Here is a 60,948-nt window from a genome sequence, read left to right on the forward strand (position 1 = left end):
GGTGACCTTTATCAAACTCCCTCTAAGGACATTTCATTACCAGGGCATGGGGGCTGGAAACTGTTGCTGGGGAGGTCTGGAAACTGCTGCTGGCCCCATGTCCTTGCCTCAGCCAGGTGGCTGGGCAGCTTCTGGTGGCAGGGCAGTCTCTGACTACCTACCTGAAGCCTGGGTTTTGTTTTGTTTTGTTTTGTATTTTTTTTTTCTAGTAACTGACTTGCCTGGGCTTGCCTGGACTTGCCCAGTTCTTAGGCCTTGTCACCTAAACTGCCAATTTGAAGCCTGTCATGGGGCCAGCCTGGCCTCCTCAGAATAAAAAGCACTGGAGATGTAGCTCACCCATCAAGGGCTGTGACCCAGGACTGTGAGGAGAAGAGCAAACAAGAAGTAGTGCATAGGGGCTGGGGATTTAGCTCAGTGGTAGAGCGCTTGCCTAGCAAGCGCAAGGCCCTGGGTTCGGTCCCCAGCTCCGGAAAAAAAAAAAAGAAAAAAGAAAAAAAAAAAAAAGTAGTGCATAGTTAAAAGGAAGTCAGCCTTCATGCTCTCCCCACCAAACATCCACTTCTACTTTCTATGCTCCTCGCGTATCCTTCAAGCAAATCCACACGTACACATGTATGCAGATATATCTTTCCTCTCCCGTCCCTAAAGGTCCCCTTACTTTTCTCTGCAGTCAGGATTTCCCTGGCTTTTACTTAATATGTCTTAGGGTTTTCCCACCTCAGTACATTTAGGTCTGCTCTATATCGGCTGGCATAGAATTCCATTGTATAGCTACTTGCTAGTCCTATAAGCGTGTCGCTGTCCCTGGCATTTAGTTTTATCTTGGTGTTGCAAATGAAGCTGCAGAGTAGATCCCAAAAGCGTGTATCTTTGGACACACGCTCTGTGCTTGGTTCTGCTCTCATTCCCAGCACGTAGGAGCGCTCATTCTCCCAGGATTGCACACCAGAGAGAACCACAGAAAATAAAGCAGGGACCCAGTAAAAACAGCAGGTACAGTTAGACACACCCTGGCCTGCCTGTTGGGGAACAGTTCTGTTTCCTTTCCCTCTCAGTCATCCCCTCAAGTTCATGCAAGATTTAAAAAAAAAAAAAAATCTAGTTTTATGTCTGTCAGCGTTTTGCCTGCTCTTATGTTTATGCACTTACATGCATGCATGAAAGTAAGAATAAAGGTGTTAAATCATCTGGACCTGGAGTTATGGATGATTGTAGACCACACCATGGGGGCTGGGGAATCGAACCTGAGTCCTCTGGAAGAGCAACAAGTGCTTAACACTGCTAAACCATCTCTCTAGTCCCTGTTACTTGCATATTTTATTGTCGAGCCTTTTCAGGGTCTCACAGCTAAAATGGTAAGTGAAGAAAACATTGTGCGATTCACATGTGTGCTGGGATACAAGGCGGACACTGCCACCACATGGCTGGTAGTTTAGTTCCTATCACTGAGACAAAGACCATGAACAAAAGCAACCTGGGGGGCTGGAGAGATGGCTCAGTGGTTAAGAGCACTGATTGCTCCTCCAGAGGTTCTGAGTTCAAATCCCAGCAACCACGTGGTGGCTCACAACCATCTGTAATATACATTAGATAAATAAAAATTTAAAAAAAAGCAACCTAGGGAGGAAAAGTTTTTGTTTGTTTGTTTGTTTGTTTGTTTTTGACTCACATACCCTGATCACAATCCATCACTGAAGCTCAAGCAAGGCAGAAACTTTGAAGGCAGGAACTGAAGGGGGGAAATAAAGCCACAGAGGAATTCTGCTTTTTTGTACAATCCAGGAGCACTCCTGGATTTGGAGTAATGGCACCTCCAAACGTGGGTTGGCCCCTCCCACATCAATCATTATCAAGAAAATGCCACACAGACCTGCTTACTCCCCTAATTACCGACCAACCTCATGAAGGCATTTTCTCAAGCATTTCCCTCTTCCTGGAGGATTTGTATCAACTTGACAAAAAAAACTAACCTGTCCTACCCTGTGCAGATCATTACGGTTGTTGGGAGTTTAAGAGTGCAGTGGGCAGGTTGTGCCTGGAGCAGGTCATCTCAATCTTCCCTGTCCCTTCTTCCAGCTCTTCTATTCTTTCCCTAATTTCTATGATGTTCCCTGATACAAAGTGAATGACACAAAGGTCCCATTTATATCTGAATAGCCAACAGTCACCCCATCCCAATACATTGACTAATTACATCTCTGCAATCCCTGCCGGCTGCCCTCCCTTCCTACCCACCTTAAATGTATATAAAAATCGTTTCCTGATAAACTCTGAGTTTGCTCCCTTAAAAAAACTAAAAAGGAAAGAATGAAATTGTGTGGAAGAAGAGAGAGCACTTGCATCAGAGTGTGACTTGAGCTCTTGCCTAACCCCCTTGCAAAACGGAAGCAGAAAATAATCCTTGATTGACACTGCTGTGTGTCTGCTTCGGTTGGGGGACCCCTACCTAGCTCACAAGCTGATGGCTTGGTCTTGCTTTCCAGAGACGACTTGTTCCTTGAGTGGAATGGCTTGCAGCTATAAACAGCAGTGGAATCCCACATCCTTTTTCACTCTTCCCTGCTGCCTACTGTCGGGGGAGGGGGCTCTCCTCCAGGGCCATGGAATGTTCCTGTGACCCCCTAAACATTGCTACCCTGGAGACTGGAAGTCCTGAGGTTCTGTTGCTCTAACAATTCACTGCCCATAGCCTCTTGCATCAGAGCTACCACGGTTCTGGAAGAAAGAGGCCTGAAGTTATTGGTATTATATATGCTCAACTATGACCAGCCTTTCTGTGTTCAGGGATGTACCCATAGCCCAGAAGCTAGAAGGCAGCTTACTAAAGATCTATAGGCAAGACGACTCTTCTGTCAAGATGTTCCTGGCCTACAAAGGTAGGAGCCGGTCATTTCAGGGTTTAAGATTTTTCTACATGTTTCAACTGACTGCATGGGCAGTGTCCCCAGCAGAGTGCCTCTGCTGTTGGAAAGGCTTTAGTTTATTCACGGAACTGCCCAGAGCAGAGCAGTGAGATCCCACATTACCCATACCCTGTGCCCCTTACTGGGGACTTCTGGGAGTTTGGGAGGAGCCACGTTTTCTTCCTCCTCTCACCCCCTCCTTTTTCTTTTTTTAATTTTTTTTCTTTTTCTTTTTTTTCGGAGCTGGGGACCGAACCCAGGGCCTTGCGCTTGCTAGGCAAGCGCTCTACCACTGAGCTAAATCCCCAACCCCTTAAATTTTATTTTATCTGCTACTGCAACCTCCCTTGCTCCTCCCAGTTGTCTGTTTCATTTACAGTCCCATATAAATCAGGCTGGTCTTGAACTCACGATCTAGCTGAAAATGATCTTGAGCAGATTCTGGTCTTGCCTCCACCACCCAAGGACTGGAGGCACCACCACACCTTACCTCTCTCATTCTCATTCTCTCTCTCTCTCTCTCTCTCTCTCTCTCTCTCTCTCTCTCTCTCTCTCTCTCTCGTTCTTTCATTGTTTTCTGTGTGTTTGTTTTGTTGAGATTTTTAAAAAATTGTATGTGCATGTTTGAGAGAGAGTATGTGTGTATACATCCATGCAAGTGTTTGAGGAGGTAGCCAAGAGGCAGTGATCCCCCCCCCCAAACCCACCCAGGCGCCAGCTGAATTTACACGTGGTTACACGAGCTGCCTGACGAAAGTGCTGGGAACTGAATTTGAATTCTCTCCAAGAGCAAGTGGGTGCCCTTAACCATTGGACCGTATCCCCTGAAGTTGCTCTCATTCTAAAATCAAGAAATTAAGCTTTCTGAGGGGACGTGGCTGACTTGGTAGAGGACTTGCATAGCATTCCTGAAGCCCCTGCCTTCTTCTTCTTTTTTTTTTTTTTTTCGGAGCTGGGGACTGAACCCAGGGCCTTGCGCTTGCTAGGCAAGTGCTCTACCACTGAGCTAAATCCCCAACCCCCCTGCCTTCAATTGATATCCTCCCCTATCAAACAAACAAACCAGGCGAATGGCACAAGCCTGTAATCTCAGCCCCTGAGGTAAGTGGTCAGATGCTCAAGGGCACTTGGAGCAACATAGCAAGTTCAAGGCCAGCCTGAGCTGCTTGATACTAGAGGGCAAGAGAAGATGACAAAGACAGAGACATGCGGAGAGAGACAGAGAGACAGAGAGACCTTCTAATATGGAATCAGACCTTGCCATTATGAAATGCCTAATTCATGTTGTAAGTTTTAACCTTTAAAACCAAAACGGTTTCAGCTGGCTTTGTTGTTGTTTTGGGGTTATGGGGGGGGTTGTTTGTTTTGTTTTGTTTTGAGGTATTATCTTGCTTACATCTCAGGCTAGCCTGAAACTCACTGTGTACCAAGCTTGCCCAAAAATGATCCTCCTGCCTTCCCCTCTTCAGTGCTGTGTGACAAGCAAGGGCCTGGACTTAGCCATGGGTTTTGTTGGTGGTTATGTTGTTTTGTTTTGAAACACAAGTCACTAACAGCTCACTGTTTTCTGAAAAGAATGAATCAAGAAAGAGGGGGAAGGGAGAAAAAAAAGAGTAAGCTTTCAAGGGCTACTTTAGAAAAGCACCAAAAAACACAGGCCAAACTTGTGGATTGTGGGCTGCCCCAAGGCGGAGTATCCAGAGCTTCCTTTGAAGTTTCTCCACAGTCTGCATGACCGAAGGAGGCCATCCCTGGGTTTCTCTTGTGGTGCGCAAGACCCGCCTGCAGATTGCAGAAGATCCCTCTCTGAACTATGAGTACTTGCCCCTCGCGGGCCTGAAATCCTTCATCCAAGCCTCTCTGGAACTTCTCTTTGGAAAGCACAGCCAAGCCATTGTGGAGAAAAGGGTGAGACACGGAGAGATACAGGATTTCGTGACCTTAAAGCCCACAAGGGACCATGCAGGCCTCCACCTTGACCGAGGCAATTCCCAAGACTCTGAAAGTCCATAGGCGTTTGTGCCGAGGGGCAGAGCTGGGATCCAAACCCAAGTCCTCGTTCAGTCACTGAGTGGCACCCACTGACGATGCTGATTTGGAAACTAAAAATAGATCATTTCAATATGAAGGAAAAAAGAAAGGAAGAGGGCTGGAATGTTCCAAATGTATAAGGTCCTCAGTTCAACCCCAGCACCAAAAATAAGACAAAATTCTGGCCTGGGGTGTGCTGGCCTAACCACTGCTTCTTTCAAACGTTCTCTCTGCCGTTCTCTCTGCCGTACTGCCTGCTGACAGGTAGGGGGCGTTCACATCGTTGGTGAGAGTGGAGCCTTCCAGCTTGGGGCTCAGTTCCTCAAGATATGGCGAAAGAACTTGAAAACCGTTTGTATCATCTCATGTCAAAACGGTGAGTGTTACCCGGGTCAAGACCAGCACAAGACCCTACACCCTGTTCCTAATTCCTGCCCTACGTGTAATCTCTGCTCTTAATCCTCATTTTCTATCAGGAGAAAAATGGCGGCTATGCCAAGCTAGGTCCAACCCTTTCTTGTTATGGTCCTGCTGTCAGTCATTAATCCTCATCCCCACTCTCCGGTATCCCTGCCTCCGTTTCTCCATTTTCACGGACCCCAGCTGATGGGGGGTCTGTGTTCCCACAGAACAGTGTGGACTCATCTTCCGGGACATGGGCTTTACAGTTTATGAGTACTCGGTCTGGAACTCCACTGATCTGTGCTCAGACCCCAGCATATTCGTCGAAGTTCTACAGGTAGAGCCTCCCACACACACACCCACCCCCCCACCCCCCCACCCCCCCCCCCCCCCACCCCCCCACCCCCCCCCCCCCCCCCCCCCCCCGCGCCGCCCCACACACACACTCAGAATCTCCTCCCAGATGATTTATGGCCTCCTCTCCACGCCCCTCAGGACCCCTGCTGGGTTTAGATTTGCCAGGCCTTTTTTTTTTTTTTTTTTTTTTTTTTTTTGGTGAGAACAAACCCAAGAGGTTGTGTCTCTACTCCAAATGCCTGGCGTCGCCTCTGCACCGTAGACGTGGTACCTTGCTAAGACAAGTGTCTTCCTGCAGCATATCCCGGCTGGCAGCATCCTTGTGATTGGGAACATCTCTGACTGCCGGTTCACACAGAATCAGTGGACAAAGTTGATGTCCATCATTAAGGTGAACGCGGCTGCCTGCCACAGGTCCCCTCTGTCCCAGTCTGCTTCGCCCCGCCCCATGGGCCTCACGCTTTTTCACCCCTTCCTTCTCTTGCAGAGCAAGCAGATATTCCCATTCTTTGACATTCCCTGCCAAGGTTTATCCACTGGGGACCTTGAAGAAGATAGCAAATTCTTACAGCACTTTGTGTCTCTAGGCTTCGAATTCTTTTGCAGCCAATCTCTGTCCAAGAATTTTGGCATTTATGGTATGTCGTGGGCAGAAGGATAAGAGAAATGGGAAACAGAATCAATGCCATGCCCATCAGACGAGCAAGATTTGGTTTGGTTTTAGTTTTAAGCTTACAAAATAATGGGTTTCTCATAATGTTCTCTCCCCTTCCCCCTCCCTCTCCCCTCCCCCTCCCCCTCCTCCTCTGCCTCTCCCCCTCCCTCTCCTTCTCTCCTTTCCCCCCCCTCCGCTCTTCTTCCCTCTCCCCCTCCCCTCCTCCTCCACTCCCCCACACACTGTACTTCCTCATATTTTCCCCCAGTGCCTTCCCATATCCCTCCTCCAAAGGATAAATATTTTTGACATCACTTATCCCCTGTAAGGATCCTAGTACTCCAGAGAAATCACAGTGGCGGCAGTAAAGAACAACAGTGAGCTAGGACTTGGTCTAGCTAGTTGGTAACCCGGCTAGTTAGCCACGTCCGTCCTAGTTAAAATGTCACCCTCTCCAGCCCATGTGGCTGGAAGATGGGGAGGAGGTACTTGACAATCTTTAAAGCTCTCTCCTTCTTGCATACCCTTGCCTATGGATACTCTTTCTACAAGAGGAGCCTCGGTCAACTTCGGGGGCCAAATACCACCTTGTCTGGACTGAGCTGGAGGCTCCACATCTTAACCCTGTCTCCTGCGAGGTTGGAGGGGAGTGCGTAAGTGAGATTCTGAACAGAAGGATCCTGAGGGTGAGGCTATCTTCTTGATGCTGCAGATGAAGGAGTAGGGATCCTAGTCGTGGCAGCCCTCAGCAACCAGCACCTGCTGTGTGTCATCTCCCAGCTGATGGATTATGTCCAGGCCCTGTGGGGAAACCCTCCTGCCACGGGTGCTCGAATAATCACCTCCATCCTCTGTAACCCTGCTCTGTTTGGAGAATGGTAAAGGTGGGAGGAGGGCAGGAGTGGGTGGCTAGGCCATGTAATTATTAGGAACAAGACTCCTCATAGTCCCCGATGACCTAACTCTCTCAGACAATCAATAGTGATGCAGCCTTTACCACACAGGCCTTTGAGAGATGTCTAAGACCCAAAGGACAGCAGAATCAAACCTCCTTCCCACCATAGGTACTGCAGAAGCCAGGCTCCACACCTGTGCTTCCGGACATGGGTCCTGCTGTAGAAAGGTGGGAAGAGAGAAGACGAGCTGGAAGGCAAGTAGGCCTTTGCAGTCCAATGTCTCGCCCTTTCCTTGGCAGGAAGCAGAGTCTAAAAGGTGTTGTGGAGAACATCATGCTGATCAAGGAGAAGGTGAAGGAGAAACTCCGACTCCTGGGGACCCCTGGGTCGTGGAATCACATCACCCGACAGAGCGGAACCCATGGTTATCTGGGACTCAACTGTAAGTTCCAGGACTCAGAGACTACCCATTCCCGACCTCAGATCTGTGTTTTAACACTGAGCTGCATGGACTAGTTGAGCAGTCCCCAGCTCTGTTTCAGGTTTCCCTCACGTCCTTGGAGAAGGGCGGCTGCTTTAGAGACCTATATAGGACCCCCACAGATGCTGACACTTCTTATCCTATGTACCTCTTCCCCCTGGGTTTGAGAGGAATTCTGAGTTCTGTGACTGTCACAGATCAACAGGTGGAGTTCCTGGTCAAGAAGAAGCATATCTACTTGCCCAAGACCAGCCGGATCAACTTCACCTGCATTAACAGCAGCAATATAGACTACATCACTCAAAGCATCCATGAGGCTGTGATGCTAACCGAGGGCTGAGAGGGTGTCTTCTCAAAACTGGCCCTGATTGGAATGAAAGCTTTGCGTCGTCTTTGGGAATAAAAGTCCTGAGGGAACTGTTTGTTGCTGTGCTCTCCTTTTCTGTGTAATGCGCTGGCCTCAGTAGGTGGGGGACTTCAGTGCAACACATGCTGAGCATTTATGGAGCCCTAGATTCCAACCCTAGGAGATCGGGGTAGGGCAGGAGGAGCACAAGAACAACTACTCTCATAGGACATGGTTAGCCATGTGGCTAGTAACTGAGCAAACAGAAGTCAGTAGATATTTAGTGGTGTGTGTGTGTGTGTGTGTGTGTGTGTGTGTGTGTGTGTGCTGTTGAAACATTCATCTGCTGTTTCTTCCAGAAATGCAAGCAAAGTTGTGCTCAAGTCGTTCCCTAATATGTCAATCATGCTTGAAAAATCAAAAGGCTGGCCTAAAATTCATGTGTAAACACCTAAAGTTACTTTGCCAGCATAAATTTGGAAGAGGTCAAAGTTAAATGGTTGTCTTGGTTACTGCCAGTGCTGTGCAGAGACACCAGGACCAAGGCAACGACGTATAAAAGAAAGCATTTAATTGGGGGGCTTGCTTACAGTTTTAGAGGGTGACAATCATGGCAGGGAGCACGGCAGCAGGCAGGCATGGGGCTGGAGCAGTCGCTGAGAGCTCACACTCTGATCCACAGACAGGAGAAAAAGACAGAGAGAAACGGGCTGGCATGGACTTTTGAAACCTCAAAATTCACTCCCACTGACACCTCCAACAAGACCATATGTCCTGATCCACCTAATGTTCCTAAACGTTCCACCGAGTGAGAACTAAGCATTCAAATTATTAGCTTATGGGGGCCATCCTCATTCAGGCACGATTCAAATCCCAATGGCTAATCCTCCCTAATTTTAAGCGCTGTAAGTTACAATAATCAAGATCTTCTGGCCTAAAAACATGTAGACCAACGAAACAGGACAATGTCCCCAAATAATCATTTCTACTTATGGATAATCGACTTCTTATAAAGAAGGTAGTGTGGGCAGGTGAGAGGTCAGTATGATCCCGATAAAGCAGCAGGAGGTGAAGGCTGCTGTTGTGAGAGAAACACTTCCGGGTCGAGCATTTATCCAGAAGGCTGATAACCAGGCCATAGGCGTGTGGGTTGGTGACTAGGTAGAGTGGAGGGGAAAATTCGCTAAGGTGGGGCTATTGGTTCACTCCTTAATCACGGGTCCTACTGTAGCTGCATGTTTCAGAAGAAGGCGATTTTCTGCTGGACACATTATTTACCCAGCCAAGGAATAAACAGTGGTAGCAACTCTTAGATCATTTTCTCCTTTTGTTGTACAGAATCCCAGCCCCTGGAATTGGAACCACCCAGAGTCGGTGAATCTTCCTAATTCAGGTGACCTAATCAAGATAATCTCTCTCATAGGCATCCTCAGAGGCCTGTTTCCCAAGTGATTGTAGATCTCGCCAAGTTGACATTTGAGATTAACCACCACACCCTGTCTCAAAAATTATAAAGAATAACCGTAATGTAAGTATGCACGGAGGTAAGCCCCAGATAACACGAAAGGACTGAAAACAAGCGATGTGTTAGGAATGACTGGAGGAGAGCCATGCTGTTATTTCAGTTGCTGCACTGTGAGTGGAGATAAAATAGGAAAGGAAACATTTTTCACTTCTGAGAATAATTGTCAGTCTGTGTAGCAGTCCAGCACAAGGAACTAGAGACAGACAGCCTAAAGTTCCGGAGATTGCGAATAAATCCCAGAAGGAAATAGCAGTCACTAGCAGTGACCGTGCCGTAGAAGGTAGTGTTCTAAGAGGCCCATTTCACTTAATGCTCTAATAACTCACTGAGATGAATTCTTACTGTTGTTATTGTCATTTTAACATCCTGCTGCATCAGAGCCACTCAGTCTAAAGGAACAGAAATTATATATATTTTTTATTTATATAGTATATATTTTTATTTTATTTCTATTATGTATTATTACATATTTATTATTTATTATACATTCATTATTATTTATATTATATATGTATGTATCATAAATTACATATAATTTATATTTAATATTATTTAATATATTATATATGATATAATATATTGATATAAAATATATGTATTATTTAATATATTAAATACATGATATATATCTTTCCCCATTCCTTTAGAGAACCTTACTCAGTTACTTCCCACATCATCACCACATCGTTATTCCACATATTCAACCTCTGGGTTCTTGCGGGGTCCAGGCAGGCACTCCAGGGCTCTCAGGGGTTCCATGCTCTGAGCTAACTATACCTGCTGCCACAGGGACACCTATTTGGCGATGAGCTGCATCCTACCCATCAGGCTTACAGAATTTGAACATGCTGGAATGGGAATGGACTCCACGACATTCCATAGAACCAAGAAACCTGTGCAGAACAACTGGCCCGCCACCTGAACTTAAGGAACAGTCATACCCAGTGGTTACAGGAATGTCAAATCCATGGCCCGCGCAGGAGGTGGTTTCAATTTGGCTTTACTGGTGACAACCATATTCCCAGGGGGTGTTGGGGGATGCCTATGTTCTCCAGGATGGCCTTAGGGTAAGGGTAAGTGGGCCACTGAGAAAGAAGTACTCAAAGATGCAGTGATGCCTCTATGCCAGCCCCCTCCCCCTCCCCTTCTTCCTCCTCCTCCCCTTCTCCCCCTCCCTTCCCCCTCTCTCCTCCTTGTCCCCTTCCCCTCTCCCTCCTCCGTGTCCCCTTCCCCTCTCCCTCTTCCTTCCCCTCCTCCTCCCTCTCTCCCTCCCTTCCCCCTCTCCCTCCTCCTTGTCCCCTTCCCCTCTCTCTCCTCCATGTCCCCTTCCCCTCTCCCTCTTCCTTCCCCTCCTCCTCCCTCTCTCCCTCCCTTCCCCCTCCCCCTCCTCCTTCCATCCCCCTCCTTCGCTCCTCCCTCTCCGCCTCCCTTTCCCCTCCCTTTCACCTCCCCCCACTCCTCATTCCACTGTGAAGAGTGAACCGTCTCATCTTGTAACCCAGGCTGGCATCCTGATCATCTCACCTCAGCCTCTAAAGCCCTCGGACTGCAGGTGTGTGTTGCCACCATGGCCAGCTAGATGTAGGTCTTCATCTGAAAGAACCTAGCTGTCCTGAGGCTGTCACCCTAGGGTCATGCTGAGATGGGTGGGGATGGGCATCTAGGTGACCTGCAGAGCCTGTCATCTTGCAGGTGAACCTTCCTCAGAACTCCTAGGCTGCCTTTGTCCAGTCTACAGTCTCTCACCAGTCCCTTCAAATCCTAAGTGAGCTACTGCTAATCCCACGGGGTGACTGCCACAATTTTTGAGCCATGTGTGAGGCAGCTTTTTTTTTAAAATATTTTATTTATTTATTATATATATGAGTACACTGTAGCTGTCTTCAGACACACCAGAAGAGGGCATCAGATCTCATTACAGATGGTTGTGAGCCACCATGTGGTTGCTGGGATTTGAACTCAGGACCTCGGGAAGAGCAGTCGGTGCCCTTAACCACTGAGCCATCTCTCCAGCCCCGTGAGGCAGCTTTTTAAATCAATGGCCAGATTGATGGGTCCCGGCCAGGTTCATACCCAGGATTCCCAGAGAATGTCATCAAATTACATTAGGCAGAGGTTTATAAAGGCAACAAAACCCATGAGGCTACATACTTCCGGACTTTGTCTCAGAGAGCAAGTTCTAGGTGAAGAAAAGTTTAAATCCAGGCTTAGTAGACCCAGTGCTTAGGAGACAAACCTGCAGATCTCTGAGTTCAAAGTCAGTCTACAGAGCAAGTCCCAAGACAGCCAAACTTAGGCAATGAAGGTGTTGGAAACCAGAAAGCTGGTGATAATGTAATTGAACAAGGGGACCATGTTCCAGCTCCTGCAAGCAGCAGAACTCGGCAGCTTTGGCTAGGTGGCTCTGGATTTAGAGAGAAAAATAGAAGAGGCTACTGGGACAATTGATGCTGGTTAACTGGAGCTAAGAAATTAACAGTGATTAAGAAGAAACCAGCATCACTGAGGTGAAATCTTCTGGGAAGTGTTTTCCAAGAGCACAAAAAAACTGTGTTCCAGTGATAGCCAAGGTCATACATCATGCTGCAGCTGGACTTGGTAATGTGTAAGAGTCACCCAGGTGGTACTGGTTTTGAAGGCATGAAGGGGTCATGGAGAGTAGCTGAGGCTTGGCACTGTGAGAGGCCATGGAAGGCCATTGGTGAAGGTGCAGCCTCAGTTGTAGTTGATGGCCCAGGACTGAAGGGGTCATGTGAAGGATTTGAAGCTTGGCACCCTGAAGAGAGCCTATGAGAGGCTATTGGTGAAGCCCAGTTGCAGCAGAAGACCCCATCATATTGGAGATGCCAGTACCATGGTATGATCACCAAGAACAGCAGCGACAGTGGAGTGGATCAACCTGAGCTTAGAGAGCTACAGAGGGCAGAGCTGGAGAAGATACTCCAGCCCTTTGGAGGAGCCCAGAAAATCTTGTATGGATCTAGACATTGAAACAATAACCTGTAACATTGAAGTTTGAGATGCTAGCGCTGTGGTCTATCCGCTGAGGATAGTCACTGACAGGGAGTGGAACCAGCCCAAGAGCAAGAAGTCTGTTGCAGTCAACAAAGATGAATAAGGAGCTGGAGCTCTGAAGGCCGCTTTGATATCAGACATGGAGATGCAGACTTTGAAGTTTGCCCAGCTGGTTTCCTGTCTTGTTTTGATGATTATAGTTAAGTGATTAGATGAATCTCAGAAGAGACTTGGAACTTCGGATTTTTAATGTTGCCGAGACTGTTATAGACTTTGATATGGCTGGGTATGGCTTCCATAGACTTGTGTGTTTGAACAAGCCTATGAGGACCAGTGGAATCTGATAGTTTGAATATGCTTGGCCTAGGGAGTAGCACTATTTGAAGGTGTGGCCTTGTTGGAGTAGGTGTGGCCTGGTTGGAATAGGTGTGTCACCGTGAGCGTAGGATTTAAGACCCATGTCCTAGCTGCCTGGAAGCCAGTATTCTGCCAGCAGCCTTCAGGTGAAGATGTAGAACCCTCAGCTCCTCCTGAACCATGCCTGCCTGGATGCTGCCATGTTCTTGCCTTGATGATAATGGTCTGAACCCCTGAACCTGTAAGCCAGCCCCAATTAGATGTCCTTATAAGAGTTGCCTTGGTCATGGTGTCTGTCCACAGCAGTAAAACCCTAACTAATAGTCCAAGGAATATTCCTAAGAAATGAAGACAAGTGACATGTTTCAGATATTGTTACAAATATTCATTCTATTCGTTCTTTTCCTCCAGAGAACCTTAACTAATGCAGGCAGTGTGGTCAGACTCTTAAGTTCCTGCTCTTCACTCAATACAATCCTTCTAGGAGGCAGTTTGAAAAGGTGAGAAATGTGAGTTAGCTGGTAGAGCAGCGTAAGGATGCAGTAGCTCCATGCGGGAAAGGTTGGAGGCTAGTCAGAGATAAGACAGCCTGTGTAAGCCTGGGTGCATGCCTACATGCATGCCTACATGCGTGTTGCCACAATGGTTGTAAGGCATCTGGACCCAGCAACAGCTTGTTTTCCTCCAGTGAAAATGAGTGTTCTAGCTAGAGGATTATATAATTAAATTAGCCTTACTACAGTTCCTTACATTTTTTTTTTAAAAGGGAAGCCTAGTGATTTGGAAAGCGTGCTTAGGAGTGAGACACCATGGTTCAAATCCGGTTCTGTCTCGTTCTCCGGGACACGAGAGACGTTGCCTCTACTACATGACTGATTTTTCCTTTGTAAAATTAGGACAAAATACTCCTTTATATGTTTGGGTGGGGTGGGTAAACTCACTTAGATCCACTTACATAGAGAGTCTGATTCGTACTAAGTACTTGATGAGTTAGCAGAAGTCTTCTAGAAAGTTCCAACATCGTTAGTCTCCAGGAAGGAATGTTAAGAAGCCACTGGGGCCAGGATGAATTCTAGAAGACATCTGAGTAGCCTTCTCATTTCTCCAACTTCCAACGAATGTCTGCAATTTTTGTTTTTGTCTTTGTTTTGTGAAATAGGGCCTTGCTACATAAGTCAGGCTAGCTTTGAACTCACAATCTTCCTCCCTCAGCCTGCCAGGTGCTAAAACTCTGGGCCATCATTCTTCTTGGGATGGTTGCAGATTTTAGTTCTTTTTTTTTTTTTTTTGGGGGGTTCTTTTTTTCGGAGCTGGGGACTGAACCCAGGGCCTTGTGCTTCCTAGGCAAGCGCTCTACCACTAAGCTAAATCCCCAACCCCTAGTTTTTTTTTTAAAACCATTTCCTTCTTCCTAACTCTTGGCTCAAGTTTCATCTTTGTGGTGTCTTTCATACTCTTGGGTTTCCTCATTTAGTTCACAGCTGTGACACACACAAAGCAGTGTTTCTATGGGACACCATGTCACTCAAAGCCCTGGATTCGTCCAGAAAGATACATGAGACAAAGAAAAACCCCAGATCTCCAAGGAGGGCTGATGGCTCTTAGTCTGTCTGGCCTGCCTTAGCTAGGGTACCATTGCTGAGACAAAACAGTGCCATGGCCCTGCACTTTCCAAAACAAAAAAAAACAAGTTAGAGAAGAAAAGGTTTAATTGGCTTATACTTCCATAACACTGAAGGAACATTATCACAACATTGAAGGACCTGAGGTCAGGAACCTGGAGACAGGAGCTGATGCAGAGGCCATGGAGGGGTGCTGCTTACTGACTGGCTTCCTTCCTATGGCTTGCTCAGCTTGCTTTCTTATAGAACTCAGAACCACCAGCACAGGGATAGCACCACCCACAATGGCCTGGGCCCTTCCCCATTGATTGCTAATTGAGAAAACGCCTTACAGCTGTATCTCACAGAGGCATCTCCTCAAGTGAGGCTCCTTTCTCTCATGACACTGGCTTCTGTCAAATTGACAGGAAACCAGCCGGTACAGGACCTAAAAAGTAAGAGCCTATGACTCTAGAAAAACATATTCTGACACACACATAAAATGTCTATGCAATGTCAGGAGCTCTCAGACCCCATGAGCTCCATCTGGTATTTCTTCAGAGTCTGAGGGACCCTGGCAGGACAGATACCGTCTTCAGTGCCTTCCCAGTCACCCCAGAGTCACAGCAGCAGGGGGACAACCCTTTACTCCCTTCCCCTCTGCCTTCATTTGAGCAGGAAGCACCAATACCAAGGAAATAAACCCTGCATGAAGAAAGTCAGCCGGCAATCGGCCACAGCTTAAACCCAGCCCCTCAGGCAGTGGAGAAGCTGGGGGAGCAGGAAGTTCTGAGCTTCCAGAAGCTTCACAGTTTCAGTAACTCCCCATTAGGAAGCACCGGCAGCAACGTGGGCCTGGCTGAGGAATCTGGCAGTGGGAAGGTAGCCCTGAAGTGTTTCTAGGATTATCAGGAAAAGCACTCCAAAGAATGGCTGCACAGTTTTATGTGCATATCACCAAGATGAATGGAAAATAAGAAATAAAAGAAAAGGGTCTGACTGCTCCTAGTGGACGAGAGTGTTTATTGTAGATAGAAAGGAGAGCACGGCCAGAGGCAGGGACATCTGGGAGAGTCCATAGTAGACGTGCCCTGAGCCATGTGAGGAGAGGGGAAGAGAGAGGAGGGAGGGGAACCAGGTGCAACAGCCAAGAGAGCAAAAGGTAAAAAAGGTTGCTGGGAGAGGTGGGGAGTGAGGGGTAGGGAGGGGGTAACAAAATGGCATTATTTAGGGAAGAGCATCTGGGGGAAGAGGAGCACTGCAGAGTTCAGGGTTAGAGGGTGGGGAATGCCAGCCATATCAGTGTAACAGGTAGGGACTGAAGGATGCTGGGAGAAGCTGGGAGTCAGGTCCACTTTGATATGCTCCATAGGTATGTCCCAGAGCTTGAGACTTAACATAAAACACTTCCTTTGAGACAGTGCCTTACTGTTTGTTGGAGGTCACTGTGTCCAGGCTGACCTCAAACTCAAGATCCTACTGCTGGCACCTCCAGGGGACTTGTAAAGCAGTCATGTGCTACCTTGAGTGGCCTTGTGTTTTACCATAACTTTGGTAACATGGTGAGACCCTGTCTCAAAAATATCCTCCCTCCCTCCCTCCCTTCCTCCTTTCCTTCCTTCCTTCCTGATGTCTATGTGTACATTCCCATTATGGTGGATATTCAGAGGACAGAGGACAGAGGACAGAGGGATGTAGTTGGCACTGTGCTTGCCTAGCAGGTACAAAGCCCTGGGTTCCATCCCTAGCACCAAAAACAAAACAAAAAAACAGCAGCAACAACAAAAACCACAGGCATAGAGACCCATCCCTTATAATTCCAGCACTCAGAAGTTTAAGTTATCAAAAAGTTCCTTAGCTACACAGAAAGTTTGAGGCCAGCCTAGGCTACGGAAGGCCATGTCTCAAAGAGAACATGGGGGAAGAAGGGGGTTCTAGGCAGTAGCTCCTCCAGATCTTTTAGGGTCCATCACTACAGGAATTAGTGGCAGCATTTTGGTCTGTGAGCTGACCATGGTAGGAAGCTGATGGTGGGAGTCCACTGTGGTCCAGCTGCTGAAACAACAGAGCTATGGAAAATCGGTGGGCTTTGTTGGAGGGGGTTACAATGGCTCACAGGTTTGTCCTGTCTTCCTTTGCCTTGTGTGAGCCCCCCTCCCCTCCCCTTTTTGAGTCTTAGTCTTAGAGGTTTTTTTCTGGTCCTCAAGTTTTGAGACAGCAGGTGGCGATGTTCAGTAAACTTGGACACTAGCAAGAAACCTGAACTTGAAACTGGAGAACTGGTCACCTATAGCCTACTAACCACCTCCTTTTATGACTACAGCCAAATATGGGGCTGGACATAGATAGGATCCTCAGTGGATCACAGGATGGAATGTGGCTGGAATCTGAGATCAAGAGAGAGAGAGAGAGAGAGAGAGAGAGAGAGAGAGAGAGAGAGAGTGTTTGTCTAAGTGTTCCAGTTTCAAACGCTTCTGGAATGCAGTTCTGCTAAAGTCCTGGGTGGAGGCCACCTGAAGTCCTTCTGGAGAGGTGAAGAAATTCAGAGGCGTCTCCATGCTTGTTCTGCTCAGCACACAGCACCTTCTGTAGCCCCACCAGCTCCTCATGGCTGAGTTTGGGATGGGGGAAGATGGCATTCATCTTTATCCTAGCACTCAGGAGGCAGAGACAGCTGGATCTCTGAGTTCAAGGCCAGTCTGGTCCACAGAGAGAGTTCTGGGACAGTCAAGGCTACACAGAGGAAGACCTAGTTTTGGTCCTCAAAACTGCCAAAAACAAAAACAAAAACAGAGGGAGCTGGAACTCTGCAGTAAAACATATCTTAGTTTTATATTTGTTAAAAATATTTCTCGTTTTATATTTGTTAAAAATATTTTTCATTTTTTAAAGCATTTTTATTTCTTGGGGGGAGTGTGTGTGTGTGTGTGTGATTCACATGTGCCATCACACGAGTGTGGAAGCATGAGAACAACTTGTAAACATCAGTTTCTTTCTTTTTAAGATTTATTTATTATTATATAAGTACACTGTCGCTGTCTTCAGACACACCAGAAGAGGGCATCAGATCCCATTACAGATGGTTGTGAGCCACCATGTGGTTGCTGGGATTTGAACTCAGGACCTCTGGAAGAGCAGTCGGTGCTCTTAACCGCTGAGCCACCTCTCCAGCCCCTGTAAACATCAGTTTCATCTTTTCATCATAGATCACTCTTTCAATCTTGTGGGTCCTGGGGATTAAACTCAGGTCATCAGGCTTGGCAGTAAACATGTTTACCTGCTGAACTATCTCACCAGCCCCTGATTGATCTTTATTTTTATATGTATGACTGGTTGTGTGTGTGTGTGTGTGTGTGTGTGTGTGTGTGTGTGTGTGTGTGTGTGTGTGTGTTTCCAGAGTAATACATCAGATCTCCTGGATGTGGAGTTCCAGGAAAAAAAATGAGGTGTCAGTGTGTGCTGGGAAACAAAACGAATCCTCTATAAAAGTCCTTTTAGGGGCTGGAGAGATGGCTCAGCAGTTAAGAGTTCTGGATGCTCTTCCAGAGGTCCTGAGTTCAATTTCCAGCTACCACATGGTGGCTCACAACCATTTGCAATGGGACCCAATGCCCTCTTCTGGTGTGTCTGAAGACAGCTGAAGTGTACTCACATACATAAAATAAATCAATAAATCTTAAAAACACACATACACACTTTAAAGAAAAGTTCTCTTAACCACCACTGAGATGTCTCCCCAGCCCCACCTTAGACATATTTTAAAATTAAATTATGTTTATTTTTAAATATTACTTGTTTTTGAGTATGTGTGTAGGTTTGTGCATATGGGTACAAGGGCACGGGATTCCCTAGAGTTGAAGTTACAGGTAGTAACTTTGAACTTGAGAACTGGTCATGTACACAGCCTGGTAACCAGGACGTAATATTGTATTCCCTGGAGTTGAACTTATAAGTGGTTGTGAACTGTACCATGTGGGTGCTAGACATGAAAACAGGTCCTCTGGAAGAGCAGCAAGTGCTCCTAACGAATTATCCACATCTCCAGCCTGTTTACTGTGTGGGAGTGGGACATGTGTGTGCCAGGGCATGCACTGGAAATTAGGGGACAACTTCTGGAAGTTGGATCTCTCCTTTTATCATGTGAGTCCCAGAGGTTGAGCTCTGGTTATCAGACATGGCAACCAGTGCCTGTACCCATTGAGCTGGCTGGCCCCTTAGATGTTTTTTTTACAATGGCTTCTAAGTTGTTGTTGTTATTCAGCAGAGAAAAGAGAGGTTCAGAGGGCATGAGCAAGTAAGTAGTCGGTGGCCTCAGGGTACCTTCATGAGGGTCAAGGCCTTGAAATGAGAGGAATGTTAAGCCCCAGGAGCCAGTCATTAATTTATCTCCCTGGGCCTTGCAAATTCTGGGAACTGCAAATATAGCACTGGATCCACAGCTCCAGAAGTTATAAAGCAGCAAGGACACCGAAGCCCTCGGAGGTCACGACACACTGGTCTGTCCTCTACCTTGTTTGCTTCCATTTTGCCTTTCTCACGGTGCCTCAGGCTCACATAGTCTAACTCTGTATACCTGTGTCAGAGACAACAGGGCAGGAAACAGATAAACAGAATGAAAACTCTAGAGGGCTGGATGCTCGATACTGGCTGAGCCTCAGGTTGCTGTGAGAAACTGTCGTCCTCGAGTGGTCAGAACACGAGAGCACTGGTGGAGGAAGGTCCTCCTCCCAGAGCAAGATGGCAGAGCCTCCCTGGTCTGAACCTTAGGCTGCTGAGATTCCAAATGGGGCCCCTGGATGGGTGTTGCCATTTATGATCCTTCCCCAAGCCCTGACTAGAGAGCTTATAAATTCATAAAGCCAGAACTCTGTAAATAACTTTTCTAAAAGAACGCTATGAGGATTAGGAAGTGACTCAGGGCTAGAGTGCTTGCCTAACATGGGAAAGCCCTGGGTTTGATTCCCCAACAGCATGGTCTCACACACACACACACACACACACACACACACACACACACACACACACACACACGGAGGCTGAGACAACAAGCAAAATGTAAACACATAATAGCACAGCTCCAGGGGTCCATGTATAGCTTGCTTGTTTGTTTCATTTTATTTTCGAGTGCGGGTGTCCCTCTCCTAGGTGATCACCTTCCTCAAGTCAGTGAGATTGTCCTAGGATTCTCATCTATACCTCTCCCAAGACTAGATGGAAACCAACACAGTGCTTGTTTGCCAAGATTCCCAAGCCCCTTGGTTCTGTCTCTGTGAAAACCTGTATCTCTTCCAGGTGGTTGACAGAGAACAGTTCTTGTCCATATCAGTCCAGTACATCATGTGTTGACCTTGACAAAAGCCCGTGGGTATGTGGGAGTGGGGCAGGGCACTTCTGTTGCATTTGCCAGTCCCGAGTGATTCTCAGGAGCAGGCCCTCGTGTTCCCCCTTCCTTGACAGTTATTCTTTTCAAACAAGTTTATTGTTTTCGCACAAGATGTTTCCTAACTTCCAGTACCCACTTTAACTGCTTCCCTAATAGAAGGTGATTATACCCTGCCCGATATTTGGGTATTTCCCCAATTTCTCTGAAGGATTGTAACCAAAGTCATCTGAGTGTTAAAAGGTCACCCTTACCAACAAATTAGGTTGGGGGATGAAAGAGACCCTAGAGACAAATTTCATTCAGTGCCATGAAATTCATCTTACTGCCCGCTGGCCAACCTTATGGAGATGTTTTCTTAGTTGAGGCTCCCTCTTCCCAAATATCCCTACCTTGTATCAAGTTGACCCAAAAACCAAGCAGCACAGTGGGTAAAGATACTTACCATGTAGGCCTGACAGCTAGAGTTTGATCCCCGATATCCATTAGAGGAGATAACATAATGTTGTCAGACGATCTCTATACACTAGCTGTGGCACACATATGTGCATACATAATAATACATACATACACATCATACATATATATCATATACACATATACATATCACACACAAAACACACGTACTGGACACTGTAGTGTTCTGAGACATGGTGTTAGTTGAAGAGCTTGTGGGCAAAGGCTAAGACTGAAATCCATGGCTCTGGCTCTCCTGCATAGTCATGCATTAAAACGTGATTCTTGGGCTGGAGAGATGGCTCAGGGGTTAAGAACACCGACTGCTCTTCCAGAGGTCCTGAGTTCCATTCCCAGCAACCACATGGTGGCTCACAACCATCTGTAATGGGATCTGATGTCCTCTCCTGGTGTGTTTGAAGACAGCTACAGTGTACTCCTATACATAAAATAAATAAATAATATATTTTTTTAAAAAAAGTGATTCTTGTCAGGGCAGTGGAAGCATACACCTTTAATCCCAGCACTTGGCAGGCAGAGGCAGGTGGGTCTCTGAATTTGAGGCTAGCCTGGTCTACAGAATGGATTCTAGGATAGCTAGGGCTACACAGAGAAACTGTCCTGAAACAAAACAAAATGAAACAACAAAAGATGATTCCGGACTCCATAGCATTATAGGGCAAGGAAATGTTTGTGCTTCCGTGGAAACCTACATTTTCTGCAGTGCACTCTGGGGCCTCCGGTTTGGAGTCAACAGTAGCCATTCTACAGCACCGTGAGCTATAAACAACCACTAACAACGCTACACTCATGAAAACCAATTGTCTAGCTGCAACACGGCCCCGGCTCCACCAGGGAAAAACCAGTTTTGCTTCTGTCTGCCATTGGTTAAAATATCTCTGACCTATACATGTGTCTGGTTTTGAGGGCTCACCCCTGAACAGGTCACAGCTTCTTACAGTTTCTGTTATTAATAACTTAAATAAAAATTTAATGACCACTTTAAGTCTGTTTGAGAGTCATGATTTCATCTTTATCTTTTTTTAATTTAATTTTTTAATTAGCTCAGAGAGTAGCAGGCTTCCTGACAGCATTGAACGCTTCCTCCTGAGGATGCTTCTCCCTCATCCAAACCAAGTGTGCTCTGTTATCCTCTTTACCCACATCCCTTAGAGCCCCCTCCTCCACCACTCATGAGCTACACACACAAACACTCACCTCACATCAGTATACATACATTAAACTTAGGAGCTAGAGTCTGCTTTCTTTTTTTTTCCTTTTAAACAGTTTAAAATGTATTTATTATCGTGTGTACATATGTAAGAGTCATCTACCTCCTTCTGCCACGTGGGTCTTGGGAATTGAACTCAGATCCTTGGGCTTGGAGGAGAGTGCCTTCCCATGGAGCCATCTGACAACCCCTAGGGTCTGCTTTCTTGTGGTGTTAGAGATCGTGCTCAAGGCCTTGACCGTGTTGATCATGGGCTCTGTTACTGAGGCACACTCCCGGCCTCATCTCTAAGAATTAGCTGTTAACAATGCACAAACATTAATTCCAGGGCTAGGCTGCAGGTCAGTCAGTAGAGTGTTTGCATAGCATGCAGAGAGCCTCGAATTCAGTCCCCATTATCATAAATCAGACTTGGGGGCACAAGCCTGTGATCCCAGCACTTCAGAGGTGGAGGCAAGAGATCCGGAAGTCAGGTCATCCTCAGCTGCACAGAGACTATACAGCCAAGGACCAGTGAGAAGGCTGAGCGAGCAGAGATGCTTGCTGTCAAGCCCGACAACCTGAGTTTGCTCGTGAGTTCCACATGGTTCAAGGAGAGAACAGACTCCTGCCTGTTGTCCTCTGACCTCTACTTGCATGGCTCCCCATGCAGATGTTCACACACACGTGCATATACATGGATGTAATTTTACAAACTGAAGTTAAAAAAGAAGAGAATTTGAGGGGAAAAACATCCAGGTGACATGATAATCTAAGTAGGTAAAGGAAAGCCACGAAAACACCACACAACATATTAACCAGAAAAGACTGATACATCAACTTGCGTTAAACTTAGGAGCTGCCTTTCAGCGAGCAAAGCCACTGAGTGTAAGTGGGGCGGGTCAAAAGTCGGAGAAGATGTGTTGCTATGATGCCTTGCCTTGCGTTTCTTTTAAAGATGACCTCTTTCCATTGTTGAGGTTGGCCTTGAACTTACTATGTGATACAGGTTGTCTCAAACTCTTCATCCTCCTGCCTCAGCCTCCTGTCGGCTAAGATAGAAAACTATTACTAAGAAAACAGAGGTGGGAAAAGTATATAAAAGACATGCATGAGTGCATCATGAATACCTTGTCTGTGTGGCAGAAAAGAGAAAAGATCATTAGATGTTGGAGAATCATAAATTTAAACTACCGCTCAGCCCCCCCCGGGGGGGGGATACTTCTTAAAAAATACAGCAGCCGTAAAGGTGGACACGACTGTGGAAAACTGGGTCTTTCAAACATCGGGAGGAGTATGAATTGGCGTAGCCTCCTTGGGAAACTGTTTGGTAATAGCTTTTAGTGACAAACATACACTTACCCCATGACCTAGCAATTCCATTCCTGGGCGTGAGTATTCATCTGTGTACATGCACCAAAGCAGCCATAGGAGCATGTGTAGTAATTGTACTCCCAAAATCCTTTGGCTGCTATAAAAATATACTCTAAGCTTGATAATTTAAAAAGCATAGAAATTTATTTTCTCCCTGGTGTTCTGGAGGTTGGGATTCTAAAGTTGGAGTCACTAGTGCTGAGCTCACTCCAAGAACTCTGGGTGAGGTTTTATTCCTTGTCTCTTTTAGCTTCCCGTTTCTCAGTCAGAGAGGTCGTGTCCCGTCTCTGGGACTAAGATTTAACACATAAGCTCTGGGGGATGTTTTGTGACTGGGGAGCCATGTCTAAGCCCCAGGTAGGGTACCAAGGAAAGGACTCTACCCAACCCAGCTTTGTGAACCAATGAGTTGATTGCTGTTATTTAGGGAGCATGGTCGGGGTCACTTAGTGGAGTATGGACTTACTCAAAAGCAACTGGATCACAAAACACCTACTCTTCTCAGGACAGCTGCATCCCAGGAGCTCCACAGTGGGGACTCTCTCCTCAGCAACTAGTTACTGCTTGAACAACCTTGGCAATGGGTCTTGTGGATCTTGTACCACTCTGAGCTGCTTCTGCCGCCTCCTCCTCCTCCTCCTCCTCCTCCTCCTCCTCCTCCTCCTCCTCCTCCTCCTCCTCCTCCTCTTCTTCTTCTTCTTCTTCTTCTTCTTCTTCTAGATTTATTTATTATATATGTAGACTGTAGCTGTCCTCAGACACACCAGAAGAGGGCATCAGATCCCATTACAGATGGTTGTGAGCCACCATGTGGTTGCTGGGAATTGAACTCAGGACCTCTGGAAGAGCGGTCGGTGCTCTTAACCATTGAGCCATCTCTCCAGCCCCACTCTGAGCTTCTTGAGCAAAACTCCTGTCTTCCCTATATGCCACAAATGGCTCTAGAAAAATCAAGCTAGAAGAATACTTTCTCATCTTCATCTACAGTCCAATGTTCTACTCCTGATATATGCTCCCCTTTACTTTTGTAATAAGAACAAGTAAATTGAATTTTCAAAGTGTGTTGTTCAGGGCAGTGCTGTAGCAGTTGCAGAGATTTCATGGCTAGATGTTGAGGGTCTGAGTCATTTTTTAAAAAATATTTATGGGCTGGAGAGATGGCTCAGCGGCTAAGAGCACCGGACTACTCTTCCAGAGGTCCTGAGTTCAATTCCCAGCAACCACATGGTGGCTCACAACCATCTGTAAAGAGATCCGATGCCCTCTTCTGGTGTACCTGAAGACAGCTACAATGTACTTATACATAATAAATGAATAAATTAAAAAATCATTAAAAATATTTATTTTATTTATATGAGTACACTGTTGCTGTCTTCAGACGCACCATAAGAGGGCATCGGATTCCATGACAGATGGTTGTGAGCCACGAGGTGGTCGCTGGGAATTGAACTCAAGACCTCTAGAAGGGTAGTAAGTGCTCTTAACCACGGAGCCATCTCTCCAGCCCCTGGTTTGAGTCATGTTCGTCTTTTCTACTTAGCTGTTTTCTACTCACAAGGAATTGGAAGCCTTAGATAACTAGCAATGGTGACGCAGAGGTGAGGAGCCTATTTCCTGTGTACAAGAGAACAAAACAGTGTCCAATTAAATTGCCAAGACACAAACTAGAAAGTAGGAGACACGGGAGGTCTTCGTACAGAAAGAGTGGAAGTGGGGGGCGCCTCTGTTTGATGGCCATAGAGTGGTAGAGGAATCTAGACTTTCTCTGAGAGGTCTTGACAACGCCTTCTTGCTATCGATGACACAGGCTTGCTCAGCAGAGGCATCAAGGGTGCAGAAAAGATCTGTGGGCATTATCTATCTATCCATCCATTTCTGCCAGTTTCTTTATTTCAAAACTTTTGGGGGATGGTTATGTATTTCTTCTTGGCAATCAATACTGGGCATTGAATCCAGGGCTCCACTTCTAAGACACCCATGGTAGTGGTGGTGGAGACCTGCATTTCCTCATGAATCAGCTGAGAAACTCTTTTCAGTTCTTGCCATAGTTTGCTTTCAGTTGCTGTGATGAACACCACACCTAAAAGCAACTGGGTCTGTGTGTCCCCGGTCAGCTTATAGTCAGTTGCCAAGGGAAGTCAGGACAGGAACTCCAGGCAGGATCTTGGAGGCAGGAACTGAAGCAGAGGCCATAGAGAGGTGCTGCTTACTGTCTTGCTCCCCATGGCTTGCTCAGCCTTGCTTTCTAATATAACCCAGGACCACCAGTCCAGGGGTGGCACCATCCACAGCGGGCTGGGCCTTCTCACATCAATCATTAATCAAGAAAATGCTTCACCCACATGGCTATAGGCCAATCTGACGGAGGCGTTTTTTTCTCAGTTGAGTGTCCGTCTTCCAAAATATATCTAGGTCTTTCATCAGGTTGACAGAAACCAACCTGCATACTCTTCAAACCTTCACACAGAAGGCATAGTCACAGCTGATCTAGTGGGCACGTGCCAAGGCAGCTGGACACAAGAGGCTAGACAGCTATTTACCAAGAGCTGGGTGAATGAATCACTGTAGGAGGACATTTGTCACCACCACACCCTGGAATCGGCAGCAAAGGATGAACACAGGCGGCCATTATTAGCAGACTCTTCCAGCCCCTCCTTTGGACTGCCTGTCACATGACCTACCTAAAATTGTCAGTGATCCTTTTTGAGTTAACCCTTCCAATGGCCATGATTGGCAATTAGGACGGCAGTGACAGGGTCCCTTGGCTTGTCTGACTCTTCTCCCCTCCCTCAGCATGGATGAGGAAGCTGCTGGCTGACCACTACAGATCTGCATTCCTGATGGACAGGAGCTGCCCCTGCAGCCCGGCTGGGGGACTGTGGAGAGGCCCGGGAGCCTTCCGGCTTCCAGCTGCGCTCTGCTGCCTTTGCCAAGGACAGCTGCCCTGCCTGTCCAGTCTAACCTGCCCGGCACCTTGTCTGTGTGCTCAGGGTTGACTGAAACTCTCTTCCTCTTTCAGTTGGACTGAGGAGTAGGCAGGGCAGGGTGGGAGGAAGAGCAGCTCTCACTCCGCCCTGACCACGGGAGGTATTTACAAACATTCCCAATGACCCTGCATGGTTGCAGGCCTGCCTCTGGGATAGCCAGCCAGCTGCCTGGGAGTGGTGGTGCAGTCAGTTGGTGGGTGGCCAGAGCCTTCTCGACTGTCAGCCTTGTGGCCTTTGTCACTGTACCTGTGTACCCCTAGTCAGGTCACAGTCAAAAGAGGAGCAGACAGATGGATTCTCACTCTGTCACTGAGTCTTGGAGACAGGGTGCTGAGGCCCCAAGAAAGAGGAAACAACCATCTTGTAGATCCACGTCTGGCCATCTTGTTGACATGTCTGATTCCCCCTCACCACCACCATCAGCACTACACCCAGCCCTAGGCATCTCAGTTGACCCCAGCATGGAGTCAAAAAAAAAAAAAAAAAAAAAAGGCCCTGGTGTGTGTGTGTGTGTGCGTGTGTGTGTGTTGGTGATGGTGATTGATGAAGTGACACTTCACTCCCCCATCCTGCCATCTCTCTTAGCCAGAGTCTCTGTCTGACAGAAACCCAAACACATGAGGTCACAAATGTTCATGAGTTCTCTCTCGCTCCACCTCTCTCTCTTTATCCAGGAGATGCTGTCTGCTGCTCATGCCGAGAGGCTGAGAGACAGACTGTCTGTCCAGCTAGGGTTCAGTCTTTGCTTGCTTCTTGCAGAAGTAGCACAGAAAATTCGAGTCTGGGAGCTGAGCAACATGGCCCATGTCTGTAATCTCAGCCCTCAGAGGACAGAGAGACAGGACAAAAAGAAGTTTGAGGTCAGCTTGTTCTCTCTCTCTCTCTCTCTCTCTCTCTCTCTCTGTGTGTGTGTGTGTGCACATATAGGAAAAATAAGTATTTTAAAAATTTCAAATTTTAAGTGTGTGGGGTATTTTGCTTGCTTGTATGTCTTTGTGACATACATGCCTGGTGCCTGCAGAGGCTAGAAGAGACTGTCAGATCCTCTGGAACTATAGATAGTTATGAGCCACCCTGGGTGTGCTGGGAATAGAACATGGTCCTCTGGAAGACAACAAGTGCTCTTAACTGCTAAGCTATCTCTCCAGTCCCAATACCAAAATAAATAAATAAATAAATAAATAAATAAATAAATAAATAAATAATAAAATTAAGTAAGTGTGGAGGAAATCAGAGTTGCAAACTTCAAGAGCCACTTTGGACCCCAGATGTAGATTTCATCTAGCTGGGGGGGGGGGTCACTGGACAAGCAGGACAGCCGACTGAGTATAGACAGCAAAGATGGGTACCGTGCAGGCAGATGGGACAGAGGGCAGACAGTCCCAGGGGGAAATGAAGGCCAACGGCTGTCACCAGCATGCTCTTCACCGTCACAGCTGTCTGGCAACTGGGCTCAGTTTAAGGATGCCACTGCTCACAGCCTTCCAGTGGCTAGCTCACCAGCTCTAACACTTGAGGTATAAACTCCAAATCCTGGTGTTGATAATCTATCTGCATGGCCCAGCCATCTTGGCAGTCTTATTTTCTCCACCTGACCTCAGACTAAGAATCAGGGGAGTTAAACAAGTCACCTGCCTTTCAGGCAGCTAGGTCAAGTCGAACTTCGGAGAAACCTGTGAGGAGTATGTGGGTAGATAAGGGGCAGCTGGGGCCCGGAGGGAGAGAAACTTTCTAGGCTGCAGGCTTGTTTACCCAGAAGTCAAGGAAAACAAAGGGGTGGGACCCAAAAAAGGAATGCCTTCAAGTCTCTAAGTGAGAAGTTAATGCCGCTGGCTGTTATTCAACACTGCAGGGGTTCCAGAAGTCAGGAAGGTCATTGGCTGGTCGATGGGAGGGAGCCAAGAGGGAAGGGAAGCCTGGAAACCTCGGCCGATCTGGGCAGGTAGCCACCCAGGTCTGAGATCTTGAGAATGTTGTAGTACCGGAGTGTAGTAAATTCTAGCATGGGAGCCAAGGCACCAAGGTTCTATTCCCAGACTTAATGTAGGAACTCGGATGTGTCATATCTTTCCTGAACCTAAAAGCTTTCAAAGTTACATTTCCACTCTGAATACTCGCCACGGGAGATTTCAGCCTTTGAAGGATGACCCGAAACACACAGGGAAGTCACCAATCTTAGACACTGACTGGAACTTAAAAAACAAAAAACAAACAAAAAACCCCAAAACCGAGTGGGAGGCCAGAGATGGAGCCCAGAGTAAGAGGCTTAAGTAGCAAGAAATGGGGAACTTAAGGGTTTAGTTTGGCAACCCCGTTTCCAGTTCCCCCTTCTTGCTCTTCCTAACCTAGCCTCACTTTATGTGGTGAAGGCAGGGTAGCACAGGCCGGTCCCTCACCTGCCCTCCCGTTCCCCATCGCAGTCTCTTACAACATCCCTGGCGCCCCGCCTTCTTCCAATGCAGTACCCAGGGGAAGCATCCTTGGAGTCGTGTGGCTTAGCTACCACTTTCGGAGCCCTCCCCATGTACATGCAACTGGGCTGAAAACGTAAAGTTATTACTTTCTTTACAGCAATCCAAGGAGTCACCGTTGCCTTATTTCACACATGAAGAAACTGAGGCAAAGTCTTGAGTAATCTACACAAGGTCACACATCTGCTGCTTGGCGTGGCAGGCTCGCTCCCGTTCCCTCGTACGGACCCAGGCAGCTGAGGACCACTGAGTGCGTCCTTACCTCTCTGCTCGAAAAACATCTTCAGGCAGCGCCAGCCCACGTGACCTCTAGGTCCCCGCCTTCTCCGAGAGCCCCGCCCCACGGGCAGGTGGCGCGCGGGCGCGGGGGCGTGACGGGGGTGTGGCCGGAAGCCTTAAAGCTGCCCGGGAGCCGGGTGGGCGGTCCAGACCGAGAGCAGCGGCTACCTACTGGCCTCCTAGCCGGCTGCGGCGTCCGCCACCATGTCCCTGGCGGCCTCAGCGGGCCGGGGCCCGGGGACTATGTGGTCCCCTACGCACGTACAGGTGACGGTGCTACAGGCACGAGGCCTGCGGGCCAAGGGTCCCGGGGGCACGAGCGACGCGTACGCGGTGATCCAGGTGGGCAAGGAGAAGTACGCCACGTCGGTGTCCGAGCGCAGCCTGGGCGCGCCCGTGTGGCGCGAGGAAGCCACCTTCGAGCTGCCGCCGCTCCTGTCCTCCGGGACCGCGCCCGCCGCCGCCGCCGCCACCCTGCAACTCACCGTCCTGCACCGCGCGCTGCTCGGTCTCGATAAGTTCCTGGGTCGCGCCGAAGTGGACCTGCGGGAGCTGCACCGGGACCAGAGCCGCAGGAAGAAGCAGTGAGTGGCCGCGGGGCTCGGGGAGTCGAGGGGAGGAAGGGCGCTCCGGCAGCACACCTTGGGGGGCGAGTGTGGCAGCCACCGGGCGATGGGAGGGAGGCCTTTGCTCCCACCTCGCCCGCAGTCTCGCCTAACTCAGCTTCTCTTCGGGCTATCAAGTTCCAGCCTTCCCTGTTATGGGGGCTTTTGGAAGATAGGAGAACTTTTGAATCCTCAGGGCGCCCTTAGACTGCACGGCACACTAAGCACAAGATGAAGTTTTGATGAACTGAAACAATATGCAGGTAGGAGAATTCGTATTAGGTTGGGTATCCGCTTTCTTTATCTTACGTGGACGCCCCCCCTGGGTGTTCTGTTGAGCTTGACGCTTTGAGATGAAAACCCCTGGAGTGAAAGTCCAGTACCCCAGAGCTGGACGATTGCTGGGAGGGTGACTAGAAGAGAGGTGAGGAAAGAGCTTGGATTAGCCTAGCTGGTTACTTTGCTTGACCTTATAGATGCCAGCTCTGTTACCACCAAAACCCTACAGGTTGAGAAACATTCCCGTGTGTTCCCTCTAAGGACTTCAGATAAACTGAGCGTTTTAAATTTTCCTTGGGATGGAGCAGGAGGCAGAGGAGCTGAATTTTCCAGGCTAGGGTGGGATCTGTTTCAGCAAGCATATTTACAGTTGAAATACCTGATTGGTTTTTGTGGCCAGAGGTGAATAGGCATTCATCTGAACACAGAGTTTAAAAGGAAAGCCTGAAGCCAACTGGGGTGTCCTGAAGCATCCACATACAAGCCATGCTGTATCTGCAGAGGGGAAGCCAAAGTTGTCCTTACTTCCTACCCGGATTAAATGCCATTTGAGGGGCTTGGGCTGTTGGCTATTGGCTCTTCGTCTTGCCCCATTCTAAGATGGATGCCAGACAGCCTCTCCATGCTGGAGATGGGGGTTCCCCAGTCCTAGGTCTGATGTCCACTTGCTCCTGACTCATAGCTGGGTTGCTCTGGCTCCAAACACCCCCGTTTCCCTATTTATAAATGGAGCATGCTGCTACCCTTAATTGCTGTTTGCAAAGAGTTGCTGCTTCCTGGGTTAACGAAGCCAGTGTGAAGGTTCAAAAGGTCCAGCGCTGCCCTGTGAGGGATGAAAAAGCCTCCTTTAGCTCTCTTCTCTGTATCCTTTTCCCTCGTTTTCTCTAAAGTAACCCTAAACCTACATGGTCACTCCTGTTTCTGTCACATGAGCTGGTTACCACTTAGTCACAGTATTGACTGGCAGGGAAATTGTGCTTACTTAATGGGTTTTTTTTATAACTGACATAAGGTGTCTTTGCTTTTCAAAAAGTAGGTGAAATCGCAAAGTTTCCGTCCACTAGGGAGCTAGGGACTTTCCCAGCTGTTGGGGGAACCCAGTTAAACCCATGAAAGCCTGTTGGATGCCCTTGTATAACTCCAAGGTGCCCCAGGTAGCTCTGAGAGGTGAAGAATACAATACAGCTCGAGAGCTAGAAGTTTTAGCAGAAAGAAACAGGTTTGGCTGGAAAAGCTATTTGAACTAGTTATTAATGGTTTGATTCCACCTTACGTGTTAAAAATTAGAAACAATCTTGGTCTGCTGTGTGTGCAACTGTGTGTGTGTAACAAAACAGTTACCCAACAGAGGGTGATTTTTCTTATAGTTTCAGACACTGAAATCTGAGGCCCATTATCACATCAAGAGCCAACTTACTAACTGTGCTCTCGATAAGGCGTGTATAGCAGATTTATTTGCAGACAAGGAAAACACGCTTTTCTATCATGATTCTGACAAGTTGCTGACCTCAAATTTAGTGAAATGACACATTTTTAAAGTACCAAGTAGCCTTCTATGTAGGACAGCCTAATACGTGGGCAGGATCCATTTAGTATCAAGGACTGTGTGGCCTTCAGTTAGGAAAGATAGGCAGGAATTAATTTTACTCTTTTGTATCTGTTTAAGGCTCCAGTGGGCGTTGGTTACATAGTAGTCAGTTAAGTAGCCAGACAACAGCAGACATGAGTCAGAAGTATTTCAGGTAAGCAGCATGAAAAACCCTCAGCCCAGCTTTCTAGTCTCCGATCTCCTGTAGTAGATTGGTTTAAAACAGAAACAGACAAAGCTTTTTTTTTTTAAGATTTATTTATTATATATGAGTACACTGTAGCTGTCTTCAGACACACCAGAAGAGGGCATCAGATCGCATTACAGATGGTTGTGAGCCACCGTGTGGTTGCTGGGAATTGAACTCAGGACCTCTGGAAGAGCAGTCAGTGCTCTTAACCACTGAGCCATCTCTCCAAAAAGCTTCTTAAGATGCTAAGAGCAACAACACTTGGGAAATAATCTCTTAAATTACTTATTCAGCCCGAGAGCTGGAGGGTCATTATTGTAAGTAAACACCATAAAACTTACGATTGCAGTAATCTTCAAGATTTCAAGACAGGGAGGCAATGGTGGAGGGTCTGTTTCTTGTGTCTGTTGAGGCTGAGTCGCCTGCCTCTGAGAGCGTTTGCATGTTGTAGAGGTTAGATATTTTGAAAATCTTTAAAAAAAAAAATAGTAAGATGCTGAAATAAGTTACCAGAGCGGGGGGAAAATTGGTTTATTAAAAATAAGCGTTGAGTACTTGCTTTCCTGAGAGACATAGCATAGAGAAATGGCTTACCTGACCATAGAGGTCATTAAGTCACAAGTAAGCACCCGGAGGTGCCTTTGGGCTTCTTATGCACATTTAAATAGTTTTATAGCGGGGTGGAAAATTCAAGCATGCGGTTACTAGTCTCTCCCCTCCCCATTCCCCCTTCTGCCCCCTTTCTTGTAATTTCCCTTAAAGATAATGAATGTTGGGCCTTCCTGGATATGTTCTTCTTAGAAAGCAGGATGGGCTCCTCCTACCCCAGTGTAGAAAACTGAGCCCCTGGCTCTTGTAGACTTGGCCTCATGTTGGCTGTGGAATGAAATGACCATAGATGAGAGTGGTATCAAAGTTGTCACAGCTCTCATAGTGTTACTGGTGATTTCACTTGTTAGACATTCAGTCAGTGTAGAGGAAGCTCTGGTTCCACCCCCTTCTCGTCTCTAAAGCGTATCCATTCTTTTAATCAACCTTTTTTTCTTTGTCTGGTACTAGGGATTGAACTCATGGCCTGATGCATGCCAAGCGGGCTCTGAACCCCTGAACTCTATTTTTCAACCCTCCAAAAATACTTTTGCGTGAGTGCACGTGTATATGTGTGGGTATGGGAAGAGGCCAGAGGTTGGCATCAGGTGATTTCCTCAAGACCTCTCTCTACCTCATGCATTAGGCAAGGTCTCTGTCACTTGAGCCGAGAGTGGTCTAGCTGGTCAGCTTGTTCTGGGGATCCCCTGTGCCTGTAGCAGATTGCTGGTGGGCCGCCACACCTGCCTGACATTTAGGTGGATGCTGGGGTCAGAACTTGGATCCTCAGGGTTGTGAGGCAAATGCTTTGCCCATTAAGCCGTCTCTCCATCTCCCTCCACCTTATTATTTCAGACAGGGTTTCTGGAAGAACCTGGATCTCATTAACGCGCCTAAGCTGACTACAAGCTACAAGGTCCTACCTCTCCTTAGTTGCCCCAGTGCTGGGGTTGCAGACCCTGGCTTCTGGGCCTGGCTTTTACATTGTGCTAGGATCTGAACGTGGGCCCTTATGCTTCCTTGACAGGCACTTTCTACACTCTACAGGCTGCACTAAAAATATTCTTTAGGACTGCTGTGTGCCAGATGCCAGAGAGGCAATATGCTTGCTTCAGGAAGTTCAGAGCCTTGTTGGGAAGTAGATCTTAAGCAAAAGAACGCAAGAAAAAAATCAATGTACTGTGCTTAATCGTGGAGAGGGAAAGAACAAAGCTATCCAAAACGGAAGATTGGCACTGGAGAGATGCCTGGCAGTTAAGAGCATCGGCTGCTCTTCCAGAGGACCAGGGTTCGATTTCCTGCGCTCACCTGGTGGCTAACAACTGTCGGTAACTACTGTTCCAAGGTTTCCAGCGCCCTCTTCTGGCCCCTAAGGACACTGCCTGCACCTGGTGAGCAGGCATGTGTGCAGTGGAAACACACACACACACACACACACACACACACACACACACACACACACACGTCAAAATAAAAATTTATGTGAGAAAAAAAGATTTGTAAAGTAAAAATGATCAGGGGCTGGAGAAATGGTTGAGCAGTTAAGAGCATTGTTTGCTCTTTCAGAAGTCCTGGGTTCGATTCCCAGCATTCACATGGCTGCTCACAACTGTCCGTAACCACAGTTCCAAGGGATCAGGTGCCTCTTCCCCTGAGGCTTCTGGATGGACATAGTGCACTTACATCCATGCAGGCAAAACACCCATATGCATAGAATAAATACATCTAAAGGGAAAAAAAATTTTAAAACAAATGATCAGTAAGAATATGAAGAAGGCAGTTGCAAAGGAGGATGTGATGGGGAAGGGGGCCCAGCTACTTAGGAGTGCAAGGCAGGAAGATCATTTGAGCCCTAGTATTTCACAGAGCAATAATAGGTAAGCCTTGGTTTTATGCTTATGGTGTTGGGGATTAAACTCAGGTGTTTAATGTGTGCTGGAAATGTGCTGAATTACTGAGCTGCATCCCCACCAATGACTATTAATGGCCTCCAAGACATTTCTAAAGAATAAAGAGGAATCGGGGGTGGGGGTGGAGGCTGTGCAAAGGCCCTGCGGTAGAAGTGCAGGATGAGGCTAAATGGAAAGGAATGGCTTAAATCGGAAGGAATTGGAGACCCCCGGGTGTTAAAAAGGATGTGTGATCCAGTTTATCCAAGTTCTTGAGTGAAAAGGGATTTGAACTTGGCCTCGTCTGGAATCTCACAGACCAGATGGGAGGGAGGCTGTTGCAACAATTTAAACTGGGTGGTGGTACTGCCAAATACGGTGATGGCCACGGAGATGGCAAGGGGTGGGTCCTTTCAGAGATATGGTATAGATTTGATTGCTCTGTCTTGGGACAGATTGGCTGTGGGAGGGGAGAAGCGGGGAATGATAAGATTCAACAGGTGAACTCTGGGAGCCGTGTGTTGAAAATGAACCAGGAAATAGTTCTTCTTTCTTGCTCCAGCAGTCACCCTGATACCTGGGTGAGGTCACCATGACAAAGTCAGCTTTGGGTAGTGCCCCTTGAGTCTTCCGTTGAAACCAGTTCCGTTGAAACCAGTGACTCCATTGGAAGGGCCATTGAAAGCAGGGTGTGGACACCTGTGTCTACAAACGCCGACTGTTTAGTGCCAGCCAAGTGCTTGCCTGGCAATTGTGTGGCTGGTGTGTAACCTCGTTGGAGTGCTCTGGCAAAGTTGATGATGTCACCGTCTCAGGGAATACAGGACAGAGGAAAGGAAAACCTGATCTATAACACAACAGTGGGGACAACATCCCTGTGCCAAAAGTAGCACTCGAGTATGTGAACCATCTATTTCACATCCGAGACGGCGAGGGAGTGCTGGAAAACCTTGGGCCTTCTCCACCTTCCTAAATTCCCTCCTATCCAAAGGCCCTCACAGTGTTTCTGTAGCTACCGTCTGAGGAAGAATCTTATAAGCAGTATCCTGATAGGCCATCTGAATTGTAGCTGTTAACTTTGAAATAATCATATCATAAGCAGTGCGTGTACTTGTTAAAATGCCATCAACTCCCGACGTAGTTGCTTAGCTATTCATTAAAACACATTGTCATGGGAAACGTCGCTCCTCCTTCCCTCCCTCCTCGGAAGACAGCTAGTGCTGTCTTAAGCTCAGCTTCAGAAGTGAGAGGGAACTCAAGACAGAGGTGGAGGAGAGAGCAGGTCGTGCAGCAATTCACAGCATTGCCTTTTGGCTCTGGATCTAGGACAGGCCTCTAATCCTTCAGGGCCTTTGAATAACACCCAAGCCATGTATTGACAAGTGGGTCTTCCTCCCCACAAGGTGCCCCAAGTCAGACAGAGTTCATGCCCCCAAGAGACCATGCCTGAGATGCCTGCTTTCACCTGACCACTTCTGTCCTTGTTTTTTTGTGATCGGCACCCACCATTGTTGAGAGTCAGTGAGTGGCTTTACTGAGTGAATAGCTGAGATTCCTGCATGGCAATGGTAGTGTGCATTCAAGGTTTTGTTTGTTTGGCTAGTTGGTTGGTTTGTTTGAAACCTGTAGTCCAGTCTGGCTTCAAGCTCTTTATCCTGCAGCAGCTTCTGCCTCCTGCAGTCTGGAATTTCGGGAGAGCACCTTCCACATGGTCAAGAGAGCCTCTTCTCGCCAAAGAAGAAGTGTGTTGATAACCTGGTAGAGAAAACCAGGGGCCTGAGCGTCCAGGCTGACCCCAGGGGACATGAGGAATGTGCTGTGGAAAGAAGGCAGCTGTAATTATCTTCCCTGAATGGTGGCCTTTCAGCTGCCCAAAGGGAAGGCATTTGCAAGCAACACCAGAGCTGTCCTGGAGATGTGGCTGCCACACACTTCATTTTTCTGTGTCCTTCTGTGATCAAGGGCATGGCTAAGCTCCAGAAGGAGATCCTACAGAAAGAGCAGCCCAAAAGGGCCTCTTGTTATCACCGAGAACGGTGCCTGATCTGAAGAGCAGCAGCAGCAGCAGCAGCAGCAGCAGCAGCAGCAGCAGCAGCAGCAGCAGCAGCAGCAGCAGCGGCGGCGGCGGGCTGAGTCCTGGGGTCAGCATTCAGGGCCGTGACCTCTTAGAGCATGGTTTTCTCATGGAGAGCGAATGTGACCTGTAGGTCACCAAAACGGAGCCTTTGGTTTTTACTAACCACTTGTTATTAAGGTGTGATTTAACATGAGATTCTTTGGGCTTGTTTTCTTCCTGCTTTGAACTTACGGTGATTATAAGATAAGCCACGAGTCCTCTGCTCCCTTGCCTGGAGTCATAGCGGGAGTCCATCCATCTGTTCACAGGGCAGGGAGCGGACTGAGTGTGCGTTGATGTTGGTCACTGAAGTTTGTGTTCTCTCGGCCGAGGCATGGAGCACCTGTCTGCACACTTTCTTTTCCCATCCTTAAACGCAGTTTTCACGAGGGATCTGTCACTGTCAGTGATAAATTCCTTTGGCAGGCGCCATACCTCATTGGCAAGTTCTATCTGATCTCAGGTCTCATTATAGAATAGTACCACTTATGGCTTTCTGAAAAAAATGATCAACTTTATATAAGTAGACAGTTGTAGGAATGACAGGCCTGCATGTTGAAAGTGAATTAAATTTTCTAATGTGTGGAAGGTATTTCCGTACGGGTGCTTGGATTTCTGTTGACCGAGTAGAAATCCCATGATCATAGGCTGCCGCTGACCGCACCATCCATCTGTATTGCTGATTGCAAGAGCTGTCAGTCCCCCTTTCACCCGCTGGTGTGAAAGCCATGAAGGCCGTGGTGATGGTCTTTCCATCCCTAACAAGTTCCAGACTTTGCTCGTGGTGTTTTTAAGTTCTTCCATTAAGAAGGGAAGGAGGTGGAGGAGGAGGGGGAGGAGGAGGAGGAAATGATATAAGAAAACTAAACTGAAATTCTATAATACTATTTATGTAGATGAAGGTGAATGAATGTTTTCCTATACCCTCAAATGCAAGTCCCTTGGTACTTATATAGATGGGCATGTTTGAGAATTCTGTAGCTGGGGTTGGGGATTTAGCTCAGTGGTAGAGCGCTTGCCTAGCAAGCACAAGGCTCTGGGTTCGGTCCCCAGCTCCAAAAAAAAAAAAAAAAGAGAATTCTGTAGCTAACATAGAACTATTTATCTTCATGTTGTTGAACCTTCTGACTTGGGTCAGCTGTAGCATTCTCAGGTGTCAGGTGTCAGCCGTCAGACTTGGTGGTATGAAGATCATAAGTGTTAGCTTACAGGTGATTCCACTAGGCTCTCCCAGGGACCTAGCAACAGCTTATGTCATCACCTGTTGCCTGGCAGAAGCTTCAGGTGTGTGCAGCCAGATAAAAGGACCCCCCCCACCCCAGTTCCCTCTCTCCCTCCCACCCGCCCCCTCTCTTCTCTTCCCTTCTTCCCTCCCTCCCTCCTGGTGTTCACTTCCCTCCCTTCCCCCAGATAAACCCCTTTATAACAGATCTGTTGCATGTTGTAATTTCTCAGAGGAACACCATGGCGTGGGCTCACCAGGTGCCCCCTCCCCGCATTATAGTTCATAACTCTAAGGCATGCACCATATGCTACAAATAAAATTGCCTGTGCGTTTGGATTCTAGCTAAGTAATAATTATGGCTGCAATTTACAGTAGGCTGTGTTCTAGACCTTAAGTCATCCAACTTTATGAAATCCTTCTGAAGCAGGTGCCCTCAGCTTTGTTTCAGAAGGGGAGCTGGAACCAGAGAAGGGTTAGATGAGTTACCCAAGGTCTCTCAGCTCAAAACTGCTAATTGCACGCGGTGGGGTGGGGTGGGAGGAGTGGGGGGAGTGGGGGATGGGTAGAGGAACTATATGAAACTGTAGTCATTGGACTAGCATGGTTTGAGTGTGCTTTTAAAGCATACTTGATTTTTCTTTTTCTTGTAACTTTTGTACGTGTGTGAGGGGGGCGGTTTTGTTTTTGCTTTCATTCATTTCTGAGACAGGATCTTGCTATGTAGCTCAGTCTGGCCTAAAACTCTGAAATCCTCCTGCATCAAGTGTAAGTGCTGGGACTCCAAGTGAGCTCCACCATGTCCTGGCGTTTTGAGTCTTGATTATTAAAGACTAGGCAATTTAAGACAGGGCCAGGAACATTCCTTTTATCTCTCTCTCTCTGCGTGTGTATATGTGTGTGTAAAACACATGTAAAGTTCAGAGGACAACTTGAGTCAGTTTGGCTCTTCCCCCACATGAGTCCCAGGGACCTAACTCTAGTTCAGGGTTGGTCACAGTGACCTTATCTGCTAAACCATCTCAGCAGCCTCCAAATTGCTCTTTACCTGCCTTTCCTGTGTGTGTGTGTGTGTGTGTGTGTGTGTGTGTGTGTGTGTGTGTGTTTCTTGATGTCACTAGCTCTTAGGACTAAGTTTGGTGTCTCCTGATAAATAGCCTTTACAGTGCTCCTAAAATGTTTTGGAGATGAGGTTTAACACAACAGCAGGGGCCGTCCACTGCCCTCAGGATGGTTAGGTCTGCCAGCCGCTGCCGGCAGGCAGAAGGAAGGACTCAGGTAGAAGGTTAGCCAATGGGCGATTCTATAATCAAAGTTCATTCCTGCTTGCCACCTACCCGCCTCATGCCACAGCAAAACTTGCTGAACTGCATAGCTGTTGAGAACACACTGCCAGCATTTTAGAGGCTGTACATATCTCTGTCCCTGGTACTCCGTGCTGCCGCCATACTATCCAGGGCAGAGTGTTTTCCAACCTCAGCAGCCCACGGTATGGCATTCCGCCCTACTGATAATCACTAGGGAAGACAGCTCCTGAGCTGCTCCATGAAATGTCCCTATCTAGGAAAAGACAACTGTGTGCGTTCTGCTTTCAAATACCCTGTAGGGTGCCATTCTATCCCTGCAGCCGCCTTCCTCCCAGAGGAGCCGCCTTCCTCCCAGAGGAGCCGCCTTCCTCCCAGAGGAGCCCTGGGAGCCAGAGTCGGCTAGGTTTTGATGCTGGGTTTCTATGGAGATGACGCTGACTTGCATCACAGCTTGTAATTGAGATTTGGCCCTAAGAGAGAAGTTGTGCTGACTCTGAAGTCTAAGCTAGACCCTGAGACCCAGAAACGAACACTGTCACATCTATAGAGTGGTAAAGCTGTGGTCTTCTTGACCTTCCTGCTTCTGGACCCTTCTGGTGTTCAAAGCAGATGCCACATTAGCAGTTTTCCGAGAGAGGTGGCTAGTAGAGTCTTCGTGGTGAAATTTGTACTTTAGAGGGAGTGTCTTTTTTTTTCTTTTCTTTTCTTTTTTTTTTTCCGGAGCTGGGGACCAAACCCAGGGCCTTGCGCTTGCTAAATGCTCTACCACTGAACTAAATCTCCAACCCCTGGAGTGTCTTTTTATGTGGAATATTTTACGTTCTTCACAGGGAGGAAGTTCCCAGCAGTCGTCTTAGAGTTTGAAGTTAGAAATTAGCAGCAGGGCTAGCCTTGAGGCTTGGTGAGTAAGGGCACTTACTGCCAAACCCTTCAGTACCCAGGAGCCACTTGGAACCAACCCCTACAAGGGATGCTGCTCACCGTGGCACAAGGTGTACGTTCTCTCTCACACACACAGTGTGTGTACACTCACACACAGATAAATAAGACAAACACATACATGTAATTTTTTTCAGATTTATTTATTTTATGTATTTATTTATTTTAGGAAAAGAAAGCAGGCAGCTGCTGGCCCAGTGTAACTAGTGATTTGGGATGTTTGGCGCCCAGGCTCCTCCCCGGCAGGAGACAAGCCACAGCCCCCTTCACCGCTCTAACTGCAGTGCAAAGAGTCTAAGTGTGCTTGCATGGGATCTTGAAGGCTGTGATTTCTCTCTGTGCGGCTGCCCTCTGGAATGTGAAAAGGATGTTTGCTCCGGCCACAGGATGATTGTTTCTGAGGCATTCCTTGTGGCCCTTCACCCACCGGTGCAAGCTTTGCATCTGTAGGGATGACTGGGAGATCTGTGTCTCCTCATCTGTGGAGGAAGATCCTGTCCTCCTCAACATGTCCTATTCCCCATCCCCAAACCAGGAGAGGGTCGCCTCACTGTGTACAGAGGCCAGTCTCCACCATCCTCCTGCTTCCGCTACCAAGTGCTGGGATTGTAAACGGGATTATTGGTCTCCTTAAGGCACTGTCGTAAATATGTAGGAGCCATAAACGATGTTTTATGTGTTTTTACCTGTTTACATTATCTTGGAATCCCCCTCCCCCGAAAGAACTCCTGCATAAATGCCACAAGGTAGGCGACTGGGATAAGGTGTGGTTTTCACTCATAGGAACACAGAATGTCACTTGGAGGATGCAGAACGGGTCCTTGCTCCTAGGCCCTTATGGGAAAGGGAGAACTAAAGTAAAGGGACCAAGTTTCTTGTTCTCTGCCATCCTGTGTGATTGGGATTTTATCCTATTATTTCAAAAAGCACATATTAAATTTTATTAATTATTAATGACATTAATACTTACTATATTTTGTATTATATACGAAAATACCCAAATGTTTTTAAATGCTGTGTATTACTTTTTACCAATTATTAATAATATATTAACATATACATGTCATTTATTATATAGGATTAAATAATATATCCCATTATTTAAAATACTATAGAAGGACTAGTCATATAGCCCAGTGGTGGAGCTCTTCCTCATATACATAAGACCTTAGGTCTGAGTCACATGCCACACACCCATACAATTCAGGTTTACACACCAACCCCCCAAAACGTTTCTGTGAATTTCCCATCACTTTCTACAGGTTCAGAGGCCCTTTTAATTTCAAAGGACTAGGTTTTAATTATAATAGCAAAATATAAACATTGATTCTCTAAATATAATAGATTATAAAGAATAAAATAAACGGTTGACTTTCTAAGTTTTTAATAGGTGTGATAGGTGGAGGACTTTTTCCATATCGTGGGCTTACAGTAGCCTTGCTGCATGAGATTATGACCGTCTTGCGGCACTCTGCCCTTTGGACAGAAAAATGAGCCCAACCCTGATCCCAAGGTAACCGCCATGTTCCGGGCCTATGGGAAAGGTGACGCTGGCGGAACACACCCACATTGCTGCTTTGTGCTTTGTGGCCACGCTGGGCCAGATTACTTATTAACTGCTTCCCTGGGGAACAGGAATTAAGTGGATTAAAACAAAAACAACAACAAAAAACACCCACTGGCAAATGGAGTTGATTGTAATGCCGAAGCCCGCAGCCATAATCCCATTTGGGATTCCAGAGGTGAGTCACTCATGGGCTTCCGTTAATGGAGTTTTCAGGCTCAAAGCCTGTGCTCTGGCAGATCAGAGGCTTGCCCACCAGCCCCAGCGTGACACTAAAGAGACAACGCTGAAAAACAGGCAAGGGGGTGTGTTCAACACGGCCACAGTGGGGAAGAGGTCCAGCTGCCCCGAGTGTGATTTGAGGTGGGTTTAAGTACAGGACAAATGGCACGTATCACTAAGCAGTCCTGTCGTAGTGTGACCCCCTGCCCCATCATCCAACAGCATTGCCTAGCTCCAGTGTGCCTTGTAAGATAGGCATAAGGGACGTTGCCAGAACTGTGAAATCACTTCCTTGGAGACAGTTTCCTCTTCTAGTTGGCATTTCTAGGGCTTCAGCCTATTCCTTTCCTCCGTGTGAGACTCCTGAGGGAATTTTAGTTTTTCGGTCACAGGTGTCTCTTTAGACTATTTTGTCTGACCACAAAATCAACTAAGCAGGGCTCATAGGGGCTCAAAGAGACTGTGACAATCACAGACCCAGTGTGGGTCTGAGCTAAGCCCTCACTTATGTGCTATGATGGTGTGAAGATTGCTGCTCTTGTAAGACCCCTAAAAGGGAGAGTGGGCTGTCTCTAACTCTTGCCTGCACTAGAGATCTTTTTACTCCTCCTGGGTTGCCTCCCGGGCCTTGATATGAGGGCATGTGCCTAGTCTTATTGCAACTTGATATGCCCTGTCCAGTTGATATCCCTGGGAGGCCTGCTCTGTTTTTTCCCTTTAAGGAAACAGGAGGAGTAGGTCTAGGGGAGTGGGGGAGGACTGGGAGGAGTAGAGGTAGAGAAACTGCAGTCAGGACGAAGTGTATGTAAGATTATTTTTTTTAAATATATAAAAAGAATAAACATACAAAAGAATAAAAACCGTATCTTGTCTGCGGCCAGGGGCCTTGACCGTTGCTCTCTCGTTAGGCTGACGTAAGGCATCCTTCACTAACCTGGCCTTTTAACAGCAGAAGAATTCCCGTTTCCTTTGCTGTAGTCAGAACACTGTAGGTGGCATTCGCCAGGGAACCTGCCACCTCGGATGGCCAGTTCGCTATTCACATCCTTAAAGGAGCCCTGCTGGTGGAATTCGGGTTTGCTGACTAAAACAGCAGCCAGAGGTTTTACTTGCCTGTGGTGCTGCAGGCTTCCAGAGCCAGCCTGTACCAGTGCCGGAGCAGCAGGCAATAGTTGGTGGGAAACATTCCGGAGCTCTCTAAGTTTGCTCAAAATAAAGACTTTGGTTTGCTTTAGAAAGGCATGCCTGGTCCGAGGAACGGTCTGGTGGCATTCTCTGGAGGTCTTGAATGTGTTTGTTGTATGCCTTTCTGACAGAAAGCCTAGTGGAGAAGCACCCATCCCGTGTCCCCACCCCACTTTTTCCTGACTGGCTCTGATGCCTGCAGCCCCTGCTGCGGTCATCCGTTGCTTCTCCTTTTCAGTTTCTACAAGTGACATTACAAAAGCCCAAACACCTTTCATCACCATGGCAACTATGACTGTCAGGGAAGAAAAACACAAATAACCCTCTCCACCTCTTGACAAATATGCAAAGTATTCCGGGCAGGGCCAGGCCCTGGAAAGATAGAGGCTCTGGGGAGAATTGTTAAAAGACCTGAGTCCTCCAGCAGAGCTCTTCCTCCCCCACCACTCCTTCACATCTGTGTCCCCAAAAACCATGGAAGATTTCCCTTCGCCAATCCAGCCCTGCATCTCACAAGACCTTGCCGGTTCCTGGCTGCGTCTCCTGATGCACTTCTACTTTTCCCTGGCAGTTCTCTGTGCTGGATCTTCCAGTGGTCATCTTACAGGTTATGGCTGCTGGCGAACTATGCTGGAGTCTCCCTCTCTCATTTTGGGGTATTTAGATTGAAAGTGTACGGGCGGGACCTTTGCTCCGTTTTAGAGCACTTGCCTACCACCGGTGAGGCCTTGCGTGCTCATCCCTAGTACCCCACCACCACGCACACAATCCTGTGCACGTGCACACACTAAGTGGAGTGGAAAGCTTCTCAAACTCTGCCCAGAAAGAATTTAAAAATGAGTCAGGAGAACGAGCTTAAAGCAAGCTTCTTGGTCAAGGAGAATGGAGAGGAACTCGGAGAACGCAGAATCCCTGCCGAGTTCTGTAGCAGCGTTGGAATGTAGCCATTTCTAAGCTTGTCCCCCTCACCTGTGAAATGAATGCAGTGCCCGCCACACGCCATGCTGTGAGGCACAAGATGCAGGGCGTGCTATGAGGGCTGCTTGAGGGTTAGGGTTCTACTTTCCTGTGTGCGGAATGGCTGGGGTGGGGGTGGGGATGGAGGATTGGCCTTTGCTGAGCTACAGTAGAGGGTGAGAGAGGAAGTTGTGCTCATTTGGACAAAACCATCATTTCCTTAAAGTCCAGGCCCTAAGCTTTTAAGTAGGTCACTGAAGAAAAAAAAAAAAAAAAGTAAGTTCTCCATTTGTGAGGTGGCCTGTGGGTGACTCTCTGGAGGCCAGGTGTTGGGAGTTGTCCCTTAATGGCCTGCAGTGAATTGGGCTCCCAGTTCACTAGAGATCAGGTTTCCAGAAGGAAAATGAATGCCGAAGAGAATCCCCTTTCTGAAGTTTGCAGTCAGGATGTCTGGTACTCTGTCGTTTGCCATATCTTGAAGTAGTTTGCAAAGGACCGTGTAAAAGGTTTGACTGATGTTTGCTATATTCTTTTTTGATAACTAAGTCAGACGTGAATGCTTTCTGGTCAGGCTTTCAAATTGTAATAAAATACAATTATATAATTGCGTAATGTAAAATTATATAACATAAGATATAATAAAAATTCCATAAAAACTTAACGGCCCTTAACTGAAGGAAAATATGACATTGGAACTTTTTTTTTTTTTTTTTTTTTTTTTTTTTTTTTTTTTACCCAAGACAGGGTTTCTCTGTGTAGCCATGGCTGTCCTGGAACTCACTCTGTAGATCAGACTGGTCTTAATCCCAAATCCTGGGATTAAAGGCATGTGCCTGCCACTGCCTAGCTAAACGTACCAAAATTTTTAACAAAGAAAGGAAAACACAGAGACACACACACAAAGTAAAAATTTATAAAAACACAAAATCAGAAAGCATGGTATCTAAGCAAAAGATCAGTGAGGTAAAACATCCCCAAACAAACCAACATGAGCCAAAAGGTCTACAGAAACCCTACTGGGATAGTTTGTGTTGGCTAATGCCGGTCTGGGCATGGCACCTGTGCATTGAGTGTGGTTTGTATGTATAGCCAAGGAGACTCCCTTGGAGGAACTAATGTTTCCCTTGCAGGTGGTTGTCAATTGGAGATAGCTTTTGGGTTAGGGTGGGGACTTGTGTCTCCTTGCCCTCTCAGCACTGGACCCCCATCTGGCTTGAACCTGAGCCTGCCTTGTGCACGCTGCCAGGGTCTCGGTGGGAGCATGTGTTTGGCCCTGTTATCTCCAAGGCCTTCTTAATATTCCCTCTGGCTTTTATAACCTTGCTGCCTCCTTTCCCAGAGTTCCCTGAGCCAAGGGGAGAGGTTTGATGGAGACCTCCCACTTAGGACTGGTGCTCCAGGATCTCTCACTGGTTCAGGTGTGGGTTCAGGTGTGGGTCTCTGTTAGTTCCTGTCTTTGGGGGGTTTATTCGTGTTTTGAGGTAGGGTCTCATTATGCAGCCCTAGCTGACCTGGAACTAGATATACAGACCAGGCTAGCCTCAAACTCGCAGAGACCTGACTGGGGTAGGGTTTCGTATTTTCTAAGCTGGCCTCAAGCCCCTACCATGTGCACTGCCCCAAGAGCTAGGACTCTAGGCCTGCATCACGATGCCAAGTTCTTTAATTTTAGAAATAACTCATTACTGGATTATTATTCTAGCTGATGATAGGGGTTGAGGGTCGAACTCAGTGGTAGAGTACTTGTATAGTGTGCCCAAGGCCCTGGGTCTAACCCCTAGAAAGACGAGTACACTAGGTACACCAGACGACCTTTGTCTAATGTATGGGCAAAACAACTTCAGAAATAGACATTTAGGGCCAGGGCCAAGTATTCTGTAGTCTGTTCTGCATGATGGCCTCCTTTGATCCCTTGCACTACAAAGATGAATGGATAAATAAAAGCCAAGTTCTCCACTTGCCCCTTCCTTGAGACAGAGCAGAAGTGCGTTTGTGTGAGAGGTTAGAGCAGCAGAGAGAGGTTACTGATGGGACCGGCAGCCCTGCTGGAGCTGCTTCCATCCAGAGCTAACTGCCCTCTTCCTCCTTCAGATGGTACACCTTGAAGTCCAAACCCGGAAAGAAGGATAAAGAGCGAGGAGAAATCGAGGTGGACATCCAGTTTATGAGAAACAACATGACGGCCAGCATGTTTGACCTCTCCATGAAGGATAAGTCTCGCAATCCGTTTGGGAAACTGAAGGACAAGATCAAAGGGAAGAATAAGGACAACACCTCGGACACCGCCTCGGCCATCGTCCCCAGCACGACACCCTCGGTCGACAGCGATGACGAGTCCTTCTCAAAAGACAAGAAGAAGAAGTCAAAGATCAAGACTTTGTTTTCCAAGCCGAGTTTGCAGAAGACCCCGCTCTCCCAGTCCATGTCTGTCCTGCCCACTTCCAAGCCAGACAAAGTCCTGCTGCGGCCAGGAGACTTCCAGTCCCGGTGGGGTGACGAGGGCGACAATGAGGACGAGTCCTCCTCTGCCTCGGAGGGTGAGTTCCTGTCTTTGCTCCTCCCCAGTTTACCTGACTGTGCTCTGAGAAGGGAGGGGGGGGGTCTTCAGGTTTCAGTTACTACAGGGAGGATGGTGAATGTTCTTCACAAAGGCTTTGTTTCTTACGAATACTACAAATGCCTTCCTCAAGGGTTGGGCTCACAGAATCAGCGCATCTGAGGGTGTCTGCTATTGCTTGTTTTTCTCACAGTCCTGGAGCTCTGGCCCAGGATCTGCCTTGAGTGTTCTGGGCCAGAGCTCTTAACACTGCTCCAAACCCCCAGCACCTATTGTATATGAAAGAAGGAGACTCTAGGACTTGTGTGTGTCCTATTTCATTAACTTATCAGATATCTGCCCAGCTCATATCATGTGCTTACCTCCTATGTGGTACGTCCCTGGTGGAAGCTCAGGAGTCCAGCCTCCTCAACTCTGAAGTATATAATTTGAACTTCAGCTACAATAACTGAATCCCTTTCAGTGCCAGGTTCTGTTACTCTTTCTTATCAAGAGCGTGGGCCTTTTCTATTGGTTTAACACTGGATTTCTTAAATTCCTCACCGCCGATTGTTCGGGCTGTTGTGTGTTGTAGAGTGCTTAGTATCTTCCTATCAGTTTCCACGATTAGAAATGTGTCCAGATGTTGAACAGATTGACAGACGCCTCTGCCCATTGCAACTGCTCATTCCCATCCCCCATCCCCACCCCGTCTCTTCCTGTCTTTGCAAGGCTGAGGCTCAAAATGATGGCGGATGGCGTCGTGCATACTAATCAAGGACACCATCGTTGACCTATGCCCCAAAACCCTCACTCATTTCTTTTCATTACTAGAGATTGAACCCCAGACCCTTGCTGAATAATAGACAAATGCTTTAACTCCGAGCTGTATCCTCACCCTTAGTTGTGTGTGTGTGTGTGTGTGTGTGTGTGTGTGTGTGTGTGTAGGTCAGAGGATAGCTTGTGGGTCGTCAGCCCTCTTTTGACCATGTGGGTCCTGGGAATTTAACCGAGGTCACTAGCCTTCATGGTACATTCCTTTACTCACGGAACTATCTCTTCAGCACTTACCCCTTTTGCTGTTTCTTTTCTTCCCAGTCATGTCCCAAAAGCGAACATCCAGTACAGACCATACACAACCGAACCAGTCCAACTTCAGCCTTCCCAAGAAAGAAGGGCTCTCTTTCCTCGGTGGCCTCCGGTCCAAGAATGACTCCCTTTCCCGGTCTAACGTCTGTATCAACGGGAACCACGTTTACATGGAGCAGCCAGAGGCCAAGAGTGAGATCAGGGAGAGCAGCCCTTCTAACTCCCCCTCCCCGCAGGGCTTCAGGAAAAGGCATTTGTTCTCGTCCACTGAAAACCTGGCTGCCCGGTCTCCTAAGGAGCCAGGGGAAGGAGGTGGCATGTCCTCTGACAGGCGACTGTCCGACTCCTCCACCAAGGACTCCATGAAATCCATGTCTTTGCCATCCTACCGACCCCTGACCACTGCGGACAGTAGAGAGGGCTTATCTCCAGCAAACATGGAGGTGGCTACCAAAGAGACAAAAGACAGCAAGAAGCAGGAGAGCAAGAAGTCCTCTTTGCTTTCTCTGGTAACAGGAAAGAAAGATGTGGCTAAAGGCAGTGAAGGCGAACCTCTTCCCCCTGTCTCAGAGAAAGAGAAGGGAAGGAAGGGTGTGCTCGTGGAAGCCCAGCTTCGGGAGGAAGATCTGGTGAGAAGACCTGAGAAAGATGCTGTACCTGTTGCCTCCCAATGGGGCAGCTCCCAGAACCCCTTTGAGGACGCACAGATCTCAGACCTGGAAGCCAGTGTGGAGTCTAAGTGTGAACCGAAACCACCAGTTCCTGTTCCAAGGACTCCCCAGACCAGAGCTGTGAAGCCTAGGTGAGTCTTGGTTTCTCTCTGCCACTCCCTGCACTAGATCAGATGGTCAGTCTCAGATGTGTGTGCAAAGGCTTCCTAGTCTTGAGTCATTTGAACCAGTCACCTCTGCTGGCCTGGCCTGCTCAGCACAGAGGGCAGGGCTGTTTCCCAGCCTAAAGCCCCAGCATACATAAGTGAAGGTTGTTCTCAGTGAGCTAACCAGACTCCAGGGAAAGGAGACCATCTGTGGCCGATTCTGAGCATGTGAGCTGGGTGTGCAAGGTTGCAGTGAGTATATGGACAGGACCTGTGTTTTACAAGTTCTCTGTGCATGCTGTCCTGTGGAGATGGCTGTCTTTCCTCCTGGTACTTGGGACCAGACTGAGCGTATCACTGAAAGAAACTGTAGGCCATCTGTTGGTCTAGCTGAGTCTTTCCACTTGCATTTCAACAGATCCTTGTGTGACAGGTGTGCTTGGTGCTAAACAGTGTCTATTTCTGCGGGGAGAATATGTCTCAGGTGTGGAGAATTCACATAGCCTGCACGGGGCCCTGGCACCAAGGAGAAACAAAATGATGTATCTCAATGATGTGTATGTCAGGAATTGCTGTTTACTTGACCTTGAACATTAAAGAAAACCTCCTCCCTCCTTAATAACTATTTTTATATGTGTCTTGAAATGCATCTGCAACTGACCTGCAGATTTTATTTTGTCCTTTTTGCAGACTGGAAGTTTCTCCAGAGGCTCAGCCCAAAGCTAGGCTTCCTTCCTCTGACTCTGCTCCCTTTGCCGCTTTTCTCTCTAGCTCTGCTCAGGCTCCTGTCCTTTCTGACTTGAGATGTGACTCAGAGACACAGTTCTCTGAAAGTCCTTCTGCCTCCTCTTTCTCGTCTCCCCTAGCAGCTCCTATCTCTACATCTACTCCAGTCGAACACTGGCCCACAGACAAGGGTGAGGCCGATGCTGAAGAACCTTCTTTGCTCCTCAGAGCAATCTCTAGTGTAACACCAGCGGCAAACGCTGGTTCTTCTGCCTCGAGATCACCTTGTGAACAGCTTCCCACACCTGAGCGGAAGGGGCCGCAAGAGTCTTCAGGGGGCAAGGCCAGAGAGTCAGGCACAGGGAAGGAAGTCGGCAGTGATGAATCAGAAAAGAGCCTCATTGGGCAGCATGAAGAACTCTTGAAGATTCCTTTCCCAGAGCGGCATTGGGCTCTGGGTGGAATGACTACTGCAACGTCCCCTGTTCAAGAGGAAGAGGCGGCCTCCTCATTTCACAGTGTAAGGCCGAAGCATCAGGAGATGCATCAGAATGCCAGCGGAGGGCAAAGGAAGGCCAAGAAGCGCGTGTCTTTTTCTGAACAGCTCTTTGTGGAAGAAGAAACAGAAGGACCCACTTGGCTTGAGGAAGGGGACAAAGGTCATCCCCAGCAGCTATCACAGGAAGGGCCTGTTGCTTCGAGCATGCCCAGTGCAGGTTCTCCAGAGTCTCCCCACACAGAAGGCACAGGACAGGAACCTGTGACCATCTCTTCTGAAAGTGAGAGTTTCTTGGAAGGCCCCCAAAGTGAAGCCAGCCCAGCAAGAGGTACCCAGCTTTTGAGGGATGAGAAGGATGACCTCATGGCTCCCTGTCAGAGCAAAGCCAGCGATCATGAGGGTTTGCTCTCTAACCCCTTGAGTGACCTCCCGTCTGCCTCAGATTTGAAATCTCCTATCATGGCCGATCTGAGCTTGTCTCTTCCATCCATTCCCGAAGTGGCCTCGGATGATGAAAGATTCGATGAGACTGGAGATGGAGGAAAGGGAGCAAGGCTGGCTGATCTAGAAGCGGGAGTTTCACCCTTGAATGTGTCACCTTCCATTCTGGAGACGGCAGGGCAGACTGGTGGCAGGGCACATGAGTCAGTGCCCGTGGAGAATCAGTGTGACCTCAGGCCCCAAACTCCCAAAGCGGCTCCTTCTGAGCAGACAGCAGCATTGGGAAGTCCCAAGCCACATCTTGGCAAGAGCTCAAGTGTGAATGAAGAGTACCCAGGCCCTGATACTGTGGACGAAGAGAAGCTGAAGGGAAGTGGGAGGCCAGGTTCGCCTCTGGACTCTCCCGTGCGCAGCCCCTCACTCGCTGAGACCTTTCCCGCCACACACTCTTTCCCCGGCTCTCCACCTTCCGATACTCACCACACCACTGTAGCAGAATCTCAAAAGCAAGCGACAGCAGATGTCTCCTCTAATAGAGTTGAGAACTTTGGCAAGAAGAAGCCACTTCTACAAGCCTGGGTCACACCCTCAGAGATCCATCCAGTCCCCGCTCAGCCAAGTGCGGGAGCTGGGGCAGCCAAGCACAGGTGAGACATGATGGGAGATTGTCTTTGTTCGTTGTCTTTGCTTTTCCCTGACCGTGCCTTCAAACCAAATGGATGCCCTGATGTCAGAATGTACCTGTTTGGCTGGCAAGGCTTTTCACACAGGGGCTATGTACTCTGTGCTCGGAATAACTCAAGACCCAGCAGTGTGGATATAGCAAGGATGTAATCGTCTTCAAAGATAGCTTAGGAATGTTTCTACAGTGTGACGGAGTTTTGTAGCTGTGGAAGCATGGGGGCCTTGTCTCCAGAGTCCGGGAAGCCAACTGAAACCAAAAGTTCCACTGAGAGCTTTCTTACGGCAGAGCCCCTCAGTGGAGTCCTAGTCTGTAGTGTAAACTGCAAGGATAATAAACTATCATTCTTCCTATCTTCTTTACTGTTAATATTATTTTATTTAAATTAATTTTTTTTTTCAGTGCTGGGGATGGAACTTGAAGCCTTGTGCATGCTGTACAAGGACTATGCCCACAGAGCTGTGTACCAGCCTGAGAGAACGATGGGTCCTACTGTTCTTGTGCCCATAACCAGACTGAGGGACTTAGAGTCTGCCAGGACACCCTGGTCAGGGATGTGCGTTACTGGCTGTGTGTGGCTGTCTGGTCCTGCTTACTTTGAATTCCACAGGAGCTAAGGCGTGAGCTGGATTTGAGGCCAGAGACCTCTTCCCCCTTGCTTGTCTTGCAGGCAGCGTTCTTGGAGATGGGTACCTCTCAGCTTTGTGGTGACTGGAGGTTTAAGGACTCTTTTCTTGTCTCTCTAGGCCTCACCCCGTGAAGCCGATGAACACAACAGCCCCCAAGATAACAAACTCTAGCTTGGGAACCGCCACCATCATCAGTGAGAACCTGATCAATGAGGCCCTCATGAAGGTGAGTGTCCTGAGAGGGTGGCATGCTTGTGAAGATTGCCTCAGCTGTCGCGGCTATGACAGCTCGTTACTGTGGGGCCAGCCTGGGCAACATAGCAAGATGCTATTGAACAAACCACAGCAAAAGTTAAAGGATTTGGCCGGCAGGCAGTTCTGGAAATCACTTACTCTGGTGTCTGGAGTCTGAGAGGCCCCAGACTTCATGTTGACTAGAGAGTTGTTTCTTTATGATTAATCATTTCTTACTAAATTCCTTTTTGTCAGTAGCAGTGTGAGTCACTGTACTGTCTGTCAAATACGGGGGTACTTTTTTGTTTGTTTATTTTTTGTTTTGTTTTTTAAAAGACAATGTTTCTGTAGCCCTGGCTAGCCTAAAACTCACTGTGTAGCCCAAGTTGCCCCAAACTCGTGACTCAGCCTCCTGAGTGCTGGGGTTATAGGCAGCACTGTGTCCCGCCACATCGCCTGACCCTTGTTTTTTTTTTTTTTTTTTTTTTTTTTTTTTTTTATCTTTAGGCGAAAATATAAAATTCTTGATACAGATGTTCTGAGTTTTGCTTCTCAAAAAATAGTTGCCAACATTTAAAAAGTTGCAGAAATAGTACTGGGAGTTCCTGTGGCCTTCATCTGGGTTCGCCCCCATTCACCTTGGACCTGGCTTGCCTTTTCTCCTGTTCGTTCCTCCCTCTCCCTCCTACTCTTTGCCTTTCCGCCTCTGCGCTTATCTGTTTTGTTTTGTTTTGTTTTTTCCAAACCATGGGAGAGTAAGTTGTATGCTTAAGAGTCCTTTTTCCACTTCTAATTGTCTGTGTGAATTGCATGCCTGTGGCACGTATTTCTGTGTGTGCATGCATGTGTGTGAAGGCTAGACGTTGTGGTCAGGTAGCTAGCTACCTTTCTCAACAGCCCTTCACCTTTCACGCTTTTTTTCTCTTAAATACTGTTTTTGCATATAATGTATTTTGATCATGGTTCCCCCTCCCTCCTTTCCTCCCAGATCCTCTAACCCATCTAACTCCGAGCCCACTTTCTCTCCTTCTTTACAAAACATAGGGAGATAAAACCAAAATGAAAACCAGAATAAAAAGGAAAAGTATACACACACACACACACACACACACACACACACACACACACACACACAAAGAATAAAAACACAAAATTGGAAACATAATCGATAAGCAAATGACCAGCAGGGTTTAAAAAACAAAACAGATAAAGCAAAAAAAAAAAAATCTACAAAATATTATTGTTGGTTTTATGTTGGCCATCTACCGCTGGGTAGGGGGCTTATGTATCAGATGGGTTTGTATACCCAAGGAGACTCTCTTGGAGAAACTAATGTTTCCAAGTGGCCATCAATTGGAGATAGCTTTTGAGGTAAGGCGGGGACTTGTATCCACTTACTTCCTCTCTCAGTGCTGAACCTGAGCATGTGGCCAGTCTGGTAGCACACGCCTGGCAGTCCTCTGGTGTCTAGAAGACCTTTTGCTGTCCTCTGTCCCTTTTGACTCTTACACTCTTCCTGTCTCCTTTTCCACATGGTTCCCTGAGCCCTGAGGGATTGCCCAGTTGCAGGGGTTTCTCTGATGGTGGCTGAGTGGACAGAGTATCATTAGGAGTCACTATTGCTGGGTTCCTTCAGCAGGGCAGTAGTGTTTGGTTTGCCCTGGGTCCATGGCCTCTCGAGGCCCAGGTTCTGCACTACTGGAGCAGTGTCAGACGTGGGTTCCCTCTCATTGAGTGGGTTTGATATCTCTATCCGTGACTGTCCTGGAACTATGTAGACCAGGCTGACCTCAAACTCATACCTGCCTGTCTCTGCCTCCCAAGTGCCAGGATTAAATGCATGCGCCACCACTGCCTGGCTAAACTCAAATACATTAAAAAGCACTATGTATTGGTACACACTTTCTTGTTTTGTTTCATTGTTTCTGAGACAGGGTTTCTCTGTGTAACGGAGCCCTGGCTGACTGGACTTGCTTTGTAGACCAGGCTGGCCCCAAACTCACAGAGATCCACCTGCTTCTGCTTCCCAAGTGCTGGGATTAAAGGCATGTGCTACTACGCTCATCTATCACAATTTAATTTTTCTAAATAACTGAAAAATATTCCATTGTGTAAAAGTACATGCTTTTTATCTTTTCATCCACAATAGGCATTTAAGTGTTTCCCAGTTTCTGGCTACTGTGATATGAATGATAGTGAATGGGCAAGTGTCTCTATTGTAGGATGTGGACTCTTTTGTGTATATGCCCAAGAGTGGTGTGCCTGGAGAGAAGGCTCAGCAGTTAAGAGTACCGACTGCTCTTCCAGAGGTCCTGAGTTCAATTCCCAGCAACCACATGGTGGCTCACAACCATCTGTAATGGGATCCGAGGCCCTCTTCTGGTGTGTCTGAAGACAGCAGCAGTGTACTCATGTACATAAATCTTTTTTTAAAAAGTGTACTCACATATATGAAATAAATCATTAAAAAGACAGACAGACAGACGAGAGCTGGGGAGGGAGTAGCAAATGTTGGAGAAGCCACCAGCATCTCCGTTACTCATGCGTCCCATGACCTGGATTCAAGCTTGCTCGGTGTGTGATTGCACCAGCCGTATGTGCTCCTAGGCCAGCCAGTGAGAGTGGGATCCCTCTGAATTCCTCTCCCTGGGCAGTTTGCTCCCTGAGTGGGGTAGTGGCCTCACTCTGTTGTTGAGCTACCAGTGTTGGTTCTGCCCCGACTCTGCTTGGAGCTGGCAGGCTCTTAGTCTATAGGCCTTCCTGGTAGAAGGTGAAGGTGGCATGCCCAGAGGCAAAAACTGTTTACTGCTGTGGAGTTCTTTGGGTAAAAACCACCTTGAGTTGCTCTGGAGTCTTGTAAATCTGCTAAGCTGCCCTCAGCTGCCAGGCCTTTCCTCCCACTCCCTCCTGAGACCTTGGTGTGACTTGTTACTTCTCACTGACTCTTTTATCTCTCGTTTCCTTCTGCCTCGGAACTCCAGTTAGAGCCCCCTTGTCCCAGATGATAAATGCACGTTAAAAGTAACTGTTCTGGGTACATGCTCCTATCGGAAATGGGAACAGTCAGTCTCTGGGAAAGGCCACCGTAGACCCAGAGAATGTGTGCTCCAGTGGCCTGTGAGGTCAGTAGCCTGGTGGCGCTTGGCTCTAGCTATTCTTTTCTTCAGAGAGGAGTAGCTTTTGGTGGGAGCTCAGAGGGAACCCAGGGGTAGCAGACTGGGCTGACCCTGCTGTGTGGGCCACAGTGTGCTCCCTAAGTCTTTACACGGGTCCAGCTAGGGGCTTGTCCCATTTCTGCATTGGTAGCTGGTTGCGTGACTCTAGGAGTTTTCAAACTTAAGAGGTCAAGTGGTCCAGCCACCTTAGTCTCCCAAGTATGTTCTTTTCCTCGTTTCCTTTATTTTTTTATTTTAGGTATGCAGTTGTTATGCTTGCATGTATGTGTGTGTGTGTGCGTGTGCATACATGCATGTGTGATAGTTATAAACCACCATGTCAGTGCTGGGAATTGAACTCAGGACCTCTGAAAGAGCAGCCATAGCTCTTAACCACTGAGCCACCTCTCTAGCCCCCTTATTACATTTCTTGACAACATGTACCTCCGCAGAGTCAAGACCAGAGGTGTGAGAGCTGTAAGCCAAGTAAGGTTCCTGCTCTTCGGTGCTAGGGATCAATCCTGGGATCTTTACACGAGCTAGGCAAACATTCTGCTACCCAGCTGCACCAAGGCCACTGGTTTCTACATTAAAAGCAACCACAGAAAAGCACCTAACTAACCAATACCCGCTCTGTAGACTCCAAGGTACTTCTCTCCGTCAGCCACCTGGTCGAATTCTTTGTTGAACGTGGATTTATAAGCCAGGCGTGGTGGTGCTTGCCTTTAATCCCAGCACCGGGGAGGCAGAGGCGGGGAGGCAGAGGTGGGCTGGTCTCTGTGAGTTCCTGTGCTCTGCTGACTTGTAACCCTTTCCCTCTCCCTTCCCTCTCCGAAGAAATACCAGCCCTCGGATCCAGCCTTTGCCTATGCCCAGCTGACCCACGATGAGCTGATCCAGTTGGTCCTCAAACAGAAGGAAACCATCAGCAAGAAGGAGTTCCAGGTGCGGGAGCTGGAAGATTACATCGACAACCTGCTGGTCAGAGTCATGGAGGAGACCCCCAACATCCTCCGAGTGCCAGCGCAGACAGGCAAAAAGGCTGGAAAGATGTGAACTGCGGAAGGAAACACGTCCTGTGAGCTTGTTTCTACTGCCTCTGAGCTCAAGGGTGTGGTCTGCCTAGTGACCGGCCACAGGCTCCGATTGCCTGTCCCGTACCTCCTCTGTCAAGAGTTAATTCTAGTTGAGACCAGGTTAATCATTATAATGAATCTTTACTATACATTTCCAGCATTTTATTTTTAAATGCCACTGTGCCTTTGACTAAATTGTAAATATAATATTTGATCCGATGTATTTTAACCCCAGGGTTGTTGCCCTCTGATACTGAGATCTTTAGGCATGGTTCTTCCATGAAGGTAGGCTTAGGGTGAGGCAAGAAAGAGACTGCTTTGGGCGCTGTTCCCGATTTCTTGGCCTTTGAGCAGCCCCGGGGAGGCAGATGCCCAGTTTTTAATTCAGGTCAACGCCTAGGCCTCAAGGGTTGTTTGGTGAGGGTCGGTTTGAGAGACGGTGTTCTGTTCTCAAGGGGGGGATGCCGTGTAGCCTGGGCTGCTCTAGAATTCACTGTGTACGGAGACTAGCCTCAGATGTCTGATCTTCCGGCCCCCACCTCCCAAGTGCTGGGCTTTCATCTGTGTTTGATGCCTTCTGGCTGAAGCACAGTTGTTTACAGAAAGCCTCTGAGCGTTGCTCCTTAAGATTTAACATGCCTTTTACAATTTCCACTCCCCTCTAGCCTTAAAAATATGATCTTTGTGGGTGGGGAGATATAGCTCAGTGGGGTCACGTGAGGATCTGCATTTGGATTCTTAGCACCCATGCTGAAGCCTGCAGTAGTGGCAATGTGTCTGGGTAGGGGGTCGGCTGGGGGAGGGCAGAGCCAGGCAGATCTCAAGGGCTCACTGGAAACTCCAGGTTCAGTGAGGGACTGTCTTAATAAAATGAAAAGCTACCATAGATTCTGCCCTTCATGTGGTTCCAAAGATGTGAGCACACCCCACACACATGTGTGTATACACACACACACACACACACACACACACACACACACACACACACACACTGCTCTTTAGGGCCATTTCCTGGAGACATGAAATAAAGAGTCACTTTTCAGCCTGGAGAGATGGTCCAGTGGTTAAGAGCACTCACTGGCTGTTCTTCCAGAGAACCTGCATTCAATTCCCAGCACACACATGGTGGCTCACCACTGTCTGTACCTCCCGTTCAAGGGAATCTGACTGTCACACAGACATACACCCAGACAAAGTATCAATACACATTAAGTTAAATTAAATACATTTTAAAAAGTCAGTGTCGGTTGGGGATTTGGCTCAGTGGTAGAGCACTTGCCTAGGAAGCAAGGCCCTGGGTTCGGTCCCCAGCTCCGAAAAAAAGAAAGAAAAAAAAAAGTCAGTGTCTACTTCAGTAGGGAAAATTTGTCAGCCTCCCCTCTCAGGCTACCAGGCTTCCTGTCGGCCTCTCTCCAGACTCTCGCTACAGCAGCTCTGTGAGGTAGCGAATGATTTTAGGAGGGTCCTTTGGTTTCCTTCCATTTGCTTGTTCACTGATGTTCCTGGAAGGGAGTAGACAGAGTCCAGCGACTCCTCAGGATGAGGGAGTCTTGGGCGGGGGCTGGGCAAGTGCTCAGTGGGTAGGGCACCCCCAACCCACACTTCAGCAATGAGTAAAAATTGTGGCGAGCTACAAGATGACATTTGCTTTTTACTGCTACTTCCTGATTTGGGGGAGCTTTGTTGCTGCTCTTTGGAGACAGGATCTCACTGCTTCAGACTTTTCATCTCCCTGCCTCGGCTTTTCAAATTTCCAAATACTGGAATTAGAGGTATGCCTGGTAGATCGATCGATCGGTCTGTCTGTCTGTCAGTCTGTCTGCCTGCCTGTCTGTCTATCTATCTACACAAACACACACACAGAGCCCCTTTTTCACTAATAGAGGGAATTCCATTGCTGGTCACCTCATTCTAGAGTTAACATGTTGTTCATGTTTCTTCTTCCTGGTTGGTCCTAATAAAATCTCATCAAATCTTAACGTCTCTGCTAGGCAAACCGTAGACCAGTGAAGTGGATAGGGTGGGGATAGTGGTGGTTACCAATGAAGAATCCGTGTATGTTCTTATCACCCTGAAGGTGTGGGACATCGGTTATACTGGAGCACTTTAATCTGAAGGGCAAGACTGTAACTTGATTTATCTAACTAGCTGTTAACGATCCACACGTATTCTTATCTAATCTCTTCAACCGTACTAGGGACCACTGCAGATTTCTGAGATGATTTGTATTTTTTTTCCTAGTGTTGTGAAATTCATTAATATGCCTATAAAGAAAACCATGTCCACTTGACCTCGAGAATAATGCACATGTACATTTCTGTTCTGCATCTTTTTTTTTTTTACTTGATATAAATGCATTTTTACTGTGATAACCCAAGTGCACTGGGGGAGGTCTCTGCTGCTACTAGGACCTTTGGTATGTAACCAGGTCAGCTCTAGAGAGGACATCTAGGTGAAGTGAATTCCCATGCTCCAAAATGCCACTTGGGAACTCTGGAGAGTGAAGGACAGTCTACTTCAGGGGCTTTGCTGGTTTCTGCCAGCGCTGGGAAACACCGCATTTCTAACTTTGTTGTGCCTCAGAGAGTACATAGAGGCCACGCCTACTTAATAACTGTTCTCGACGATTCGCTGGGGACTGAGGAAGGATACCAAGGAAAGCTGAGCCTGCATTGAGCCACTGGCAGAGGTTGGTGACAGGGAGAGGCCTGGAGCTACAGAGACTTGACTTTGGCTTGTGCTCGTAGCTTCCATTCATGCCAACATGAGGTGCCCTGGAGGGGCCCGCGCTCTGGAGAAAGAAGAGAAGGATCCCTTGCCTGGCTGCCTCCAAGAAAGCCCAGCCAGGGATTTTGGTGGAGTAGAAGGGCATTGGACTAAATGCCAGCAAGCTCCATCTGGAGGACGGCTTCCTAAAACGCAGCCAGCCTCTGGCCTAATGGTTTCCTATCATCTTATTCCTGGCTTTGGCACCCGGCCTGGCCCCCCTGTTGCATTCCAGTATATTACCTTTACCGTGGCCACAGAAGGAAGGAGCAATCCCTGCCCCGTGCCGTGCTCCGCTGCTGCCCGGGTGCATGATAGATGAGCTGTGTCCTTCCGGCTTCTCAGTTCCCAGGGCAGCAAGGGAGAGGCTGCTCCATGAGGCTTCCTGGCTACTGTGTTGAGGTTAGAGTTTTCGGTCCCTGGGTTCTTCTCCGGGACAGCCGCATCCCTGCCTTTAGAATTGGGGATTAAATGCAGTGTCTTGTGCGAGCTAATCCCATGCTACACTCTTAGCTGGATCCCCGCCGGCCCCCATGTTGTGGTTTTGTCTTTGTTTTTCTCAGACATGTTCTCTTGTGTGGCCCAGGTTAATCTTGAGCTGATTTAATGGCTACTAATGACCTTGAACTCCTGATCCTCCTGTCTCCACCTTGCAAGTGCTGGGAATAGCAGAGTTTGCTACCGTTCACAGCTTTTAGTTTTTTTGAGGGTGGGGGTGGGTACTAATCCAGGATCCTTCAAGACTGAATATAAAGCAGTGGCCTTAGGTAAGGAACATGAACCCACACCAACCCCACCCCTGGGTTCTTCTACCTACTTTGGTGGCTGCTAAATTGACTTTTACCTTCCTCCAAAGGAAGGCTCACCTAGTGGAGGCTTTTTTTGTTTTGTTTTGTTTGGTGACATTTGGTTGGTTGAGGTTTGGGGGTTTTTTGAGGGGTTTTGTTGGTGATGGTTTGGTTTTTTGAGACAGAGTTTCTGTGTATCACAGCCCTGACTGTTCTGGAACTCACTCTGTACCAGGCTGGCCTCAATCTCAGAGGTCCACCTGCCTCTGCCTCCCAGATTAAAGGTGTGTGCGGCCACTGCCTGGCTTCAGCTGGTGATTTTTAATTACAGAATTACTATTCTCTGCTGTGTTTCCTTTAGGAATTTTGAATTTGGGATTAGGTGTATAGTTAATACTGTGTTTGCCTTCTATGTGTAAGGCACTAGGTTTGATCACACAGCCCCAGGACTGTAAACTGAGCAGTGTGATGATCCCACCTGGAATCCCAGCCAGCATTTAGGAGGTGGAATCAAGTGACCACTGCATCTTCAGCAACATAGGGAGGTTTAAGTCAGACTGGGATCCACAAGACCTTATCACAAAACAAAACAAAAACCAACAACAATAACAAAACCCTAAGATTCCTAACAATAAATAAAATTATACCACCTTTCAAGTTTTGTGTCAGTACTTCAGGGTGGGTGTGATAAAAGTTCCTTCTGTCTTGGTGGTGGTATCCAATGAGGGTCTCTCACACGAAGCCCTGCAGCTACCAGAGTGATCTGTGTCTTAAGTCCCTTGTGGAGGGAATGGAGTATCTCTGTCCTGACTCTTCATTGTCCCGAGTGACCGTGGCATTGACACCATGTGAATGTCTACCGGAAAGTTTCCAGAGGGAAGTCTGTGTAGGGTTCAGAAGTGCCCCATCTGAGAAGCAGATCCCGGGCAGTCAGCTCAGATGATCTGCTAAGAATTTATTCAGGAGTCTCCTCCCACCCCACGCTCATCTAATTCAGCTGTCTTTCCATGGAGGCTGTCAGAGCGTCTGCTGGCCTCCCAGGTGTGAAGCGAGGCTCATAGACCTCACTCCATAGACTCTTGAAGAGGGCGGACACTGTTCCTCCACAGAGATCACATTACAGAGCTTGTGAACATAATTCCAGTCCCCAGATAGCTTCTTGATAAAACTCAGAGCCCTCTTAAGGAGGGACAGACAGCTTTGGGATTCTAGAATCGCTGAGAGCAAAGTTTTCATAAATGACAGGCGTTGTGAAGTTTGTTTCTCTCTTGCCTCTTTGTTTGCAATTCTTTCAATTTGCTTCCTGCTACTGCTACCAAGCTGAGCACTTCTAGTCAGCCTAGTGTGTTTTCAAATATCCAGGTCGAGAAAGGACACAAGTGGCTTGTCCTATGAATTCCTTTCACTTGACTATTAACAGAAAACTTCTGTATAGACAGACAGACAGACAGATATGACAAAGAAAACAAGGGAAATTGTTGTAGAATATTTAAACAGCATAAAAAGAAACTTCTCAAATCTGGACTTCTGAGAGAAATTAACCCCCCAAAGTCCAGCAAGTACATGCCCATCTCAGCCAGGTAGCCTTGAATGATTCCTGATGGGGTTACTTTGATTTATGCCAGGATTTTTCCCCTAAGGAAGATGCCCTTTAACCAAAAGACCACTGTTTTGTTTTCCATCACAATTGTTTTCCAAAGCCTCGTGTTAGATGCTGGGTGACCAGCGGGATGGCTTTGTAGTTAGAGGTGCTTGCCACACGGAGCCTGGGGATCCTAAGAACCCACTGGAAGGAGAGAACAACTTCCTACGTGTAAGTTCTCTGTCCTTCACGTGTGCACTGTGGCTTATGCACGCCTGCCTCTACAGACACTAATAAAGGATTTTTTGGGAAAAGGCTTGTTGTCAACTTGTGACACTATTGGAAGATGGCCCGAGGAGGGAGATCTAGTGGAAATAATTTAGGTCTTTGGGGTATGTCCTGGAAGGAAATATTGGGAGCTCCACTCCTTTCTGCATCTCTTTCCTGGCCACCATGAAGGGGAGGATCAGCCCTGTGTCCCAGCCGTGATTTGCTGTGGCAAAACAAACCCAGGGCAGAAGAACCAGCCAACTTGAAATGAGAAGGCC

The 60,948-nt window shown here is 47.7% G+C and overlaps 2 protein-coding genes across 19 annotated transcripts; both read left to right on the forward strand.

Annotated features, from left to right (window-relative positions):
- Nucleotides 1–2,695: 2,695 nt before the first annotated feature.
- Nucleotides 2,696–15,580, forward strand: Got1l1 (glutamic-oxaloacetic transaminase 1-like 1). Of its 16 annotated transcripts, none has more exons than XR_001841538.3 (13): nucleotides 2,746–2,879; nucleotides 4,633–4,814; nucleotides 5,202–5,313; nucleotides 5,567–5,676; nucleotides 5,995–6,087; nucleotides 6,184–6,334; nucleotides 6,904–7,004; nucleotides 7,547–7,689; nucleotides 9,498–9,602; nucleotides 10,389–10,582; nucleotides 11,102–11,151; nucleotides 13,383–13,471; nucleotides 15,251–15,580. XR_001841538.3 is itself a non-coding variant. In NM_001014003.2 (9 exons), the coding sequence occupies exons 1-9, from the start codon at nucleotides 2,765–2,767 to the stop codon at nucleotides 8,066–8,068; spliced, it is 1,215 nt and encodes a 404-aa protein (NP_001014025.2). In that variant the 5' UTR covers nucleotides 2,696–2,764; the 3' UTR covers nucleotides 8,069–8,150. The 16 variants fall into 16 exon arrangements, 9 of the variants coding, with proteins under 9 accessions (NP_001014025.2, XP_006253354.1, XP_017455630.1 ...); XR_005494617.2 differs by lacking the exon at nucleotides 6,904–7,004 and adding an exon at nucleotides 7,064–7,229; XR_010058296.1 differs by lacking the exon at nucleotides 11,102–11,151.
- A 13,306-nt stretch (nucleotides 15,581–28,886) lies between these two features.
- Rab11fip1 (RAB11 family interacting protein 1) lies at nucleotides 28,887–59,475 on the forward strand. Of its 3 annotated transcripts, none has more exons than NM_001191555.1 (6): nucleotides 28,887–29,313; nucleotides 45,472–45,917; nucleotides 47,015–47,807; nucleotides 48,513–50,135; nucleotides 50,917–51,025; nucleotides 55,026–59,475. In NM_001191555.1, the coding sequence occupies exons 1-6, from the start codon at nucleotides 28,934–28,936 to the stop codon at nucleotides 55,242–55,244; spliced, it is 3,570 nt and encodes a 1,189-aa protein (NP_001178484.1). In that variant the 5' UTR covers nucleotides 28,887–28,933; the 3' UTR covers nucleotides 55,245–59,475. The 3 variants fall into 3 exon arrangements, with proteins under 3 accessions (NP_001178484.1, NP_001184170.1, XP_038950706.1); XM_039094778.2 differs by lacking the exon at nucleotides 28,887–29,313 and adding an exon at nucleotides 29,351–29,597; NM_001197241.1 differs by lacking the exon at nucleotides 48,513–50,135.
- Nucleotides 59,476–60,948: the final 1,473 nt, after the last annotated feature.

The sequence above is a fragment of the Rattus norvegicus genome, chromosome 16 (assembly GCF_036323735.1).
Source record: "Rattus norvegicus strain BN/NHsdMcwi chromosome 16, GRCr8, whole genome shotgun sequence".
In the NCBI taxonomy this organism is placed as follows: Eukaryota; Metazoa; Chordata; class Mammalia; order Rodentia; family Muridae; genus Rattus; species Rattus norvegicus.

Excerpts from the sequence above, each read along its gene's own strand:
- Got1l1 (NM_001014003.2), top strand. The coding sequence starts at position 2,765 with ATGACCAGCCTTTCTGTGTTCAGGGATGTACCCATAGCCCAGAAGCTA. Across the intron at positions 5,677-5,994 it reads TATTCGTCGAAGTTCTACAG|CATATCCCGGCTGGCAGCAT; the intron begins GTAGAGCCTCCC and ends GTCTTCCTGCAG. Across the intron at positions 6,088-6,183 it reads AGTTGATGTCCATCATTAAG|AGCAAGCAGATATTCCCATT; the intron begins GTGAACGCGGCT and ends CTTCTCTTGCAG.
- Rab11fip1 (NM_001191555.1), top strand. The coding sequence starts at position 28,934 with ATGTCCCTGGCGGCCTCAGCGGGCCGGGGCCCGGGGACTATGTGGTCC. Across the intron at positions 47,808-48,512 it reads ACCAGAGCTGTGAAGCCTAG|ACTGGAAGTTTCTCCAGAGG; the intron begins GTGAGTCTTGGT and ends TCCTTTTTGCAG. Across the intron at positions 51,026-55,025 it reads TCAATGAGGCCCTCATGAAG|AAATACCAGCCCTCGGATCC; the intron begins GTGAGTGTCCTG and ends CCCTCTCCGAAG.